Source organism: Sminthopsis crassicaudata, chromosome 2 (genome assembly GCF_048593235.1).
Source record: "Sminthopsis crassicaudata isolate SCR6 chromosome 2, ASM4859323v1, whole genome shotgun sequence".
In the NCBI taxonomy this organism is placed as follows: Eukaryota; Metazoa; Chordata; class Mammalia; order Dasyuromorphia; family Dasyuridae; genus Sminthopsis; species Sminthopsis crassicaudata.
In genome coordinates, this window is record NC_133618.1 from 228,500,635 (window position 1) to 228,564,196 (window position 63,562).

General features: G+C 35.7%; 1 protein-coding gene and 1 non-coding gene across 2 annotated transcripts; one reads left to right on the top strand and one right to left on the bottom strand.

Moving 5' to 3' along the window:
* The first annotated feature begins 3,540 nt into the window (after window positions 1-3,540).
* On the top strand, window positions 3,541-26,486 carry H2AZ2 (H2A.Z variant histone 2). Its single transcript, XM_074288435.1, has 5 exons — window positions 3,541-3,975; window positions 9,066-9,143; window positions 18,465-18,578; window positions 23,525-23,654; window positions 26,156-26,486. Exons 1-5 carry the CDS (start codon window positions 3,973-3,975, stop codon window positions 26,215-26,217), a joined length of 387 nt encoding a protein of 128 aa, XP_074144536.1. The 5' UTR covers window positions 3,541-3,972; the 3' UTR covers window positions 26,218-26,486.
* Window positions 21,335-21,436, bottom strand: LOC141559181 (U6 spliceosomal RNA). The gene has a single exon (XR_012487262.1). It is a non-coding gene; the product is annotated as a U6 spliceosomal RNA (small nuclear RNA).
* Window positions 26,487-63,562: the final 37,076 nt, after the last annotated feature.

Here is a 63,562-nt window from a genome sequence, read left to right on the forward strand (position 1 = left end):
TCATGTATAATTCTCATCCTCTATTCTACTATATATATGTAGAAATATTCATTTTATTTCATGTTTAAATACAAGATAAAGTTACTTTCCACTCATTTTGATAAGAAAGGTTTCCAGGGAAGTGACTAACTTTTCCCTTTCAAGGTTTTAAGGGTTACCCCTCAAGGGCTGGAGAGCTTCCAGTATGTTGCTCCCCAAGAATGTGCTCTTCATAGATTATCCATTTGATATAATTTACCAGCCTGGGTTAATTACCTTGTAGTTAAATATATTGACTGAGGCAGCAAAGTAAAAACAAGTGGTACAAACATTAGCCTCTTCAAAGCATAGGACAACTATGTATCCTACAATTAATTACATATGTAGTCCAAGAGGAAAATGGGTTCACATTTAGAAAGCATATGTAGCAAAGGAATAATTCACAGCTCTTAGTTGGATGGAAATCTTTTTCTTTTCTGTCTTTCTCTTCAAAACTAAGAAAACTCCCAAAGCTAAAATGACACTTGAAGCAGTTGCTAGCATATCCTTCCTGGAATCATAATCTCTGATATATATAAACCCAGATGTATGTCTTAATTCTTTCAATCAATCCCAATACATTTCATTAATTTAATCCAACAAATGAAATTAATTCCTCCTGGTTTACTTATGATTGACTAATTCATTCTAAGAATTGTTCACACTTCAGTTATACATTTGAATGAATGATTCTATAAATCAAAAAGGCTTCTTTCCAAAGTAAATCAGGGGTTGGGAACACTAAAGTAAATATCCCTTACCTAAATATATACAAAGTAAGTATTTTTTTCAAGAAAGGAAGTATGGCTTTAATATATAAAGAAGTGACTTTTGGAGCCAGGAAGACTTGGGTTCTGGTCTCACCTCAGACACCAAGGCTTTGTGAGTCTGAAAACCACTAAGCCTCTCAGTGTTTTAGGCAACTTTTAAGTTTATAAGCTCCCTAAAAGGTACCATCTTGAATTGATATCAAATTTTATATGCCAATGAAATAATAAATCCAGTGTCTTTTCTTTTAAGAAATGCTGTATAGAAGGGAAGCTATGCTTTGAAAATAATTTCTGTGGGCAGAAATGAAATGTGTATTTGAAACATGGCTAATAATAGCTAGTATTTATACATAGCCCTAAGGTTTGAAAGGTGCTTTATAACATCCCATTTAAACCTTATAACCACCTTGGGAGATAGACAAGTTCTATTATCCCTATTTTACAAATAAGAATACTAAGGTTAAGTAACTTGTCCAAGGTCACACAGTTTGTGAGGTTGAAGTTGAATTCAGGTCATTCTGCTCCAGATGAAGCTCTCTTTCCATTCTGCAAATGGGACATGGGAAAGAAGAAAGAAATAATGCAACACATTGTATGAAGGGTAATGTGAAATAAACCTGAAATGAAAATTGAGCTAGTCTACTGAAAAGTGTTAAATGCCAAGCCAACTTTATATTTTATCCTATAAGCATATTCAGTATGGAAGTAACTTGGTTAGAATTGCAAATCTTGAAAATTTAGCAAGTATGTGAAAGTTAGATTGGAGAAGGGAGAAATTGAAGGCAGGGAGGCTAATTAGGAGCTCACCATGACTATCCAGGACAAAAAAATGCAGGAAACAACACATACAAAACAAAATTACAACTTTAAATTAACTCAGGTCAAAAACAACAGACAAACTGGAGATGAAAACATCTATTTTATGTTGTCTTGCTCAATCATTTTTGAGGAATTAAACAGTATGTGTGGTTTTTGGAGGGGAGGAATTTTGAGTCAAAACAATTTATAGATACTTATAAAAATAAATAATGAGGGTCTCAAAGGTTGTGGACAGATAGGGATGGAAAGGTGCAACTGGATTTAGCCATGGATGAAATAAGGAAAAAAAAAAAAGGTAAAAAATGTCATTCAATATCTGAAAAAATGGTAGTACCCCAAACAGGTTAATTTGGAGTAAAAGCACATTTAATTGAAAAGCTTTGAACATGCTGAATTTGGAAAGCCGGTGGTTGAAACAACTTAGCAACCAAGTTGGTTCTGTGGTTACTGATGCCAGCCAGACTGGTGAAGCAATGTGATATAACAAATAATTTTATCTAGATTGAGAAGTTATTAGGTTTCCAATAGTAACAATTATTAAGTAGCCTATGAACTCTGAGCTACTCAACTTCGTGAATTTAAGCAGTATTCAAACCTGTAAAGAGAGTTTAATAATATTGAATTTACAGGAGTGCCTGGCACACAGTAAGTACTTAATGCTGGCTGCCTAACGCAGTGAAGCTGTATGGAACCTACTTTGTCAAAGTTTAAAATTGCCATAAAAATGGATTATCCTATGATTCAGGAGTTACCGCTAGGATCAAATACAAGCAGCTTTACATGGCGTTTAAAAGCTTTCCCAATCTGGCTCTAACCTACCTATCCTCATGTATAATACGGGCATAGTCCAGGATAACTGGCCTCCTAGACAACCCTCAACCCTGGCACTGCATTCTCCTGTTCTGTGCCTCGGCTGGAATTCGAACCTCCCTCCTCTTAGGACTCCCTAATCCGCTTCAGAGCTCAGCTCAAACGTCATCTCCTTCCTACACCAGGCCCCTTCAATCTTCCCAGCATCCAGGACCTACGAAGCCCCACCAGTTATCCCAGAAGAATATACAAATAAATACACGTGCTCCCGTCTCCCCAGTTCGAATGGAAACTTAAAGAGTCCTTCTTCCCCAGAGCCTGACACATAGTCAGAGATAAATAAATGTTCAATGAGAGCTCGGCAACAGGTGAGAAGTGAAGAAAGTGAGGAGCAGCGGCGCCAAAAAAGACTGTTAAGAGTCCGAGGGGTCAAAGGAGAGGGCGGGTGGGGAGTCCTGGGCCTCAACTCCTCCATGACCTCACACCCGGAAGTTTCAGTGGGGGAGGGGTTAAAAGACTGAATTAATAGTAAATACAGAAAGCACTTAGGACAGCTCGACTGCGCCCGGTGAACGATTCCCTGTAGAGAGGAGCAGGGCAGAGGCAACGACGACTAGGGGAATTGGGGGGAGGAGGGGAGGAGAGGGATTGTTAAAGAAAGGAAACCGAGAAGCGCGAGCGAGAGTGAGCTAGAGAACAGGGATCCCGGGAGGATGGGGAAACCCGGGAAGAGGAGCGAGCGAGGAGGAAGGAGAAAGGAGCAAGAGAGATCGAGAGGGAGGAGGCGAGGCTCGAACAGGCCAATCCCCGAATTAGTGCGGAGGCTCTCTCACAGCCGGACTTTCCTAGTGCGGTCCTGAGAAAAGAAAAAAGGAAGGCCTGAAAGAAAAGTGGAGGTGGACCGCCATTTCCCTCCCAAACAACTCAAGGGGAGGGAAGAGGGGAGACCTCGAGAATGAGCGGGAAACCCACAACCGCCTTAATTAGCATTAGCCATTGGACAGAACCTCAGTCCGTCTGGACAGCCCGCCTCCTTGCTCGCGGGCGCTGTCTTCATTGGCGACCTTCCCACCAGCGCTAATGACCATTGGCCCATCGTCTTGTCAGTTCCTTTCTGGCGCTCAGAGGCAGGTGAAAAGTGTCTCCCATTCGCACCGCCCCCGTCCCGCGCACAAATCTGTTGGGTGTTGGGTCGGTAGGCCCCGCCCTCACGCGCCGTGTGCAAAAACAAACAGCCGTTAGCGAGGAGGCGAAGCAAGGCGGAGCCGTGTTAGAAGGAGATGCGCGATTGGGTCACTGTGAGGGTTCAAACCAGCAAGGCGCGCGGGTATTGGCAGAGCTGAGCGCGCGGGGGGAGGCGGCTTATTGTCTGGGGCTCCGGTGGTGGCGGCGGTAGTTCCAGCGGTTGGGGCTAGGGATAGTGGCGGCGGCGGCAGCGGATCGAGACTGCTGTCCGAGTCGGTGCCGAGCGCTCGGGCTGGGGTGAGACAGATCGGGCGCCGCGTCCTAGCGGAGAGAGCGACAACTACGCAGTGTCCGAAGCAGCGCTGAGACCATGGTGAGGGCCGGGCTGGGCCGAGCCGGGCCGGAGGCGGGGAACGAAGCCGATCGGGGCGGGGCGAGAGCCAGTTGGCGCTTCCCCTCCCCCGGCGGAGGGCCCGGGCGCGCCGGGACGCAGGTGCCGGCTGCAGCCGAGACGAGTCTTGCGGGTTGCAAAGGGATCCCCTAGGGGGCGGACTGGGGCAGTGAACGGTTTGTCCTCCGCGCCCAGCGGCCTGGGGACGCACGCTTTACCTGTTGATCCTGGAGTTTGCTGAGAGCCCTGCCCACCTCCGGGGCTGCGCTCCGAGTCCCAGCGCCGGGGCCGATCCGGGCTCCCAACTTGGGACAGACCACGCCCCCAGGGGAGGAGGCTCCGGGAGCTGCCGCGGCGAAGGGCTAGAGTGCGGGAGGGACGTGATTCGGCTTTTAAATGACGACTTATTTTGAGTCAGCCCTAGAGCTGGGGACTTATTCATTGTTTCCCTTGGTCCCAAAGGTTCCCTGACAAGCATTTGAAAAAGGCGCAACCTCCCCGTAACTCTCACGGGTACTTTGTCATGATAAACTCACGTAAGCAACATGCAGGTTTTTCCCAATCAAATTCTGTCTCTGTTTACATCCCTGATCTGAATTAGTTTTGTTTTTTAATGGAAAGTGAGGAAATGCAGATTATAATCGAGGTTTCGAATTTTTTTTTTTAAGAAACTTGAAGTTAGGAGCAGCTAGGTGGCGCAGTGGATAGAGCCCCAACCTTGAATTCAGGAGGACCCGAGTTCAAATTTGATTTAATTTGACTTAATACTTCAAATTTGACTTAATACTTCCTAGCTGTGTGACCCTGGGCAAATCACTTAACCCCAGCCTCAGGGGGGGGAAAAAAGAAACTTGAAGTTTGGACAAGGAGAGGACATAAATGCATTTCTTTGCTAAATAAATATTTGCCCGAAATTGAGCGTTTGCTTCTGGGCTGGCAAATAACAAAAATGCCGACTCTTCTAGTTAAACGAACAAAATCACTTTAGGTCTGTCATAAGAAAAGGCACAACAGTGTTTGGAGCTTATTCGGTGCCCCCAGCCCAAGGTGGAGGACGTTTAGAAGAACGTGAATGGAAATTTAAATAGTTTTAAGAAAGGGGCAAGTGAAACAACCACCAAAAAAAAGGGGGGGTATCTAAATTATTTTTGAATGATAATCAAATAAATTCTAAAAGGATGCAGCTTCAGAAATGAGGTCTCACACTTTTGTATTTTGATGGCTTAATATTTGAGTAATCAATTTGTGGATGAAAATGTTCTTTTACTTCTCCCTTCCCCCCCAAGACTAGAAATCATGACTGTCTTTTAAAAACAAGCTGTTTTTATCCCATCACCAATTTCTTGAATCCAAAAACCGTATCTTGGCTTGCAGTATGTGGTTTTAAAGTTGTTTTCCGCTCTATTAAGAAGCTAAGATAGACTACTCAACTTTTTAGGGTTATCTAGTCATTTTTGTTGGGAATATATTTTAAAAGCTGCAGCAATAATTAGCTTAAAATATGCTAATATTAATACTATCAGGATTTGAGATCCTGGGTAAGGCCTTTTATTACATAATTACAAGTTAACAGAAAAATGTTAACCTGCCATGATAGAGGAAGCTCCTCCTCATGAGCTCCCTATACAGATGAAATCCTATTCTCTCCACCCCCAAATTGGAGTAGTGTTCTCATTGTATTTTGCAATCTTATATTTTATTTGCTGGGGTTTTTTTGTTTGTTTGTTTTTTAAATTTTGATATTGGTTAGGAAAAGGAACCTAAATCAGAACTTTACTGGAAAGTCATTTATTCTTAATATTGTTAGGTGACAAGCTTATGTGAGAAGTTTGGAATATAATAAAAACAATCCTTACTACAGAACTGGACAAAACTGGTGGGGAAGAAGAGGGAGTATTTATAGTATACTTTTGAACCCAGAAAGTACTTCAGTCCAATTCTTTACACATTGGATATTTGTTTTATATTAGTAGATCACTTTAGTTTCCAAATAACTTTAATTGATAGAAAACAAGGTCCAATTTATATTACCAGACTTACTTGAGCTAGTAGTTTGAGTGTTTATCCGGTCCTTGCATAAGATCTTTTAAGCTAATCTAGAGGTGTGAGGTATATGGTAATGGTTTGTCCATATTAAGTGCATTAGTATTGCCAAATAATGAGGACTGTATTGAGTTGTCTTTTTTTTTTTTTTTTTTTTTTTTTTTTTAAAGAGCATTTTATCATAGACTGTGCCATTTTAGGGATCTGAAACTTAAGGGAAAGAGGAAAAGGAAAATTAATATTTACTTCAGTTTATTATTTTTGCTTTTTGGGGGGGCATGATTATAGCAAATTAAAATATCTTGGATCCTGTTTTCATACTTAGAAGATCAGATTCTATTCTATTAACATCTGAATTGTTGTGAAACTTTATGTACCTTAATGTTAGAATAGAAAGAACCAAAGTTATTACAGATCTGACATTCTGAACTAATTGCTAAAGTCATAATTTTATAATTGATAATTAACATAAACTTCTGGTATACCTTTGAAATCTTTTGGGTTGGAATTAATGTTTCACTTAACAGTTTTCTCAAAATTTGCATTTGAATGATAAATCTTTTTCAACTAAAATGAGTTGTGTATACACAAAAATGTATCCCATTCAAAAATTAGCTCAAATAAATGATTGGTTTGTAACATAAAAAGTTCCCTGTGCCATTTTTGCAGCCATGTAATCAACTTATAAAAAAGAGTGAATAAAATGAGATTATACTGTAGCTGTTGTGATTATATATGTTGTCTTTTTTTCTTTTCTTTTTTTTTTTTTTAAACTGAGACAATTGAACTTAAATGACTTGCCCAGGGTCACACAGCCAGGAAGTGGTAATCGGCTGAGACCAAATTTGAACTCAGGTCCTTCCTGTCTTCAGGGCTGGTATCCACTGTACCACCTAGCTGCCCCTGTTGTCACTTTTTTATGTAACTTTTATGCAACTTCTAACTTTTAAAAAATGTGTGTGATAATATGGTAGTAATTACCATTTTAAGTGTTAACTTTAAGCAGATTTAGTGCTGAAAGGTCCATTTATATTTTGGGTAGCACAATAAAAATTAGTATGTGAGAAATTTACTAGATCTGAGGTTCTCCAGAACTTGTGAATTAAATTGATACAAAAAACTATGAACCAAGTGGCCTCCATGCTTTCCTGGCATCAGGAAAAAATTAATGGACCTTTCAGAAACTTGGTGATACCTTCTCAGTTTATTGCAAACATAGTAAAATAAGTGGCAACAATAGTTGCAGAATCTACAAAAACACAAGTAAGCTCAGTTATCAAACTTCCCTGTCATCTAAAATTTATATTCTGTTAAGTGGTACAAATTGGGGAAAGAATTTAAAGATCAGTGCCAAGAGTTAGTAAATATGAGTTTGTTTCATGATCTTTCATTCCTGTGCTTTGACAGTTTAAAGTTGTTAATAGTTTAAGCTATTCATTTACTTTGTCCAAGCATTCTAATAATTTTATTACCATGGCAATAGAGTGATTCCTTTTGATAATAAGATTACATTTGTAAAGAAAGATAAAATATTTTTTCAACCACAATAAAATAATGCTTTTGTACCATAAGGAAGGGATGATAGTGTGTCATGTCCTTGATATTGTATAGTACATTGAGGTGATCTCAGGTATTTTAAAAGTCTTAGTGGGGCTTTAAGCTTTTAAGACAAAAACCCAACTAAGACTATGAGAATAGTATGTATATATTACAACATATGTGGCAACTTCCTTTTCATATATTGTATCACTTCATTATTATTAAGTGTGGGATTTCTCACTAATGGTACCCTAATTGGAATATTAATTAATGATGATACAGGGTGGACAGTGAAGACTGAGGAAGAATTATCATAGAATCTTAAATTTGCCTGAAAGACAAAGTGATTCAATTTGATAAGAAAATATAAATAAATATTTAGGGTTTTAATTTCATCTAATCACAACCTCAACCTTCAATTTCCAAATGGATATTTCTTTCCTTTATGTTGCTAATATAAACATTATCATTATCATATTAGTGTAGACAATCAAAATTAGCCATTGTTTTGACAGATTTTCCTTAAAGTTTGATATAGAGACATTGAGTAATGTCTATGAAATGAAAAATTTGTATATAAGTAACCCCCTAAAAAAGCAATAGAAGAAACGTACAGAATAACTAGTTTTATATTTGTGAAAGTATACATAGATGTATATATTTTAAAGTTTGTTTAAAACTAACTTTTCAAAAAGTTGTTTCTTTAAAATAAATTATAAAGGATTCTGCAGTTCCAATTTTTTTTTTAATCTTAGGATTTAAAGTTCTTGAATATCAACTATAGTTACTTTAATATATTGCACCTTCTCTGATTTTGTTGCTATTTTGATGGTAGCCCTAAGGCAGGGCTTTTTAAACCTTTTGCCTTAGAAATTTTTACATGATTCTGGGTATATAAATTAAATGTTACTGAAAATGAATCATAATTATAAGACCCCTTGTGGGCAGTTTAAGACACTGGAGTCTAAGGTAATACCTTTAATAGAAATAGAGATACTTTTTGCCAAAGAGCAAGCTTTTAGAATGTTTAATAATAATTGCTTGTTTTGATTTAATTTTACAAAGTGAATGGGAAATATTCGAACAGTTTCTTTGTGTAAATCCATAAGTTTAGTAAGACATTCAAGGAAGGACAGACTGATAATGTTTTGTAACAGTTTTTAAATTTAACCTTTTGTCAAATTTAAAATTTTACCTATAATTTTTGTTTTATCACCTTAATTTCCAAATGAAAGTGATTCCCACCCACAAAGATAATCTTTGTAAGATAGAGGAAAAGATTATAAGGGGAATAATACCTCAATAAAAACAATCAACATAGCAAATGAAAATGAAAGTAGAGGAATATTTTGTTATTCTAATCTTAATGCAAGGTAGTTGTGATGGAGGGGGTGCAATTGTTTAAAGGTATAAAGAAAGTAAAGCTATAGGATTTATTCAGAAATTATTTTTTCCTTGTAATTTTTACATTAAAATATTTTCATTTTTAGGCTGGAGGCAAAGCTGGAAAAGACAGTGGGAAGGCTAAGGCTAAGGCAGTGTCTCGCTCACAAAGAGCTGGACTACAGGTAATGTGTGCAAAATTATTTTTGGGGGGATAAAATTTTTCTTTTCTCATGAGTGGTATAGTTCTGAAACTTAAAGATGCATCTCTAATTAGTGTCCATCAGATTTTTAGAAAATCATGGTTGAAGATAATAGATATGGAGATTTATTAGAATATAGTGAATAAGAATTTGGATTTAGGAAGGCTTGAATTCTATTCATACCTTAGGTACTAAGTATTGTAATCCTGGAAAATTACTGAATTTCTGTTTCTCATCTCTAGATAGGAATAATAATACCAGTCTCAATCATAGGGTTTTTGTATACATATAAATATTAGGTTTTATTACTACGATTACAAATTTAAAAGTAAAAGTTGAAGTCATTGGAAAATGATGAGAGTATATATATTTAAAAAAAAAAAAAAAAAAAAAAAAAAGCATGGTGCTTTGGAGAAACTCCCTTTTAGGAACCAGGGGAAAGAAGATTGAAAGGAGAACCAGAATAGTTAAAGAGAATTTCAAGAAACAGGGTGTGGTCAGTAATGCCAAGAGCTAGTTGAAGTTCAGAATAGGGAAGTCATTGGAATATTTGAAAGTACTGCTTACAACAAACCACAGTATAGGGCCTTATGGGTCATGAGGAAATTATTCCCAGTTATTCAGAAAGTCTGATTGAAAAGAAAGGAGATAATACTGAGGCTAAAAAGGTGAAGGTATTTTTTTAAACTAGGAGACATTTGTGCAAAGAATCCACTAGAAAGGAAGTTGTTAAAGATGCCAGAAAAAGATATTTGTTGCTTTTGTAAACATCTTGAACTTGTACTACTAAGAATTTTATACAGTCTTTTCTTTTCATCATTTGCCATTTCTTAGGGTTTAGTAATATTTCATTATACTCCTATATTACCATTTGCTCAGCCATTTCCTTATCTTTTGCTTCCCTCTGCCCTTCCAACATAGGAGATACTTGACAAATCACATTTAAATAGCATTTTAAATTTTACAGTGTTTTTTTTCTCATAGTAATCTTATAATAATACATAATTATATATCATCATAGTAATCTAATAGATAGTTGTAAGTATTTAACCATTTTACAGATTATTTTGGTTTAATTAAGTTAACACCTAGCTTATTATCATGCAACTAGTAACAGACCCAGGACTGAAACTTGGGTTTTTTTTGATTCCAAGTTTAGCACTCTTTCCACCATATTATACTACCTCTTTTCCTAGAAGGAAAAAAGATTTAAAAGAAATTGGAAATAGTGACATATGGAGCATTGGTAGGGAAATTAGATGGAGAAGGGACCTTAAAAACAAATAATTACAGGTGGAATTGGGATTTATTCAACCAATGAATCTTGAACCAAACTGAGAACTTTTTTTTTTCTTATGTAAAGATAGTTTTCAGTATTTATTTTTATGTTCCATATTTTTCTGCCTCCCCAAGACAGCAAATATTCTAATATTGATTAAATATGTGCAATCCTTAAACATTTTCTTGTTGTGCCAGAAAAATTAGATCAAAAGAAAAAAAATGAGAAAGAAAAAGCAAACAAAATTTTTTTTAAAAAGTGAAAATACTATAACTCTATCCATATTCATTTTTCCTAATTCTCTCTCTGGGTGCAGATGGCATTTTCCATCCCAAGTCTATTGGAATTGTCTTGAATCATCACATTGTTAAGAAGAGCCAAGTCCATCACAGTTAATCATTACATAATCTTGCTATTACTGTGTACAATGAGAACTTTCATTTTAAATGATCTATATCCCATGCTGGGATTAGCTTCTCATAAGCAGGGATTGTTTTTACTTTTTCTTGTATCTTCAATACTTAACACAGTACCTATCACATAATAAGTGTTTTTAAAATACTTATTGATTGGTTAATTAAAAAATGACCTGAAAAAAGAAAGGAACTGCCCTTCACTGTACTCTAGTCCTTGTTTTCTCTGTCACCAGTCCTTGAAAGGACTCTGCAATACTCTAGTTCCTGACCTGAGCATCAATTCTCTTTTACCTTAAAAGGTTCAGAAAGTGTTTTTTGTGTGTTTTGTTTTTCAAAAAATATTTTACTAGTGACTAAGGAAAGAAAGATTTTATTTTACTTTATTTTATTTTTAATTTATTATTAATTTTTATAATTATAACATTTTTTTGACAGTACATATGTATAGGTAATTTTTTTTTTTTTTTTTTTTTTTTTACAGCATTATCCCTTGTACTCCCTTCTGTTCCAAATTTTTCCCCTCCTTCCCTCCACCCCCTCCCCTAGATGGCAGGCATTCCCATACATATTAAATAACTTATAGTATATCCTAGGTACAATATTTATGTGCAGAACCGAATTTTGTTGTTGTTGTTGTTGCAAAGGAAGAATTGTATTCGGAAGGTAAAAATAATCTGGGAAGAAAAAAAAAAACTCACAGTTTACACTCATTTCCCAGTGTTCCTTTTCTGGATGTAGCTGATTCTGTCCATCATTGATCAATTGGAATTGGATTAGCTCTTCTCTATGTTGAAGATATCCACTTCCATCAGAATACATCCTCATTGTTGAAGTGTATAATGATCTCCAAGTTCTGCTTGTTTCACTCAGTATCAGTTGATGTAAGTCTCTCCAAGACACTCTGTATTCCTCCTATTGGTCATTTCTTACAGAACAATAATATTCCATAACATTCATATACTATAATTTATCCAACCATTCTCCAATTGATGGACATTCATTCATTTTCCAGTTTCTAGACACTACAAAAAAGGCTGCCACAAACATTTTGGCACATACAGGTCCCTTTCCCTTCTTTAGTATTTCCTTGGGATATAAGCCCAATAGTAGCACTGCTGGGTCAAAGGGTATGCACATTTTGATAACTTTTTGGGCATAATTCCAGATTGCTCTCCAGAATGGTTGATTCTTTCACAACTCCACCAACAATGCATCAGTGTTCCAGTTTTCCCACAGCCCCTCCAACATTCATCATTATTTGTTCCTGTCATCTTAGCCAATCTGACAGGTGTGCAGTGGTATCGCAGAGTTGTCTTAATTTGCCTTTATCAGAACCTTTAACTGTAAAAATGTTTTCCCAATTTGTTACTTCCCTTCTAATCTTGTTTGCATTAGTTTTGTTTGTGCAGAAACTTTTTGATTTGGTGTAATCAAAATTTTCTATTTTGTGATCAATAATGGTCTCTAGTTGTCCTTTGGACACAAATTCCTTCCTCCTCCACAAGTCTGAGAGGTAAACCATCCTATGTTCCTCTAATTTATTTATGATTTCGTTCTTTATGCCTAAATCTTGGACCCATTTTGATCTTATCTTAGTATGTGGTGTTAAATGTGGGTCCATGCCTAGTTTCTGCCATGGAAAGAAAGATTTTAAAAGAAAATGGAATTGACAGAGTAGAATTGACAAATTATAGAGCATGGGAATCTCAAGTATCTTAAAATAAATGCTCATATAACTTTTCAAACTGGCTTCTATTCCTGTTTAACTTATCACCTAAACTTCATCATGACCACATAGCCCAATAGAATTAGAATTTTTGTTTTATTTTGTTTTTTATTTTCAGTTCCAAATTGCCTCCCTCCAGCTTATTCCTCACCCATTAAAAAGGCAAGAAATAAAATACCTGATATACATAGGAAGTCATGTAAAATATATTTCCACATCAGCCATATTGGGGGGAGGAGACAACAAAGTGAAAAAAATTCTTTATTCTGTTCTCAAGAATTATTAGTTTTAGGCGGCAGCTTGTTAGTATTAGCTATTTAGGTACCAGCCCTGGATTCAAGAGGACTTGAATTCAAATTTGCCTCAGACACTTAATACTCACTAGCTGTGTGACCTTGGGCAAATCACTTAACCCCAATCATCTCTTCCCCCTGCCCCCCAAAAATGTATAACCTATATCAAAATTTCTCTCTTGAGGAAGTAAGGGAAGAAGACAAAAATTGGAATTCAGAATCTCATAAAAATAAATGTTAAACTATCTTTACAAGTAATTGGAAAAAGTAAATACTATTGGAGAAAAAAACCTGAAATGAATTATATAAGCTGATACAAAGTAAAGTGACAGAATCAGGAGAACATTGTACATAGTAACATCAATATTGTCCTATGATCAGGTGTGAATGACTGAACAACGAAAAATGCTATCTACCTCCAGAGAGAATTAATGAACTCTGGATACAGATCTGTGCAATTTTTTTTTTTCCATTCAATAGTTTATTTTTCCAATTACATGTAGATAATTTTCAACACTCATTTTGGGAGGGGGTTCCCAAAATATATAGATAGATAATTTTCATCATTCACTTTTGCAAAACTTGTGTTAAAATTTTTTCTCCCTCTCCCCAAGACACCAGGGAATCAGATATAGGTTAAATGTGTGTAATTCTTCTAAACATATTTCCATATTTGTCATACTACACCAAAAAAAATCAGATCAAAAGAAAAAATCAAACAATAAAAAAAGCTGTAAGTTCTACATTTTGATCCACATTCAGTCTCCACAGTTTTCTCTCTGGATGTAGATGACACTTTCCATCACCAGTCTATTGAAATTGCCTTGAATAACCTCATTCTTGAAAAGAGCCAAGTCCATCACAGTTGATCATCACATAATCTTCCTGTTACTGAGTACAGTATTCTTTTGGTTCTGCTCACTTCACTCAGCATCAGGTCATTTAAGTCAGGCTTTTCTGAAATCAGCCTGTTAGTCCATTTCTTATAGAACAATAATACTCCATTATATTCATATACCATAACTTATTCAGCCATTCCCTAACTGATGGGCATCCATTCAATTTCCATTTCCTTGCCACTACAAAAAGGACTGCTACAAATAGCTTTGCATATATAGGTGGTCTTTTATGATCCCTTTGGGATACAGACCCAGTAGAGACACTGCTGGATTAAATGACATGCACATTTTTATAACCTTTTGGGCATAGTTCCAAATTGCTCTCCAGAATGGTTGGATCATTTCACACCTCCACTAACCACCATATCCCCTCCAAAATTTCATTGTTTCTTTTTCCATCATCTTAGCCAATCTGAGAGGTATGAAGTAGTACCTCAGAATTGTCTTAAGAATTTCTCTAAATAATATGTTTGTTTTGTGGTTACATTTATCTTCTGATAGAGGGAAGTTGAGATTCCCCCAGTGATACAATTTACTATCTATTTCTTGAAATTCACTTAACTTCTCAGAAAATTTGGGTACTATGCCACTTAGTGCATATATGTTTTTTTTTTTTAATAGCTTTTTATTTATAAGCTATATGCATGGGTAATTTTTTCAGCATTGACAATTGTAAAACCTTTTGTTCCAATTTTTCCCCTCCTTCCTCCACCCTCTCCCCCAGATGGCAGATTGCCTAATACATGTTAAATATGTTAAAGTATAAGTTAAATAAAATATATGTATACATGTCCAAACAGTTATTTTGTTGTACAAAAAGAATTGGACTTTGAAATATTGTACAATTAACCTGTGAAGGAAGTCAAAAATGCAGGTGGACAAAAATAGAGGGATTGGAAATTCTATGTAGTGGTTCATAGTCATCTCCCAGAGTTCTTGTGCTGGATGTAGCTGGTTCAGTTCATTACTGCTCTATTGGAACTGATTTGGTTCATCTCATTGTTGAAGAGGGCCACGTCCATCAGAATTGATCATCATGTAGTATTGTTGTTGAAGTATATAATGATCTCCTGGTCCTGCTCATTTCACTTAGCATCAGTTCATGTAAGTCTCTCCAGGCCTTTCTGAAATCTTCCTGCTAATCATTTCTTACAGAACAATAATATTCCATAATATTCATTTACCACAATTTATTCAGCCATTCTCCAATTGATGGGCATCCATTCAGTTTCCAATTTCTGGCCACTACAAAGAGGGCTGCCACAAAGATTCTTAGTGCATATATGTTTAATGTTGATATTACATCATTATCTATGTTTCCCTTTAACAAATATAGTTTCTTTCCTATTGCTTTTAATTAGATCGTTTTTTGCTTTTGCTTAATCTGAGATCAGGATTACTACCCCTACTTTTTTAACTTTAGCTAAAGCATAATAGATTTTGCTCCAGCCTTTTATCTTTAGTCTGTATGCATCTTTCTGCTTCAGATGGGTTTCTTGTAAACAACATATAGCATTCTCAATTTTAATGCTTTCTGTTGGGAGAATTCGTCCTATTTACACTCACAGTATTATCACACCATCTTGTCTTTCCTAGGTTGTGCTTTTTTTTCTTCTTTCATCCTTTCTTTCTTCACCAGTGTTCTGCTTCTGAGTACCACTTCTCTCAGTTTGCTCTCCCTCTTTTCAGTCCCCCTCCCCCTTCGTATCCCTTTCCCTTTTTACTTCTGCCTAGAATTGTTTTCTTCAGTCAATTTCAGCTCTTCCTTTTCCAGGTTGTTGGTTTTTTCCCCAAAACCTTTATAATTCTACTACAAAGTTCTCATTTCTTTTCCCCATTTGTCTTCTATCCCTCTTTTAACTTTTTTGCATTTTAACCTTTTAACCTTCCAAGAGAGGTCTTTTGAGCTAGAGACCAGTTCATATTCTTCTTTGAGGCTTTTTCTGAAGATTTGTGATCTAATCTTCCCTGTCTCCATAGTAGCTTTCTGTAGTCAGAGCTCTTTTTGCTTTTTTGCTCCTTTTTAAGGGAAATTGTCCCAAGCTCTTTGCAGAGCCTCTCACTGACTTCTCTGGACTGAGGCTGGGGCTAAGGCTGTTGGTGCTACAGCCTTTTTCACTGCTCTGGGTGGGCCTGACCAAATCCCAATTATTACACTGGGGCTTGGGAGCTCACATTTTGACTTCTGTAGTTGTGTTGGAGGTCTCACTGCTGGTTTGCTGTTCAACGGGCCTTCTCAACCAGGACAGAGTAGCCAACACTGCTGTGTTTTGACTAAGAGCCTCCCACCAGATTTCCTGTGCTACACCTATGCTGGACTGCATTCCTCTCTGCCCAAGGAGACAGACCTTTTCTGAAGCCCTTCCAAGATATCTTAAGCTGTAATAACTTAAGATATTACACTCCAAATTTTTGTAGATTCTGTCACTCCAAAATCCATTTGGAGGCTTGATATCTAGTATTGATTCAGAAGGAAGCAGGGGCAAGCTCAGGCAATGTTCTGTCTGCTTTCTACCATCTTGACCCTATCTCTGTAAAAAAAATTTCTCCAGCTTTCTGCTAAACTTGGCTGCATTGGTTTGTTTTTGCAAAACCTTTTTCAATTTAATGTAATAAAAATTATTCACTTTGTTTTTCATGACGTTCCCTAATTCTTCTTTGAGCATACTCCCTCCTCCACAGATCTGATAGGTAGACTATCGCTTATTCTCCTAATCTCCTTATACTATCACCCTTTATGTCTAAACCATGAACCCATTTCAACCTTATCTTGATTAGGATGTTAGATGTTGATCAGTGCCTACTTTCTGTCATATTATTTTCCAGTTTTACCAGCAACTTATATAAAATGATGAGGTTTTGTCCTGGAAGCTGGAATTTAGTGTTTGATAAACCCAAAGACTTCAACTTCTGGAATAAGAAATATACATTCATTTTTAAAATTTCTATACGAGTCATGTTGTGGGGAGGAGGGAACAGAACAAAAAGGAAAAATCACAAGAGGAAAAAAAGTCAACAATAAACAAAAGTGAAAATAATATGCTTCAGTCTGTATTCAGTCTTTATATTCTCTCTCTGGATGCAGATGGCATTTTCCATTCCAAATCTATTGGAATTGTTTCTTAGACCAGTATATTGCTGAAAAGAGCCAGTCTATCATAGTTGATCATCACACAATGTTGCTGTTAAGTGTGTACAGAGTTCTCTGGGTTTTGCTCACTTGACTCAGCATCAGTTCATGTAAATTTTTCTAGGTTCTTCTCAAATCAGCCTGCACAAAATTTCTTATAGAACAGTAATATTTCATTATATTCATAGCGTATTCAGCTCCATTCCCAGTGAGCATGCACTCGATTTCCAGTTCCCTTATACAATTTTAAAAAACTTTTTTTGTCTCTTTTCTTTCACAATATAAGTAACAGAAATATATTTGCTTGCCTTCTTAATGGGGGTGGGAAAAGAGAATTTGGAACTCAAAATTTAAGAATATTAAGTTTTATTTTTACATATTATTGGGGGGGATTAAATAAGTAATTTTTTAAAAGAGTTATCAGTTTACTTCTTGAAGATTGATAGCATTTTTTATTATGAGTCCTTTGAAATTGCTGTGGATCAGAGATAGCTGTCTTTTGTAGTTAATTATTATTCTAATATTACTGTTATTATGTACAATGTTCTCCTAGTATTGCTCACTTCACTTTTCATCAGTTCAAAAAAAAACTTTACATGTTTTTCTAAAAAGAATCCCCTTCATTATTTCTCATAGCATAAAAGTATTCCATTACAATCACATACCACAACTTGTTCAGTCATTCACTTGATAAGCATCTCCTTAATTTGCAGTTCTTTGCCACTACAAAAAGATCTGCTATGAATATGTTGGACATACAAGTCTTTTTCATTTTTATCTTTTATTTCTTTGGGGTATAGACCTAGTATTCATTTTACTGGTTTAAAATGTATATAGTTTTATAGCCCATTGAATGTCAATTGAGTTCCAAATTGTTCTCTACAGTGATTAGTAGACCAGTTCACAACTTCATTAGTCTGTGTCCCTATTTTTCTGCATCCTCTCCAGCATTTGTGTCTCTCTCTCTCTTTTTTTTTTTAACGTTAATCTAATTTGATGGGGTGGAGTGTTAGGTAATTCAGAGAAGAATAATATATTGTTATATATTATTTTATTATAAAGTATTATATATTGTAATATATTATTATCATATTCTATATTATGTAATATATTGTTATATTATAAAGTGTTATATATTGGTGTAAAATGGGTCCAAAAAACAGGTAAGGGTTATTTAATGATTAAGACTTTAATAATAATTTAATAATTTAATAATAATGCTCAAATAATATTTGCTCCTTTGAATCTTGCTAATTGTTAAAGAAATGTGAAGCTTTCTATCAAAATAGACCTTTTCTTTTCCATTTTCTTTCCTATTCTCAAGAAGAAAAAAGGTAAAACTTACTCTTTCCTTACCAGGAATTCAAATTTCTAGTCCAGAACTTAGAAGTTAAATCACAGGAGCAATAATTGCCAAACTAATTAATCTGAAATGTTAATTTTTTTAACTGAACTAAGTTTTTTCTTTTTATAATTGTTCTAACAGTTTATTCAAAATATAAAATATTCACTAACCTAACTTTTTAAAGTGCTTCATAATTAAAATTATTTCTGTTTTAGTTCCCAGTGGGCCGTATCCATAGACACTTGAAGACTCGTACCACAAGCCATGGACGAGTGGGTGCTACTGCTGCAGTATATAGTGCTGCAATTCTGGAGTATCTCACTGCTGAGGTTTGTGAAGTTTTAAAAAATATTATTAGTCCACTAATAAACATTTTTAAGATAATATGTAATTGTACATACACAGTCTTCAAAAATGTTATTAATTAAATGTTGGTAATCTTTTCACTTGCAAACCCTTTTTACTCAAGAAATTTTTATGTGACCCTGGGCATATATGTATACAAATCAAACATTTAGTGATAATAAATCATAATTTCACAATTCCCATGTTATGCGACCCCATATGAGGTCATGGCCCACAGGTTTTGTTTTTGTTTGTTTTTTTTTTTAAAAAAGCTTTTTATTTACAAGATATATGCATGGGTAATTTTTCAGCATTGACAATTAATTGCAAAACCTTTTGTTCCAACTTTTCCCCTCCTTCCCCCAGATGGCAGGTTGACTAATACATGTTAAATATATTAAAGTATAAGTTAAATACAATATATGTATACATATCCATACAGTTATTTTGCTGTACAAAAAGAATTGGACTTTGAAATACTGTGAAGGAAATCCAAAATGCAGGTGGACCAAAATAGAGGATTGGGAATTCTATGTAGTGGTTCGTAGTCATCTCTCAGAGTTCTTTTCGCTGGGTGTAGCTGGTTCAGTTCATTACTGCTTTATTGGAACTGATTTGGTTCATCCCATTGTTGAAGAGGGCCATGTCAATCAGAATTGATCATCATATAGTATTGTTGTTGAAGTATACAACTATCTCCTGGTCCTGCTTATTTCACTCAGCAGCAGTTCATGCAAATTTCTCCTGGCCTTTCTGAAATCCTCATGCTGGTCATTTCTTACAGAACAATAATATTCCATAACATTCATATACTATAATTTATTCAGCCATTCTCCAATTGATGGGCATCCACTTAGTTTCCAGTTTCTAGCCACTACAAAGAGGGCTGCCATAAACATTCTTGCACATACTTTTCCCTTCTTTAAAATCTCTTTGGGATATAAGCCCAGTAGTAACACTGCTGGATCAAAGGGTATGCACAGATTGATAACTTTTTGAGCATAGTTCCAAATCATTCCATGTCCCACAGTTTAAGAAGCTTTGACCTAGAGCTAAATATAGTCTACATACAAATTGATTTTTCAGACTCCTTGTTAGATCTGCTACCCTACTAAAAAGATCCCCAACTCACAGGTTTTGTTTTCAAGATAGTCTTTAAGTCTTTGTTAGACTCTCGATTTGATTGTAGGTTACCCTACCAGATAGCTTAAGAACAACTTATTTTACATTGCACTTACTAGTTGCCAAACATGATGCTAAAATACCTATTTAGTCCACAGTTTAATGATGATGCTGTACATTTGTGATGGGGTTAAACAGTATGAAATTGTTTTGAAATTAAATGTGAGAAATCATGTTTTATTTCAAGCTGGTACTTGAAGAAAAACAAATTTAATTATTTCACAAGCCAAATTCTGGGCACCTTAAATCTGCTAGAACACAGTTGTGCACACTGAAGTAATCAAAGAAAAGGGAGTGCCCTTTTTTCAGCAACTCAAAGTTGCAGAAATAGCTGTCAAAAAACTCATACTTCCTAATACTGTTTCTGAGTCTGGTTATTTAGAATTTTTGGTGGTTGAATTCTAGAAAAATTAGTTTTTATTGTATAGCATTTGAAACAACTATATTTGTGTAACTTTAAAGTTTCATAAATAGGGTACCATAAGCTATATTTTAGAATATTCCAAGATTTTTCCCTAGATTATTTTAAAAGATTACAGGATGTGAGTGTAATTAGGTTATACATTGCTTTATGAATCATGTTGGGAGAGAAAAATCAGATCAAAAGGAGAAAATTGGGAAAGATTTAAAAAAGATGAACCTAGCATGTGTTGATTTACATTCCGTCTCTTTAGTTCTTTTTCTGAATGCAGATGGCATTTTCTGTCCAAAGTCTATTGGGATTGCTTTGGATCACCAAACTACTGAGAAAAACCAAGAAAATTAAGGATAAATTTTTTTGTTTATTTTGAGAAGTATTTTGGCATAGTATATGAGGGCTGGGCTTGGGGTTTCAGTGCTGTAGCACAGGATTTCACCAGAGAAAATTTTATATGACCCCAGGTATGTATGTAGATATATAAAATAGGTATAAACAAATCATTGATAGTTAATCATAATTTTCACAACTTCATATGAGGTCTGGAACCACAGTTTAAGAAGCTTTGGTAGAGAACTTGTGGATGAGGAAACTGCTTTTACTAATGAAAGTTGGTACTTTTCTGCAATTTAGACTCTTTAAGACGTTGTCCAGAATAGTGAAATGTTAGGGTGACCTCCAAGGTCACACAATCAGGATGTATTTAAGCTAGGACTTGAAATCGGGTCTTTCTGGTTCCAAGGACAACTCTCTGTTCACTACAATAGTACTTGACAGTAGATACTGGGGAATTGCTGTGGAATGTTAGGTTGTATAGGTATAATAGAAATTTGAGTATTAATATGAGATTTTGGTTGAAATAGAAATAAGAAGTGAATAGGAAAAGATAAATTCAGGAGATATTTTAACAGAAAAAAATCAGCTGGATTGGGTGAGATATTTGAATCGGCAATGACAGGAAGGAATCAGAAATGATTTTAAAGGTTTCAAGCTGTTTATCACTGAGGAAATTAAGGTATTAACAGAATTGGGCAAATTTAATTAGTTTTTGGGGCTATGGATTATAATCTATATTCTCTGATTGAACAGACCTTAAAATTCCTTAAATAGGTGTTCTCACACAAGAAATATATATATTTTTTTAATATGGAATATTTCACAAATTTATGTATCATCCTTGCATAAGGAACCATACTAATCTTCTCTATTGTTCCAATTTCAGTATATATACTGCCTAAGCAAGCAGCAAAAATACATTTTAACAAGAAAATAAATGTGTGTGTGTAATGTAATTTTTTTAAAAAGTGTTTTTATTTGTCCTGGTACTAAGTCACTTTGGAAGATGCTATTAATCTTCAAAGACATGCTTAATTCATTCAGTGGATTTTTTGCTGACAGATGTAATGCTTGTTTAATATTATACAGATAAAGAATCAACCATATTGTCTCCTTGGAAGTACAGTGTAAGTCTCTTATCTCTAGAAATTCAGAGATTCCATTGAATAGAGGAGTGTTTGGAATGGAGTAAATCTGGTCAAGTGGGTAGAGTGAGATAGGCTAGTACCCAAATTTCCTCTTTGAAAAGCCAGAGATCATTCACTGTTCAGGGAATCAACCCAGATTCTACCCAAGCAATAGCTCATTGAGAGATGTTGTCCAAGGCCCATTAAACAGATGGAACTTTCCTTCCCTTTCTCCATTTCTTGTCAATACAGTAAAGCCAAGGAACACGTACAATCACATTGTTTGTTATTTTTATTTGCTTTTTAAAGAAAAAGAAAAATATAATTAAATCTTACCATAAAGACCTCTTCATTTGAATTTAATTTCTGTGGGCAAATCATACATTTGTGACAGTAGAAAACACTGCCTTTAGTTATTTTTTATCTACCTAAAGTCTTGTTTTTTGGAAGTATTTAATATTAATCCAGGATTATGGTGACAGTTTTAGGGATTTCAGATAACAAGACATTTTGTTTAAAATGCAGGTAGGACAAGGAAAAAGTACAACATTCAATTGTCAACCTGAAACAAGAGTTTCAAAAGATTCAAACATAAATCAGTTAGCACTGTAATAATTTTCCCTATTATATTTGAGGCGAAGACTTTGGCAACCTTGATAAATAAAAAGAAATCATTGATATATAAATCAAAAGAACCTAATTAAGTTAATTAAAATTACATACCAATTGGGGAAATAGCCACAGACCTCTAATTAAAGGTGATATTTTTGATATCACTGTTTTAATGCAAATTGTCTATATACCAAAAATCTTTAATAGACGCAACTCCAATCTCCAGGATTGATCACAAGTTGTATAAGAATGAAACAAAATTATGAAGTGCATGTTAAAGAATAAGGGAATTGCTTGAGACACAGTAAGATTGTAACTTGCCTTGGGGTCACACATCTGGGAAATAAAATTAAGTCATTGTTCTATCCACTATTCCTACTGCTGGTCAGTTGTGTCCAACTAGAGTTTTCTCTGGCAAAAATAATGAAATGTTTTGCCATTTCTTTCTCCAGCTCATTTTACAGATGAAAAAACTGAGGCATACAGGGTTAAATGACTAACCCAGGGTAACATAGCTACTGTGGATCTGAGGTCAGATTTTTGAACTGAATACTGAATATTCAGACCCAGCACTTTATCTGTTGTGCTACCTCACTATCTTGTTATTTCAACTTGCCTAAATGATGCAAATGTGAAGACTAAAAAAATTTAGTTTGTTCATTCCTAGTAAAAGCAAAAATAAACAGGGGAATGAATAATGTAGACATTTTGAAACATTGAATTTTAAAGAGAGATTTTTTTTTTCTTTTATTTTTTTTGAACATGCATTTCATAATTTTGCTGGAATTAATTACCTAAAGACATAGCTTGGAGGGGTGGGTGGAGCAATGTTTGATTATTTTTGTTTTCAAACTATTAAGCCTACTGTAGTGGAAAAGGTGGATTTGGGTTCAAATTGTGATTCTACTATTACTTCAGTGATTTCTTTAGATATCAGTTTCTTCATTTGTAAAATGAGAAAATTGAACTAGAAGGCCTTTTAAGGGCCATTCCAGCTCTAAATGTATTATTCTGTGGTTTTTGAAAAATCAAATGAAATAATTTATATGAAAGAACTTAAAAAAAATATGAAGCAGTATACAAATATAAGAAAAAACAAAATGTATTTCCTTAATGTAGTTATGATTTTGTATTGTATGCCAAAATGACTCTTTTTTTTTTTTTTCTAATCTTAGTATGAGTTGGCTTGTATAAACTGTTATAGCTGAAAATTTTCTTAATTTTCCTTAAATTATTTCATGAATACTTTTTATAGGTACTGGAGCTAGCAGGAAATGCTTCTAAGGATCTCAAAGTAAAGCGTATCACTCCTCGCCACTTACAACTTGCAATCCGTGGTGATGAAGAGTTGGACTCCCTTATCAAGGCTACCATTGCTGGTGGCGGTATGTAGTTCCTTTTGAAATATAGGAAGTTTGGAAGGAGTGGTGGTGTGTATGTGAGTGATAGAGACAGAGACACACTGAGACTAGCTGTCAGGGACTGGTTGGATTTCGTTCATGTGGGGAATTTCTATATTAGAGACCTACCCTACCAATACCCGTAAATAACTTAAAATCTGCATTCCTGGGGCCCTCACAGGGTAGGTGATTTACCCATGCTCACATAACAGTTCATCATGACCAAGACGAAATTTCTTGAAGTCTTTCTGACTTCATGCCCTGCCATTTCTCTGCTTTGCATGCTGCTCCTCACAGTCCATTGTGCCAGGTATCTACTTGGGCATTGGTGAAGTCATTTTCCTTAAGTGCAGATATGACCATGATGCTTCCCGTTGCTTTCTCTTCTCATTAGGATAAAATGTGAGTCCTTCACAACCTTGTGTCTACCTGTCTTTGCAGCTTTGGTGGGCATTATTTCCTCTTATTCTTTAGTCCAGCCAAACTGGCCATCTCTCTGTCCCTCACACAAGCCCCTCTTTCCCACTCTCCCCCCATTTCTCATCTCTATCTTGGCTCTGTCTTTGCCTCATGCCTAGAATCCACTTCTTTATTTCCACCTCTAAGAGCTGGAATGGCAAACCTTTTTTCTGCCAAGAGCCATTTGGGTATTTATAGCATCATTTGTAGGCTATTCAAAATTATAGACTTAAAGAACTCAAGCAGTAAGGAGTTGTTACATCTACCTATCAGCTCATCTTCACTTATGGTTGACTCTACAAATGATTTCAATAGTTAGAGGTTCCCCATCCTTGTTATAGAGTCTGTTTAAGACAATTCTTAAGTACCTTCTATTCCATGAAACCACTTCCAATCCCTTCCAACTGCTAATGTTCTGTCTCCCAAACTATTTTCTATTTAACTACTTAAGTTAATAACTATTAATTATAATTAGTATGATAATATTAATTAAATAATTATATAAGTTATAATAACTATTGATAATAACTTTTCACTTTATATTTATATATAAATACTTTTCTCCATTAAAAAGAGATTATATTTTTTATTCCTAATATATAATAGGTGTTTTAATAGATACTTAATAATTTTTGAACTTTGGAACAAATCATATACAGCAAACCCTCACTTGTAGCCAGTGCCAGCAAAAAGTGAGTTATTTAGCACAAAGTGTCTTCAATTCCCTGTCTAGTTACTATGGTAACTTGGGGATCTAAAAAAGAGGATTTATTGGTAACATCAGGCAGTGATAATTGCATGAATGATGAATGAATATGAGGTGGGACATATACCACTCCCAAGTTCCCAGGCTTGTCTTCTTAATTTAACCATTAATAGGCTGTGCTCTGCCATGATGGTACTTTGAATTCTACTATATGATGATGTTATTCAAATAACACAAAATGGGGGGGGGGGATGGAGCAGACCACCAATCTTAATATTCATGCCACATAACACTCTGACTACACCTTGCACCCATCTTCAGAATTGTGTTATTCCCTATGAATTAGAGACAAGACTATTCTCAAAACATAAGAGCTGGCATCACCATGTATGCAGATTATTTGAGATTTATAGACAGTAGAAAATATTGATATATTTGCAACTGTTGAGAATGACAAAAACTTTCCTGGAAAAAACTTGGAAGTATAGTCATCCAAAAGCAATGACTCAAGTTTCACTGAGGTTCCTAAACAATGACTTAACTTCTAGAATAACGTGTCTATTCTGCAGTACAAAGGAGCAGAAAAAGCACTAGCTTACTATTGTCAGCATTAAGAATTGCCCAGAGATTATCAAGGTTCCCCTAACTCTGGTTTTTTGGATTTATACTTTGTATTTACAATTTTTATAAAAATAAATGTAACTTTACTTCCATAAGAAAACATTATCTCTGTTATATAACACAAAAGGCAGTATGATACAGTGTATATAGAGAGCTAGCCTGTGAATTAGGAAGTCCTAGTTCAAGTCTCACCTCTGAAACATACTAGACCTACTACATGACCCTGGGGTAAGTTATTTAAGCTATTAGTTTGGCATTTGTCTAAGAATAAAAGATAATTGTTGATCCTCATTGGTAAAGAAAGTTCCCTGTACAGATGAAATCATAGGTCTGAACAACAAAAACTTTTAAAAGCCTTGGTTCTCAGAAATGTCATAGTAATATTAATTTACATACACTACTTGTGTATCTTTAAGTTTTTATTGATGTCTTTTATATGTTGCCTAAATTTCTCCTTGTGTTTCTCCCCTCCCCTTTTTTTCTACAGAGCCATTCCATATAATAAAGAATAAAGCTAAGGAATGTTTTTTAAGTGTTTTAACTTTTAAGAAGTATTTAAAAGGTGTAGAATGGAAAAAGAAATTAAGTCCCCAGTCTAATAATTTCTGTAATGTAACCATTCATCAGTGAATTATATATAATAAATTTATAGATACTGGGGGGAAGTCTTACCAATAATCTTATTTTTCTTTTAATCTAGGTGTGATCCCTCACATCCACAAGTCTCTGATTGGAAAGAAGGGACAGCAGAAGACTGCATAGAGTGTTGTTTTAAATCAACCCTCTTCCTCCCTCTCGTTGTACTGTAACTGGGACAGAAGAAATAATGGGGATATGTGGAATTTTTTAAAATAGTTAAATGGAAAAGCATAGACAATTGACTGTAGACATGATAAAACATTTGTATGTTCTTTAGATTCCAAGTTTGACAAAGTATCTTGTCATGTGGCAGCAATTTGTGTGTTGATTGGCTAGGTTTCTTCCCATGTGTTTTATACAAAAATGGACTGATAAAACCATTTTTTACAAAATTGCCTCAGCTATTCATACTGTGTTGCTTTTGGTTGTTTATTTGGGAGGTAGTTTTTGCTTATTTTTAACAGAATCTCAAATGGATTTCCCTACCTAAGAGGGAAATTGTTTACCTTTAATGAATATCAGGGCAGGATATAGAGATATTTTCTACTTTAAAGTAAAGCTCTTTGAAGCTTAGTTTGTCAGATGCTTTTATTACAACTTCATTTAATTTTGAAGATATGGACATAATTTAGGTAATAATAGCAGTCATGAAATCTTAGTTTTAAGAGCTGAAAGAGTTTAACGATATCTGATGCACTCACTTCATTTTACAAATGAGAACATTGAGGCTCCTAGATGCTAAATGAGGTCATCCAGTTGATCAGTGGCAGAATAGGGCCTGGATTTAGGTGGGCCTTGGTTTCTTGGTCTGGTTCAATAGTGAGCTAGGTTCAGATCCTATTTTGCTTGTGAAATTAACACATCAGCCTCTCTAATCATTAATATCCACTTGAAATGGTAAAAAGAATACTGATATTGCCTAATTTATAGGGTTGTGTTGAGACTCAAAGTAGTTATAAAATTCTTTATAAATCCCATGGCACTATTATCTAATGCACAATCTTTGTCCCTACTTGCCACCTTATAACACATTCATTGTATGTTTATCTATTTCTTCAAAATTCTATCAAATATTCCTGCAACAATCTCTACATACATAGATAGATTATATCTAGGAAATAAGGATTCTTTGAACTATACCTAATCTTAAATCTTGTTTCTATTGCCTTTGATCTGCCTTGTCAATTGCAGAACACATTACATGATTTATGATGAGGCAATAGTTATACTTTGGCTTTCACCGGTGTCCCAATATCCCTTTTTGAGAAGCAATTTTCTTAGTACAGTAAGTAATCATTAATGTTACTCTTTAGTCTCTCTTTAGACAGTAGCTCAAATGGCATTTGAATTTTGTTAGCCATAATGTCATTACTATTCAATAATTTGTAAGGGAAATACAGTTTTTCCCCTTTTCATTTCAATTATTTCAGTTCTTAAATAACATAGTTGAATTAGGCAGAGAGTTCAAAGCAGCAAATATTTACTAAGCACTTCCTGAGGATCACTGAGCTAAGGAGGGATAATACAGATTAAACTTAAGCTGTCAAGCTTAAATGCTACTGAAAAAACTGCATGTATGGTAAACACTAGGTAATTTAAGAAATTTAAGTAAACTTCTAGGAGGAATCAAAGACTTTACAGACAAAAAGATACCTGACCTGAGCCTTAAAAGGAGCTAGCCAAGTGAGAGGGGAAATGTATTCCAAGGCTGGAGACCTAGCACATACAAAGCACAAAGACAACGAGAAGATTGGGGGATAGCAGTAGTCCAGTTTGCCTTGAACTTTAGAAATGTGCTACAAAGAGGATTAATGTGACAAGGCAGGTGTCATATATTATGGGTTTTTTTGTTACCTTTACGTGACTTGCCCATAGTCACACAGCTAGGAAGTATTAAGTATCTGAGACCAGATTTGAACTCAGGTCCTCCTGATTTCAGGCCTGGTGCTCTCTCCTCTGCACCACCTAGCTATTTTATAATTATAACTTTTTTTTTTTTTTTTTTTTGACAGTACATATATGCATGGGTGATTTTTTACATTATCCCTTGCACTCACTTCTGTTCCGATTTTTCCCTTCCTTCCCTCCACTCCTTCCCCTAGATGGCAGGCAGTCTTATACATGTTAAATGTTATAGTATATCCTAGATACAATATATGTGTGCAGAACCGAATTTCTTGTTGCACAGAAAGGATTGGATTCAGAAGGTAAAAATAACCTGGGAAGAAAAACACAAATGTGGTGCCGTATATTGTAAAGAGATTCAAATGAGTAGCCCATTATATGGGTCTGCTTTTAGAAGCCTTGAAGATCACAAATCTGGAAGGAATTTCAGAAGCCAATGCCCTCATTTTACAGATGAGGAAACTGAGACTAGGGAAATAAAACAACTAGCCTAAGGTGTTTCACAAAAAGCTTTTTTAACAGCAATCATATTGAAACTTCCATTTCTAACAGAATCACTTTAAAAATAGTTTGGTTTTAACTATAAAGTACTGTGGCATGTGTTAACTCTTATCATCCAAATTTGAACCAAGTTAATAGTTCACCTTAAAATTAAATTCTTGTAAAAGTTAAATTTCAAAAGTTTTTAATAAATATGTATACCACCCCCCCCCAAGGGCAGGGCAGGAGGGTGGGGGTGGGAATAATTTGCCTGAATTTACAATATATGAAGGCTATATGATTTTATCAAAACTGGGAACTCCATTGCAGATGCCTATTGATAGATATCTTACTAGATAAATCCTGGGGAGTTGCCTGAGGTGCAGATAAATTGATTTACCCATAAAAACTGGGACTTAAACCCAAGTCTAGCTGACTCCAAGTTCAGCATTATCACCACTACATTCTTCAACTTGTTCAGTGGCGTCAAATTCTTCATGAATCCATTTGAGGTTTTCTTGGCAAAGACATTGGAATGGCTTGTCCTAATGTTAGGATAATTCACAGAAAATGTAGCCTTTTCTATCATTATTGCCTTTCTCTGTTGAAGTGGCATTTGGTTTAAATCAGGATATATGCATGGATGTTAGATAGAATCAAGCTAGGTTACTAGAGAAGTAACCTTTAGTATGATTAAGTGATCTTAAATGATTTGGAATACATGGAAATGTCAGACTTTTACCAATTGTCAGTCATTTACCATTGTCAGTTGTTACTAATTGGGTAATAATTCATGGTTTTCATATGTGAATTCCTTGGAGAAAGTCTGAAAAACACATGCTTGTGGTTTCTGTCAGTCACAGTTCAATCAGCTGTCCATATTGATCACCCTGAAAAAAAAGGGGGGCCCAGGTTTTTCTTTTTCTTTTTCTTTTTTTTTTTTTTTTTTTTTGCTGAGGCAATGAGGGTTAAGTGACTTGCCCAAGTTCACATAGCTAGGAAGTGTTAAGTGACTGAGACCAGATTTGATCTCTGGTCCTCCTGACTTCAGGGCTGGTGCTCTATCCACTGTGCCATGTAGCTGCCCCCGAAGTTCTTATGAAGACTTGGATTTAAAAGGAAACTTAAAGAGGCCATCTAATCCAACCAGATCCCAAATCAGAATCACCACTTCTTAAATGCAACTAGGTGGCAACACACTGTGCTGAGAGAGAGCACCATCCCTTGAGTTAGGAAGGCTCAAATTCAAATCCATTGGCTGTGTGAACGAGGCAAGTCACTTAACCCCAATATGAGGCTGGTTTCTTTGTCCACCACACCATTTCTAGATTTCCAACCCCCTAACAAAGCCTTACAGTTGTGCTGCCTGGGGCCAGTAGCTGTACTAGAAATTATTAATGAGTTAACCTGTGCAGATTTGAGCTGAGACTAATGATATGCAGGACACTCTTCATTTCTGAATGAGAATAATGGCGTGCGTGCTGGGGTTTTCCACTCTCCCAATTTCCATTTAAGGGGATACATGTGTTCTCTGTATGGAAAGTCACAGGGAACACAAGGGAAGGGGGCATAGTCCTACTCTATTCTTTCTTGGCCAGAACACGTCTAAGATACTTCATTTAGTCCTGGCTATCATATTAGGAAGGGTAATGGTAAATTATTTGCTATAAACTCCAGAGAGCTTCAAGATCATGTCATAGGGAGATTATTTGCTATAAACTCCAGAGAGCTTCAAGATCATGTCATAGGGAGATTGGCTGAAGGAATGAGGGATGTTTAACCTGGAGAAAAAAAGACTGATAGGACTAATGGATAGAAGAGGCATTAGAAGTAGGAGTGATGGGTAGGATTAGTCATTTTTTTAATTACCACCTATGTACCACGCATTATGCTAAGTGCTGAGATACATAGACAAAGAAACAAATATTGAGGGTGATAAACATACACAAAACAAATATCTGGTAACTTTAGAGGAGAATGACCAACTGCTGGAAGGAGCAGGAAAAATCTATCCAAGAAAGTGACCCTTAAGCTTAGTCCTCAAGGTTTCTCCCTAATTAGGGAGAGCATTCTACACTTGAGAGAGCACCAGTGTAAAGACACAGATGAGAGTGTTTTGTCTAAGGAATGGTAAGTAGGGGGATGAACTAGAAAAGGTGGGGAAGAGGCAGAGGGAGAAAAGTAAAAGTATAAGGAAAGCAGAAAAGGTAGGATGGGCCAGGTTGTAAAGAAGAGCTTTACTTAGCAAAGGGCATAACATAATCCCAGAGCTAATGTTTATTGAGTAGGGGAGTAAGTGACTAATATACAGAAGAAAGTACCAACTTTGGGACTAGGATTCCCGGGTCAGAATACTAGCTTTTTCACATTACTTGACCTTGGGAAATCTCTGGGTCTTAGTTCTGTCAACTGTACAATTGAGTGGGTATTCTCCGAGGCTACTTTCAATGCAGGTTCTGTTTGTTTCACCTAGTTGTAGGATGTACCATGCTGCTAATCAAAATGGTTAAATAATTTTTCCAGCGTCATCCCATAGCTAGAAAATGTTAAAGCTAAGATTCTGAACCAGTCTCCAGACTCCATCTAGTGTTCTTTCTGCTTTATAACATATGCCCATCTCCCTTCTCCTCCCCATCTTTCTGCTCAAATGTAAGGAGTGAGTAACTATGAATGGCTGTGTGGCCCTCAGGAATAGTCCTGCTTCCTGCTCACATAATTCTACACTTGACAAAATAATTAAAAAAAAAAATTGTTCCAAGGCATTCCCAATAGACTTTGGATAGAACATGTCATCTGCACCCAGAAAAAAAAAAAAAAAACTCTGCAAATTGAATGCTATGTTCAAAATTTTTTTTTCCCACTCCCACAGTTTTTCGCTTTTGTTTTGCTTTTTCTCCAATATGATTCCTAAAGGAAAAATAAATTTAAAATAGTGTTTTAACTAGTGACATGTAAAAATAATTTTAAACATTCATTTTAAAAACTTTTTGAGTTCCAAATTTCTCTCCCATCCTTAGAACTCCCACTCTCATTGAGAAGGCAAGCAATTTGACATAGATTAAATGTGTATAATCATGAAAGGCATTTCCATAATAGTCATGTTTTGAAAGAAAACAGATCCAAAAAAACACTCAAGAAAAGTAAAGGTTATAAGTATGCTTCAATCTGTATTCAGACTCCCATCAGTTTTCCGAGTATGGATATCATTGTCCCTCATACATCCTTCAGAGTTGTCTTAGATTATTGCATTACAGAGAATAGTAACAGCTGATCATCCCACAACATTGCCCTTACTTTGTACTTTGTACATTGCCTTGTACTTTGTAACTTTACATTTTATATCAACCCACTCAAGTCTTTACAGGTTTTCCTGAGAGCATCCTACTCATCACAAAATGCTTTCCTATAACTTCTTGAAGATAGCTGACCAAACCTATATGCACATTTTATAGATGAGGAAACTGAGACTCAAATAGAAGTACCTTTTGGCTCTGAGACTAAAGCCTGTAGCTTCAGTCCCAGTGCTGGGATTGTGTACCATCTTATTGGCTAAGTCCTGTGAACATCAGCCTTAAGAACATCTTTCTGGGTCTCATTTTCTTCATATTCATCATGTAGTTTCCAAACTAGAGGCCAATAGGAGAAAAAACATTGAATTTGCTATCAGAAAACCTGTTTTCAAAAACTGCCGCTCATGTATTAACTGCATGTCCTTTATGCTACTATCTTGGCTCCTTGAACAAGTCACTTAACCTCTGGGAACCTTAGTTTCTTTTTCTGCAAGGTAAAGGAGCTGTAAAGTTTGAAATCTCTTTATTTTCTGATCCTAGACTATAAGGTCTCCATCAGCTCTAAAATCTTTGGGTTTATAGGAAAACTTTCAGCATAATTGGTCATATCAAAACAAAAATATCAATAGATGGCAGAAAAAGTCTTTGACAAAATACAACAGCAATTCCTTGTAAAAAAAAAAAAAAAAAAAAACAAAGCTTAGAAATCAATGAGGCTTTCTTAAAATGATATGTAGTGGGGGCAGCTAGGTGGTGCAGTGGATACAGCACCAGCCCTGAATTCAGGAGGACCCGAGTTAAAATCTGGTCTCAGACACTTAACACTTCCTAGCTGTGTGACCCTGGGCAAGTCACTTAACCCCAGCCTAAAAAAAAAAAAAAAATGTAGTATCTAAAACCAAGAGCAAGCATTATCTGGCAATAGCTTTAAAGTTGAAGCCTTCTCAGTGAGATCAAGGGTGAAGAAAGAATATCCATTATTACCACTATTACTCAATATTGTACCAGAAATGCTACCTATACTAAAAAGAGGAACAAAAAAAAAAATAGACAATGAAGAAATAAAACTATCCCTCTTTGCAGACAATATGATGATATACTTAGAAAACTAACCAAAAAAACTAGTTGAAACATGAAAATCGCATGATATAAAATCTGCATAAATCATTAGCATTTCTATTATCAACAAAACTATTTATAGAAACTATTAAAATATAAAATATACCTTCCTGTAATTTCCCCTACTGGTCTCAATTCTTTCTAAGCTTTGAGACAAAGCAAAGCAAAACAAATCTAACTGTCCCACATGAAAACCTTTCAAATACCGGAGCAGAGTAATAGTCTTCCTCTGGGCTAAGGATTCTTAACCTTTTTTGTGTAATGGACCCCTTGGGCAATCTGGTTAAAGCTGTGACCCTTTTAAAGAATAATGTTTTTAAATAATTGAAGGGAATGTGAAATTTCAATTTGAGGTTGGTGAAAATCTGGATGGAATTTTTCCCCATCCAGTGTCATGGAGTTCCTAAAATCTATCCAGGTCTGTATACTCCAGGTTAAAAATTACTACTTGAGTTTTCTTCTAGACTAACTTCTTGCATTTCTAATGAAGGGGATAGTTTCAGAAAAATGTAGGAAGATTTGTATGAACTAATACAAAATGAAGTGAGCAGAACCAGAAGAACAATTCTTATAACAACAATATAAAGATAATCAATTTTGAAAGACTTAGTAACTCTGATTGATACCATGATCAACCACAATTCTGAAGGACTCATGATGGAATGCACTATTTTACCCAACTTCAGAAAGAGAACTGATGGACTTAGATTAAGGCATATTTACTTCTTTTTTTTTGGACATAGCTAATGTTATTTCTGGGTCACATGACCAACACAGTATAGGACTAGTCAATTTTTCTGATGCCCAAGACCTCTTAAACCTCTCCAAAGCCAAAATTATTCACCAAAGATAAAGCAACTTCAAGTATTTCCATGGTCCAGAATACTGTGAATCCAAAAAGAGATAAAAAAAAAAAAAAGATCATAAACTCATATCTACCCTAAACTCACTCAGAACCTCCCTCCCTACCTAGTCCATTAGGCTATCAGCATAAAGGCTGCATTAGCTAACCCAAAGACCTGATATATGAGTTTTCAACAAAATCCTCACCTCCCTCCCTCTTTCTAGGGCCATGGAGTTTCTGCTCCAGGATGTGAAAGTTTTCCTCAGACATGTCAAACAGACAGTACTATGGTAGATCCAGGGACAGAAGCTTGCTGAAGCTGCAGTGGTCAGCCAGTGCTGTGGTGAGTGGCTTTCTTCACTACAAAATAATCTTTGCAGAATTGTGAAGGGGCTAAGGGAAAGGGGATTTATTCTGGGAATAGAAAAGTGGAATGAGGGGCAAGCTCTGTAAGGCAATGATAGGAACTATCTAGATAAAAGAGCCCAGAATGGAGACCTTGAGAGTTTAGATTGAAAGAAGAATACTGAGAATAGAGAGAGACTGGATAATAACAGGGATCATGAACCAGAAAATGAGAATATAGAGTGGGCAGAGAAGATGGATAATGAAGAGAATAAGAGAAAATTTCTCTGGAAAGGAACATCAAAAAAAATGAAATTTTAAAAATTAACGAACAAGGCTAGTTGAAAAAGAGAACAGAAAGGAGGAAATATATTTGACGAAGCAGGAGGAAAATTATATACCCAAATAAAAGCAGGAAAGAAAAAGGAATTAATAAAATCCCAGAGGAAAAGGAACAGTAAAGGAGAAGGTGAACAAGGAACGTAGCGCTAGAGAGACAATAGGAATAAAACCACTTTTTGTTTTTTGCATTTTCTATTTTATTTTTTCCAAATACATGAAAAAATAGTTTTTTGCATATTTTATTTTATTTTTTTTTCCTGAGGCAGTTGGGGTTAAGTGACCTTCCCAGGTTTTTGCATATTTTTTAAAAAAGATTTGGAGCTCCAAATTTTTCTCCCTCCCTCCAAGCAGTTCAATATAGATTATATATGTACATTCATGGTAATCTTATTTCCATATTAGTCATGTTGTAAAAGAAGAATAAAAAAATCTTTTTCATAAGGAAAAAACAAATTTTTAAAAAGTAAAAATAGTATGCTTTGATCTACACTCAGACCCCATAATTCTTTCTCTGGATGTGGAAGGCATTTTTCATCAGAATTCTTTTGGAATTGTCTTGGCTCACTATTGCTGAGAAAAGTTGTCCATTATCACAACAATGTTGCAATTACTATGTACAATTTTCTCCTGGTTCTGCTTACTTCTCAGCATCAGTTCATGTAAATCTTTCCAGACTTTTCTGAATCATTTCTTTTTTTTAAATTTTATTATTATAGCTTTTTATTTATCATCATTTCTTATAAAACAATAATATTCCATTACATTCACATACCACAACTTGTTCAGCCATTCTCCAATTGATGGGCATCCCATCAATTTCCAATTCTTTGTCACCACAAAAAAGAACTGCTATAAATATTTTTGTCAGGTAGGTCCTTTTCCCTTTTTGATAATCTTTTTGGGATATAGAACTAGTAATGGTATTATTGGATCAAAGGGTATGCACAGCTTTAAAATTCTTTGGGCATAGTTCCAAACTGCTCTCCAGAATAGTTGGATCAGTTCACAACTCTACCAACAATTCATTAGTGTTCCAGTTTTCCCTCATCCTTTCTAACATTTATCATTTTCTATCATAATAACCAATTTGATTGGTATGAGGTAGTACTTCAGTGTTATTTTAATTTGCATTTCTCTCTAATTAATAGTAATTTAGAGGTTTTTTTTTTTACATGACTAAAAATAACTTCAATTTCTTCATTTGAAAACTGGTGTTCATATCCCTTGTTCATTTATCAATTGGGGAATGGCTTGCATTCTTATAAATTTGACTCAGTTTTCAAATGGGCCACCTCTAAAACGATTATCTGAAAGTAACTGAAAAAACATTATATTACTTTTATATTAGAAAACCTGCATGGTGAATATGTCAAGAGATCTTCACTTATGGGAAAGACTGTACCTCTACCTATAGTATACAGATATCATTGTGTGATTTGGAGTCAGAATAGACATCTTTAGACTCTTACCCCCAATTCTTCTCCAAGGGAGATTTTAATTCCTGCCAGGAGAAGGAAGGAAGGAAGTTGAGGCCAAAGATCACTCTGCTCTTTTCAGAGGCTAGAACTATATCTGTTCCATTCAATATTATTAATCTTGAGAATATGATCAGGTTCAATCTAACTTTTTTTAAATTTAATTTTTGATCAGTTTCCTCAAATGGAAGGGAAGAAAGACCTCAAGCTTTATATCTAAGACCTGTCTCTTTCCAAACTAGTTCCAGAAGAAATACATAGAGGAAAAATAAAGAAATCCATTATCTGTATCAGGAGTCAGGCAGAAATTAGAGAAAGTATACACAGGAGAATATATAGCAGACAATATAGAGAGAAGGGTTTCTCCCACAATAGATAATTCAGTTCAACCAAGAAGCAATCCTTGATCTCTCCAAGGAGAAATTCCCCTGACTCTCCATTATTGCAAACTAGGGACAGGGACATGTTGGAAACTACTCATGACTTCCTAGACTTTTCTTTCAGCAACACGAAAGCAAAGCAAACTCTCTCTAGAAGCTAGAAGCCAGAAGCATCCAAAGAAAATTAAGGCAAGAAAACTGCCCGGCCCCTCACCAGGGCTTTCATCTATACCAATGAAGAAAGAATCCTATACAATGGTTTTAGAATTGGGGGCACAAATTGTAAAAGTCACATAGACCAAAAATGAAGAGCTATAAGAGGATACCCCTAACCCATCTCTTCATAAAGTAGGAAGTGCACAGGTTTTATACATTTTACATACTTTCAGACTTTTTCAATGAAACTATCAGCTGTGCTGATATTTTTTTCTTTTTTTAAAAAAAATTAAAACCCACTATTACAGGAGATGGATCTCTGGGAGAAGAAGATGAAAGATAATTGTGGCATCTATGGTGATATAAGAAACAAAAGTTAGTAATAAAAACCTGTTTTTAAGGAATTGAATAAAAAAATTGAAAGAAAATGAATGCACATTAATTTTTTAGTTTCCAATTTTTTTTTGGTCTATTTTCCCCTGGCTTTTTATTGAATGTAATTTTCATTGCATTGTGGTCTGAAAAGGATGCATTTACTATTTCTGCCTTACTGCATTTGATTTTGAGGTTTTCATGTCCCAATATATGATCAATTTTTGTATAGGTTCCATGAACTGCTGAGAAGAAAGTGTACTCCTTTCTGTCTCCATTTAGCTTTCTCCAAAGATCTATCATATCAAACTTTTCTAGTATTCTATTTACCTCTTTGACTTCTTTCTTATTTTGTGGTTTGATTTATCTAATTCTGAGAGTGCAAGGTTGAGATCTCCCATTATTATAGTTTGAATGCAAATTAATTGAAAAAAATAAATCAAAAATTTTAAAGAGAAGAAAGCTTCTCGACTATCAGAAGGTCTTATATTTATTAGATAAGTACATTAGAAGAGGACAAAAAAATGGAAAAATAAAATGTTTTTATTTTTCTATGTAAGCTATTCAGAGGGAATTTGATAATGATTTCAAATGAATTGAAGACCCAAATATATGCTGAGCTGAGGAGAGCCCAGGTGGTTGGAGTTAGGCACAGAACTGCTAACAGGTCAAATCAGGCCCTTGAAGAGGGAAGGACAAGGACAAAAAACAGGTAAATTTGCCAAGTGGCCAGCTCAGGAGCCAATCAGAAGTAATATTATGGTCAACAAAATAACTTGAAGAACACCTAACAAGAGATTTCCTTTTCTTCTTAAATACATGTAAAGACAGTTTTTAACATTTATGTTTTGAATAGCTCAATAAAGTATAGTATGATGGAATATTATTGTTCTATGGGAAATAATGAGCAGGACGCTCTCAGGGAAAAAAAAATTCTGGAAAGTCCTCCGTGAACTCAAATAAAGTGAAATGTACTATGTACAAAGTAATAACAATGTTCTGGGATGACTAGCTATAAATAAGTTTGCTATTCTCAACAGTACAATGATCCATGACTACTCTGAAGGACTTATGATGAAAAATTCTATCCATATCCAGAGAAGGAACTGATTGTGTTTTAGCTTTATTTTTCTTGAGGGTTTTTTTTTTCAGTAGGTGGAGAATCTATGTTTTCTTTCACAATGACTTTTATGGAAATATTTTGCATAACATGGTTTTTAAATTGGGGATGGGAATAAGGGAGAGAAATCTAGAACTCAAAAATTTTAAATATAAATGTAAAAAAATTGTTTTAAATGTAATTGGGGAGAAATATTAAATAAAATACTAAAATGAAAAAAAATTCAGTTTTATAAAACTTTGTGTTCTAAATTTTCCCCTTTCCTGTTCTTACTTCCCCCCTCCAAGACAGCAAGCAATCTGATATAGGTTAAATATGTGCAATTCTTTTAAATATATTTCCACATTTGTCATGTTGTGTAAGAAAAAAATCACATCAAAAGGGAAAAAAACAAAAGAAAGAAAAAAGCAAACAAGTAACAACAATGACAAAAGCTAAAAAACATGCTGCAATCCACATCCAGTCTCCATCGTTCTCTTTGGATATCAATAGCATATTCCATCACAAGTCTTTTGGAACTGGCCTGAATCACCCCTTGTTGAAAAGAGCTACTTCCATCAGAATTGATCATCATATAATTTTGTGGTTGCTGTGCACAATGTTCTTTTGGTTCTATTTACTTCACTCAACATCAGTTCATGTTTTTCCAGGCCTCTCTAAAATCATCCTACTAATCATTTTCTTTTCTTTTCTTTTCTTTTTTTTTATTATACCTTTTTTATTTACAAGATATATGCATGGGTAATTTTTCAGCATTGACAATTGCAAAACCTTTTGTTCCAACTTTTCCCCTCCTTCCCTCCACCCCCTCCCCCAGATGGCAGGTTGACTAATACATGTTAAATATGTTAAAGTATAAGTTAAATACAATATACGTATACATATCCATACAGTTATTTTGCTGTACAAAAAGAATCAGACTTTGAAATAGTGTACAATTTACCTGTGAAGGAAACCAAAAATGCAGGCAGACAAAAATAGAAAGAATCTGAATTCTATGTAATGTTTCACACTCATCTCTCAGAATTCTTTTGCTGGGTGTAGCTGGTTGAGTTCATTACTGCTCTATTGGAATTGATTTAGTTCATCTCATTGTTGGAGAGGGCCATGTCCATCAGAATTGATCATTTATTATTGTTGTTGAAGTATATAATGATCTCCTGGTCCTGCTCATTTCACTCAGCATCAGTTCATGTAAATCTCTCCAGGCCTTTCTGAAATCATCCTGTTGGTCATTTCTTGCAGAACAATAATATTCCATAACATTCATATACCACAATTTATTCAGCCATTCTCCAATTGAGGGGCATCCATGTAGTTTCCAGTTTCTGGCCACTACAAAGAGGGCTGCCACAAACATTCTTGCACATACAGGTCCCTTTCCCTTCTTTAAGATCTCTTTGGGATATAAGCCCAGTAATAATGATGGGGGTTGAAGTCCCTTTAAGATCCCTTTCTAATTGCCCAACCCATGGCTGACCTTGATTCACAAATCCTGGTCAAAGGCATCCTTTGAATATCCGGGCTCAGCTTCCCTCAGCTCTCACCTTATCTGAGTTAACTGAAAAGCCCTACCCCCCAAGAACTTGGGGGGGGGTACCGCCCATCATCTAGGTATAAAAGAAACGAGCCAGAGCCCTCCCAACCAACACATGGTATCCTACCAGCCATGTAAGGGTTCCTGCCCGTCCAGCGGCCACCTCTGGCCCTGGCGTCTTTCTAATTGAACTTTACTTCCAAATTTCTGCAATAAACCTTTTATTTATCAATGTAGGTTTACAGGGAACACTGCGCCTCATGGGATTATCTTACTATCTATGCACAGAGAAATGGGGTTCTCCCTTTCCTTTCCCTCATTAGTAACACTGCTGAAACAAAGGGTATGCACAGTTTAAAGCCCTTTGGTCCTAATTCCAAATTGCTTTCTAGAATGCTTGGATCATTTCATAACTCTACCAACAATGTACTAGTAAACCAGTTTTCTCATGTCCCCATTTGTCATTATCTTTTCCTCTCACAGATTTCAAAACCACGCATGAGTAAGAGAGCTGCTAACAAATTGACACAATGTGAATGCTACTTTTCCAGGCCTATGCCATGATATTTCTACTCCTGTATTCTTTGCTCTTGTCATATAAGAGTCCTTGTTGGTCCATATACAATATATTTCATCTCCTCCTTCTTTAACTTTCAATAGTTATCTCTCCATATCTATACCTGGGGATCCAAACCTCCTCATCTCTGTCTGCATCTTAGAATCCCCAGTTTCTTCCAGGCTCAATTCAGGCGTCACTTCTTGGATATGGTCTTTTCTCATCTCTGAAATTGCCAGCTCTCATCCACTCTGTAATTACTTTGATTTTATTTTGATGACACCAGTGAACTTGGTGTGACACTTTATGTATATAGATTGAAGCACTTGGGGGAGGAATTAGCACTGCTAGTAATGACAACATAGTGTAAGTAACTCAAAATGCTCCTGAATTACCTTCCTTATGCCTAAAGAAAAATAGCCAACTTCTTACTACAGGCACACCTCTGAGATATTATAGATTTGGTTCCAGACCACTGCAATAAACCTAATATTGCAACAAGGCAAGTGACATTTTTTGGCTTCCCAGTGCACAGAAAAGTTATATTTATACTATACTGTAATCTATTAAGTGTGCAATAGTATTGTGTCTAAAAAACAATGTAAAATTAATTTAAAAGTACTTTATTGCTAAAAATATGCTAACCATATCTGAACCTTCAGTGAGTTGTAATCTTTTTGCTGGTGGAGGGTCTTGCCTGGACATCGGTGGCTACTCACTGATCCACGTGGTGGTTGCTGAAGATTGGGATAGCAGTAGCAAGTTCTTAAAATAACAAAATGATGAATACATTATTTTGATGCATTATTTGATGCATTCGTTGACTCTTCCATTCCCAGAGGATTTCTCTGTATGTTGTTTGATAGCATTTTACCCACAATAGAACTTCTTTCGAAATTGGAATCAATTTTTGCAAACTCTCTTGTTTCTTTATTAACTAAGTTTATTGTGTAAATTCTTCAATATTGTTATGTTTCAGAGAGCCTGGAGGTCCAAAGTGAAGGAGACTGATGGGGGAACACTTAGTCGATGAAGCTGTAAGGACATACATTTATGGATTGAGTTCCTGTCTTACGTAGATTTGGTTCACAACACTCCAAAGCTACTACAATAGTAATGTCAAAAAGATCGCTGATCACAGATCACCATAACAGATATAATAACGGTGAAAAAGTTTAAGGAGCTTTGCTCTATGGCCCATGCAAAGTACTGCCTCCAAATAGCTGCAGTATTCCCACTGGCCACCAGAGGACATTGATCCTGCAAAGGTACATGCATGCTCACCACTAGCACTGATCCTGAGGACTTTGGAGCTGGCTGGTTTTGACATGTAATCTTGGTGATGATATTTAAATACTGATTCAACAACATATTGTGAGTAGGGTGTCGCCCATATCCCACATGTAGAATTTTGTCTCTCTGGAGACCAAGAGTCATACACACATACCCACAGGACATAGGTACTAAAATGCTGTAATAACACTGTTTATTGAGCATAACGAACAGGGCAGCAAAGTGAGAGCAGACTCTGGAGTGGGGACCACTAACATGCAAATATGACCTCAGACATTTATAATCTGTATCATCCTGGGCCAGTCACTTAACATTGTTTACCTCCCCACCAAAAATTACAAAAAACAAAACAAGGGAAAAAATTGAATCCTCTGCCTCTATCTTCTGGAAGTCCAGCTTCTTCCCCTCCCTCATCTTTGGGGTGCCAGAAGAACAGTTTCAAACCACCTTTTCCCAGAAGACAAGGAACGGATTTAGGAAGGGAGGGACTGTGGTTCTGAGACCCATCTTGGGATCAAGGACTATACCAAAGGGAAAGCGGGCTTCAAGTGGTAGAAGAGAAATGTCCTGCCCTTTATTTTGTTAACTGATGAGATTTTCAGGATCTGACTGTTCCTATCGCCCAGACCTGTATTTGTTGCATTGGTCTCTACCTTCCAGGTCATGAGGCAGCTTGAATTTAGGAAGCACTGATTGTAACTCAGGCTCCTCCCTCCCTGGTAATCGTCATGTGCAAACAAAACATTGAGGTTCAGGAGCCCTAACCCCAGAGCCACTATTAATGATTCATGAATTAGTCAGTGACCTCAGCTGTTATGGCAGCTGACCAATTCTCTCACAACAAGCAGAAAGTCCCAGCTTTTAAGGGCTCAGCTCAGTCGCTAAAACTGCCCATTCCTTATGCTTGAAGAACAAACAGAAACTGGAGAGGAAAGGAGTCCCTGACCTTTGGGCCTACTCACAGATTTCAATACCTCCCTTTCCTTATTCTGTTGAAAAAGAACAGTCAGTTTTAACTTCCCAAGCTCTATTCTGCAGTGAAGAATGCTAGAGATAGAATCAGCAAGACCTGAGTCTAAATTCTGCCAGAGATACATACTTAGTTGGAAAATCATTTAATAAATCTGCCTCGGTTTCCTGATTTTTATTTTTTCTTTTTAGACAATTAAGGTTTTTTTTTTTTTTGGTTTTTTGGGTTTTTTTGGCTAAGGTAAGTGGGGTTAAGTGACTCTTCCAGGGTCACACATTTGGAATTATTAAGTATTTGAAGCTGGATTTGAACTCAGGCCCTCCATCATCCATTCTACCATCTAGCTGGCCCTCAGTTTCCTGATTTTTAAATAAAGATAATAACAAACCTTTCAGGATTGTTATGAGAATAAACAGGATCGTATATGTAAATGCTATGCAAGCAATGACTTGTCACATAAATTATTCATCATTGTTATACTTTCCCCCAAAGGAACTTCTAGCACCCTCAGCCTATACACTTTTGATAACTTCCTAACTTTGTGACCCTGAGCAAATCACTTAACTGCCTCAGTTTCCTCATCTGTAAAATGAGCTGGAGAAAGAAATGGTGAACAACGCCAATATATTTGCCAAAAAAACCCCAATAAGGTCACAAAGAGTCAGACCTGACTGAAAACCTGAAAAATAGTTGCTAAAACCTGGCACTGTACCTGTTGGGTACATATTAGGTATCTAATAAACAAAAGCTCTTTATTTTTGTTCCAGCCAGCTAGAGAATCACTTGAAACATTATCAGAGACAAAAGTGTATTGAATACCATGCAAAAGAAACAGCAGAAAAACGAAAAGAATGATTTGCTTCTGTCTTTAGCAAGAAAGATATTATACATATTTAATTGGTTATAGAAATCAATATTACCCTATAGGAAAGTAGGAGGGGAAGGGAATAAAAGAAAGAGGGAGAAGGTGATTAAATGGGAAGGTAGATGGGGGAGGGGTCAGAGGGGACAAGGTAAAAGAAGAGAGAGAATAGAATAAATAGGGGAAACACAGCAAGAGTCATTGTTGGGGGGAATTGCATCAGGTTTCTCTAATAAAGGCTTCATTTCTCAAACATTTCTTAAAATCTTCAGATGAAGCAATAATAGCTATTGCTATGTGAAAAAATGTTCTAACTTACTAATTGAAGAGATGCAAATTAAAACAATTTTTTAAAATTGTCTAATAGGACAGAAAAGCAAAATGTTGGAAGAGTTGTGGGAAAAATGAGACATTAATGCACGGTTGATAGAGTTGTGAACTGATTCAACCATTCTGGAGAACAATATATGTAAAGAGCAATAAAATTATGCATATCCTTTGATTTAGCAATATCACTACAAAGTCTGTGTTCCAAAAAGGTAAAAAACAAAAAGGAAAAGGACCTATGCATACAAAAATACTCAGCAGCTCTTTTCTGGAAGCAAAGAATTGGAAATTGAAGGTATGCCCATCAGTTGTAGAATGGCTGGATAAACTGTGCTATGAGATTATGATGGAATACTATTGTGCTACAAGAAATGATGAGCAGGATGCTCTCAAAAAAACCTGAAAAGACTTCCTTGAGCCAATGCAAAATGAAAAGTACTGTGTACAAAGTAACAACAATATTGTAAAATGATTAGCTGTGAATGACAGCTATTGTCAACAATACAATGATCCAAGACCTCTCTGAAAGACTTAGGGTGAAAAATCCCCAGAGAAAGAACTGATGGTGTCTGAATACAGATTGAAACACACTTTTTAAACTTTATTTTTCGGGAGGGTTTATTTTTGTCCATGTTTTCTTTCACAACATGACTATTAGGGAAATGTTTTGCATGACTATGCATGTATAACCTATACCAGATTGTTTGCTTTCTCAGTCGGGGTGGGAATGGGAAAGGGAGGAAGGGAGAGATTCTGGAACTCAAAAGTTTTTTAACTTTTAAAGTTTTTAACTTTAAGTTTTGAATGTTAAAAATTGTTTTTACGTGTAACTGGGAGGAAGGAATAAACTACTAATTAAAAAAAAACAAGAAAGATGGTATACTTTTTGGGGGGGAGATCCTGGCTCTGCCACTTATTGCCCATGCAACCTTGTGAAAAACCACTCAATTTTTCAGTGCCTCAGTCTCTTCCACTGAAAACTGAGGGGTTTGGGCTAGTTTCTTAAGGTCCCTTATGGCTCTAAATCCATGATCCTATAAAATCATAACTAATAAAGAGGAAAACCTAAACTTCATTTGCAAACTAGATGAAGATTAAATTACTATGACCAGATGGCATCCACCAGAGAGTCCCAAAGGAACTCAAGAGTGAAATTGGGAAAGAGTGAGCCAAAATCTGTCATTCCAAATAGCCTCCGTGCTAAGGGACAGGTGAATTGTCCTTGTGACTTATTCATATGGAAGATTTCAAATAATCCCTGGGAACTAGAGGCCCATGACTCTTACTTTGATACTGTTGAATCCGTGAAAGATAGGCTCTTTCAGTAATTAGGTGGGCAGAACTATTATGGTTCAAAGAAGGGGGGAAATGTGCCTGACAATAAGCTGAAAGGAGTTCAGAGGACAACTGCCAGGTTGTTGAAGCACCTTGAATACTTGCCAAATAGAGATTGATTGAAAAAACTAAGGATATTTTGCCTAAAGAAAACTTAAGGAAGACATGAATCAATCAAAGAATAAATGAAAAAGCATTTATTAAACATTTACTCTATTCTAAAGACTGGGAATTAAAATTTTAAAAGATCATCCTTGCTCTTGAGGAGCTCATGCTAATTTAATTTACAGTAGGGTTTAACTACTGGGCAGATGGCAAGACCTTGGAGTTCTTAGATACATCAAGGCATCTGTCCCATGAGACGGGAGGGAACTGGCTCCCTACTATGGAGAAGGAAGGAGTGGATATTAGAGTCAGAGGAGAGCATGAAAAGTGGAAATAGAGATGTCATTGTTTGGCCAAAGGGGAAGAGGGAATTGGGAAGGAGACTGGGTATGGTCTGGGTAACCCGAAGAGGAAAGGTTGCTTTGTGCCAGTTCTAGCTTGGGGCCTCCAAGCACCCCATGGGAAGAAAGAGAGTTCAAGAGCAGTCTCTCTGAGTGACAAGGTAGCTGTATTTGAAAGACTTATTCTGTTTGATCCCACTACCACTCCCAGTCTTGAAAAAGGCAGAACCAAGAATAGTGGGTGAAAGTAACAGGGAAACTTCATTTGAGTTTCATTGAGTGATCCCCAAAGGAAATGGGTTTCCTTGGGGGAAGGGGTTGCCCCTCATTGGCGATATTAAGCAGAGGCTGATGATCTCTTGTTGAGCATGTTGTATGGGAGCATTTTTTTTTTCTGTCATGGGTTGCATTGGATGGAAGCTAAAGTGCTCTCCAGTTCTGAAATTCTTAGATTCCGAAATCAACTGAGAGTCTCTGGGAAGGGTTAATGAGTAGTCAAAGCTGGTAAGTCCACGTGTCTGTTTGTTGATATGAACCAGACCTGTGACTTCATCAGTCAGGTTGTTCCTGGTGAAGGAGTTTGGCACCTTCTCTGCAACTAACAATCTTAGATAATTTCCTGGAATACTAAGAGGCTAAGTGATTCCTCTGGAATACTCAGCCAATACATGGCAGAGGGTGAATTTGAACCCTGCTTCTAAGGCCAATTATCTTCTATCCACTATTCTCATGCTGTTTGATTTATTTGGACTTTCAAAATTTGTTGGCAAGTTTCCACATGGTTTTATAACCAATCTGGAAAGGAGAATGTCCAGGGAGGGAATCATGGCTGCCAATAATCATTAAGGTCTTCCCTAGGTAACTATTAAGTAGTAAGTGGAATTCCAGGGCTTTGTCTTAATCACAAAGTGAGTGAATGAAAGCATGAGAAGATGGACTAGCCCATCCTTTTTCCTCTCATTTTACAGATAAGGAAACTGAAGTCCAGAGTAATAAAGGCATTTAGTCAAGGCTAGGAACCCAGGTTTCTTGATTTCTACTTTATAATCAAGTTTAAACTGTCATTTCCCTCAAATTGCTGCATACTAATAGTAATGATTTTTGTTGTTCGGTCATTGCCAATACTTTGTGAGCCCATTTGGGGTTTTATTGGCAAAGATACTGAAGTGGTTTGTCATTTCCTTCTTTAGATCATCTTAGAGATGAGCAAACAGAGTTAGGTGACTTGCTGTGGATCGCACAGCTAGTATGCGTCTGAGATTTGAATTCAGGAAGATAAATCTTCCTGACTCCAGGCCCTGCCACTCAGCTGCCCTTAATAACAATAATAACTAGCATTTATATAGTGCTATAAAATGTGCAAAGAGCTATACAAGTATCTCATTTTATCCTCACAATCACCTTAGGTTAGTAGGTCCTATTACTATTCCCATTTTATAGATGAGGCAACAGAAGCAGACAGAGGTTAAATGGCTTGCCCAGCTAACTCAGATCTTCCAGACTTCAGGCCCAACACTATCCTCTGAGCCACATCACTGCCACACTTATGATGGCCCTTTAAATCTAGTCCAACTGTCCATCATACCATTTTCTCTCCCCTTGTGTCTCTACCTCCAACATCTCCCTTTCCCACTCCCCTTACTCCAAACAATAACTTGCCCTAGATCTCTACCCAATGATCTATACAATGATCTGAGCACAGGGTCCTCCAGCAGCTCCCTGGTCTCCTAGGTCCATTATGCAGAACTATTTCCCCTACAAAGGGAAATCATTGCTAAGTTGTCTCGATTTTCTTGTCTCAGACTTTCAGTTCTTGCTGGGGACCTGGCTTGCTAATATCCCAAAAACTGGCTCACAAAGAATTGTTGATAGATGAAACTTTAAAGGCTTTACTGGGTGTGTTCCAGTATACAGATTCAGCTTTTAAGATTTTCTTACCTCAAATATATGAAATTAAGAGAACACAACCACCAAGTGGCAGTAGATACCTTGCTTGCATCAGCTTACCCAGCTTGTACAACTATAAATGTGAATGCTTGAGTAAGAGAAACATATTTATCCATTTACCCTTTTAAATTAAAAAAAAAAAAAAAATAGACCAGATCTGTGATTCATTGGGATAGGGAATTCTGGGTAAGAAATGATCTCTTCCAATGCAGATGGATACCTATTCTGCTATTTATAGTCTTCCCTACAATGGTGTTCCCAAAGGCACTGGAGGATTAAGTCATCTAAGGCCACATTGCCAATACAATAGGTAATGTTTCTATAACACCTACTATGTGCCAGGCATTAGGCTAAGTGCTTTAGAAATGATATCTCATTTTTGGGTGGCAACATGATAAATGTGGAATTATTTTTAGAAGAATTGCATAACCTATTTTATTGTTTAACCTATATTGAGTTACTTGTTTAGGAGAGAGTGTTAGGGGGTAGGAAGGGAAAAAATTTTGGAACACAAGGTTTTGTAAGGGTGAAGGTTGAAATCTATCTTGGCATGAATTTTGAAAATAAAAAGCTATTATAAAAACTTTTAATTAATTATTTTTTAAAATGATGTCTCATTCTTGAGCCTCACAACAATCTTATGAATGTAAGTGCTACTATGATTCTCGTTTTTTAAAAAATTATTTATTTTAATTCACATTACTTTATGAATAATATTGGGAGCGAAAAATCAGAACAAAAGGGAAAAATCATGGGAGAAGAAAAAAAAAAACAGAAAAAAGAAGTAAACATAGAATGTGTTGATTTACATTTAATCTCCATAGTTCTTTTTCTGGATGCAGATGAGATTTTCTGTCCAAAGTCTATTGGGATTGCTATGAACACTGAACCATTGAGAAGAACCAAGTCTTTCATAGTTGATCATCACACATTCTTGCTGTCATTGTGTCCAACTTATTCCTGGTTCTGCTTGTTTCTCTCAGCATCAGTTCATGTAAATCGTTCCAGGTCTTTCTATAATCAGTTTGTTCATCATTTTTTTATAGAACAATAATATTCCATTACCTTCATATATACAACTATTCAGCCCAATTATGGGCATATACTCATTTTCCAATTATTTTTACCACAAAAAGAGCTGCTACAAACGTTTTTGCACATGTGGGTCCTTTTTCCTCCTTTATGATTTCTTTGGGATACAGACCCAGTAATGACAGTGCTGAACCGAAGGGTATACACAGGTTTTTTTTTTTTTTAATGTGAAATATTGTTTTATTATTATAGCTTTTTATTTACCAGATATATGCATGGGTAATTTTTCAGCATTGACAACTGCAAAACCTTTTGTTCCAATTTTTCCCCTCCTTCCCTCCACCCCCTCCCCCAGATGGCAGGTTGAACAATGTTAAATATGTTAAAGTATATGTTAAATACAATATATATATGCATATCCATATAGTTATTTTGTTGTACAAAAAGAACTAGACTTTGAAATAATGTACAATTAGCCTGTGAAGGAAATCAAAAATGCAGGCAGACAAAAATAGAGGGATTGGGAATTCTCTGTAGTGGTTCATAGTCATCTCCCAGAGTTCTTTTTCTGGGTGTAGCTGGTTCAATGCATTACTGCTCTATTGGAACTGATTTGGTTCATCTCATTGTTGAAGAGGGCCACATCCTTCAGAATTGATCATCATATAGGGGTATACACAGTTTTATAGCCCTTTGAGCATAGTTCCAGATGCACAACTCCACCAATAATGCCTTAGTGTCCCAATTTTCCTATATTTTTAGGTTTTTTGATCCTCATTTTTATGATCTTCATTTTACATTTTTATGTAAATGATCCTCATTTTACAAATGAGGAGACTAAGTCAAACAAGGGTTAAATGATCTGCTCAGGGACAGGATTCTGAGAATTCAGGACACTTTGGTGTTAAAAGCCTTTGGAATTTTCATATCAGTTGGCTGGAGATTATCTGTTGTAAAGTCTTCGATTATTTCTGGTAGCATGGAGAGATTTTGAGGCAAGAGGCCTTTGCTTTTTTGCTATTCAAAGATTTGTTATATCCAATTCTAGATGACCTCATTTGGGTTTTTTTGACAAAGATACTGCAGTGGTTTGCCATTTCCTTCTTCAGTTCATTTTACAGATGGGAAAACTGAGGCAAATAGGATAAAATGACTTGTCTAGGGGTCACCAAGCTATGAAATGTGTTAGGCCAGATTTAAACTCAGGTCTTCTTGGCTCCAGATCCTGAGTTTTCTCCACTGAACCCCTAGCTAGTCTTAAAAGGCCTTTTCTAGCACCTTTTAAACTGTGCATTTAAATCCTCTGCTTGCATTTAAAGTCTAATTTCACAATCTTATTATCTGTAAGAGCAGTGAGCAATCTTTACCCAAACTTTTTTTAGAACAGTGTGCAGATGATAATGTTACATGAGCAATTATGAATACAGAGCATACATAAACAGAGTTAAATCTTGTCACCAAATAAAGCATATATAAGTTAATCGGATCCTTTTGATGAGATGCATGAATATGCACTTGCCACATGGTAATTAAGTATAAATGGAAGGCAGCTGACAAAAATGACTGTAATTAGTATGACTTTCATACAACCAAACTGAATTTCAAGGTTTTTTTTTCTCCTGTCAATTATCCAATAGTAATGATTTTTCCTTCAGTTTAAGCTTTATCACATATACATAAAGATGTATAAAGTACTTTTAAAAAATTTGGTCTAAGTCTATGATCTTATTTCTGAGGGGAAACTCCTCTCCATTAATACTGATCTGATCAGCAATTTGTCTATAATTATAAAATCTATAAATTAGAGAGTTTTCCCAGGGGGGCAGTGTGTACAGAAAAGTTAAGAAACTGTCCATTGTCATAGGTACCACAGGGAACACTTGAAACCAGGTTTTCTGGATTCCAAGGCTAGCTTTCTGTCCATTGCACCATACTGAGTGTGTGTGTGTGTGTGTGTGTATGTGTACACACAAGCTACATTGACACACATACACATATGAAGTTTTTCCCAAACTCCTAGAATGTTAATGTTTTCCTTTTATTTATTATTCTTAATTTCTCCATATGTGTTTTGTGCATAGTCCTTTTCATTTTGTCTCCCCCATTACACTGAGCTATTTAAAGTAAGAGACTGTTGTTTACCTTTCTTTGTATCCCCTACACTTGGCACACCCCTGGCACTTAATAGGCAAATAATAAATGTAATGTGGCTGACATGTACATACATATAGCTTCCTGATTTGATGGATAGAGCATCTTCTATGGAGCTGGATATATGACCTGACTCTTGCTGTAAAAAAATATACCTTATTAAGATGACAGAGAACAATTGATTGATCTCTACTGACCAGGGTTCTTGAGGGGTTAGTATATCAAAAATGATTGGCAAACAAGCAACCTCCTGTGGAGCAACCTCCCCCAATTGAGTTCTATAAGAGCTGTGGAAATGGTTCTGAATCATTCTTTTGGTCTCCTATGTGCCCTCTTTCTTTCTTTGGACTTCCAAGAAGAAAGGTGGAAGGAATTTCTCTCTTCTCTCCCCTATTGATAAAAAGGAAGCTTACAGCATAAGCAATTGACATCAAAAAACATTTTTGCATAGATGGGCTTGAGATTTGACTTTAGTTCACTAGCTGCCTCCTTGTGCCTTTCTTTCCTTTCCTGAGCACAAGTCAATAAATACTAATGTTCTCAAGAAATTGATATTTTCGGCCTTAAAAGAAAGTTCAGAACCTTACGGGTCAAGAGTTTCCCGAGTTACAGATTCAAGTATCACTTAATAACAGGGAGATGACTTTGCTTAAAAGAAGATTTCTAGAAGATGACAATCGCTTAAGATCATCTTGTAATAAAAGAACTAAGGAAAGTCATGTCTTAGATGCTCAGAACTGAATTCAAAATATCTGTTCAACTTTCCTATAATGTTGCCATTACTTTCTAGAGGAATACAATAAACAAACTGATGGATTATGTAAGATGTTTTATGTTTTCATTATTTCTTCATACACCTTTGACTCTTTTGTGTCTTAAGCATTTTCTGTAGTGAAGGAAATAAATGAATATTTTATTTCTGATATCAATATCATATATTGGATACCTTTTCTAAAAGGGATTTTTTTCCTATTTCTTATGAAATAGCTTTGATACAAATCGTATATTAACATTTGTTTTAGAAACTTCCTTTGAGAAAGAGAGAGAACAGAATAAATAGGGGGAAAGTACAGTTAGCAATAGCAATTGGAAAAAATTTTGAAGCAAGTTTCTCCGATGAATGCCTCATTTCCTATACTGAGAACTTATTGACTGAGTCAAACTTATTTTTTTTTAAAAAGTCTCCAATTGATAAATGATGGAACTATATAAACAATGCCCAAAGGGCATTATGCATATCTTTTGACCAAATAATATCATTACAAGGCATGAATCCCAAAATACATTTTTTTTTAAAAAGGGAAAGAACAGCTGTTCTTCTTCAGGCAAAGAACTGGACATTGAAAAGATACCCATCAATTGGAGAATAATTAAATAAATTGTGGTATGTGATTATGATGGAATATTGTTCTATGAGAAATGATGAGCAGGATGCTCTCAAAAAAAAAAAAAAATCCTGGAAAACCCAAACCAAAATAAGGTCAAAATGGTTACATGATTTGGGCATAAAAGGATACCATAAACAAATTAGGAGAACAAGGGATAATTTACCTATCAGGTCTTTGGAGAAGGGAGGAATTTATGACCAAAAAAGAACTAGAGAACATTATGAAAGGCAAAATGGACAACTTTGATTACATTAAATTAAAAACGTTTTGCACATTTGGAACTATGCCCAAAGGATTATCAAACTTTACATGTCTTTTGATCCAGCATTGTTTCTACTGGCTTTATATCTAAAAGAGATCTTAAAGGAGTTAAAGGGACCCACATGTGCAAAAATGTTTGTGGCAGCCCTTTTTGTAACAGCAAGAAACTGAAAACTGAGTGGATGCCCATCAATTGGAGAATGGTTGAATAAATTATGGTATATTAATGTTATAGAATATTATTGTTCTATTAGAAATAATCAGCAAGAAGATTTCAGAGAGGCCTGGAGAGACTTACAGGAACTGATGCTAAGTGAAATGAGCATGACCAGGAGAGTATTATACATGGCAATAGATTATACGATGATCGATTCTGATAAATGTGACTCTTCAACAATGAGATGATTCAAGCCAGTCCCAAGGGTCTTGAGATGATGAGAGCCATCTATACCCAGAAAGAGGACTATGGGAACTGAGTATGGATCACAATATAGCATTTTCATTCTTTGTTTTAGTTTGCTTGAATTTTATTTTCTTTCTCATTTTTTTTTTTTTTTACTTTTTGATCTGATTTTTCTTGTGCAGCAAGATAATTGTATAAATATGTATGCCTATATTGGATTTAACATCTATTTTTACCATGTTTAACATATATTGGATTACATGTCATCTAGGGGAGGGGTTGAGAAAAGGGGAGGAAAAATTGTAACACAAAGTTTTTCAAGAGTCAATGTTGAAAAAATTATCCTTGCATATGTTTTGAAAAAAAAAAACTTCAATTAAAAAAAAAAGGTTTTGCACAAACAAAACCAACACAAACAAGACTGAAAGGAAGTACAAAGTTGGGAAAAATCTTTACAGCCAGTGTTTCTGATAAAGGTTTCATTTCTAAAATATACAAAGAATTGTGTCAAATTTATAAGACTACAAGTCATTCCCCAATTGATAAATGGTCAAAGGGTATGAACACATACTTTTTAGATGATAAAATTAAAGCTATTTGTAGTTACATGAAAAAATGCTCTGAATCACTATTGATTAGAGAAATGCAAATTAAAACAGATTGGCTTAGATGACAGGAAAGAATGATGATAAATGTTGGAGGGAATGTGGGAAAACAGACACTGATGCATTGTTGGTGGAGTTGTGAAAGAATCCAACCATTCTGGAGAGCAATTTGGAACCATGCCCAAAGGGCAATAAAATTGTGCATAACTTTTGATCCAGCAATGCCTATATCTGGGTCTGTATCCCAAGGAAATAATAAAGGAGGGAAAAGGGCCCACATGTGCAAAAATGTTTGTAGCAGCTTTTTTTATGGTAACAAAGAGTTGAAAAAGGAATGGATGCCCATCAGTTGGAAAATGACTGAACAAGCTGTGGTGTAAGAAAGTAATGGAATATTATTCTTTTTTTTTTTTTTTTTTTTTTTTTTGAGGCTGGGGTTAAGTGACTTGCCCAGGGTCACACAGGAAGTGTTAAGTGTCTGAGACCACATTTGAACTTGGGTCCTCCTGAATTGAAGGCTGGTGCTCTATCTACTGTGCCACCTAGCTGCCCTTGGAATATTATTCTATAAAAAATGATGAACAAGCTGATTATAGAAAGGCCTGGAAAGATTTACATGAACTGATGCTGAGCAAAACAAGCAGAACCAAGAATACATTGTATACAGTAACAGCAAGAATGTGCTATGATCAACTATGAAAGGATTAGTTCTTCTCAGTAGTTCAGGGATACAAAGCAATCACAATAGACTTTGGACAGAAAATGCCATCTGCATTCAGAAAAAGATTTAAGGAGACAATATAAATCAACACATGCAATGTTCATTTCTTTTTTCTGTTTCTTTATCTCTCTCATGGTTTTTCCTGTTTGCTCTGATGTTTCTCTCCTAACATAATTCATAAAACAATGTGTATTAAAAATAAATAAACTAAAAAAAAAAAAAAAACCCTGGAAAGTCCTCTAAGCAAAGTGAAATGTACAGTGCACAAAGTAATAGCAATGTTGTGGGATGATCAGCTGTGAAAGGCTTTGCTATTCCCAACAATACAAGGATCCAAGACTACTCTGAAGGACTTATGATGAAAAATGCTATACATACTCAGAGAAAGAACTATTTGTGTCTGAAGACAGATTGAAGTATACGTTTTTTCCAATTTATTTTTCTTGCAGGTTTTTTATTTGAGAGTAGGAAGAGCTATGTTTTCTTTCACAACCATGACTTTTATGGAAATATTTTGCATAATTTCACATGTACCTTCTTAATGGGGGTGGGAGTGGGGAGGAAAGGAGAACATCTGGAACTCAAAGTTTTATAAACAAATGTAAAAATTGTTTTACATATAACTGGGGAAAATAAAAAATACTAAATATTTTTAAAAGAAATTTCCTTGAAGTTTTATTCAGAAATAAAGATAAAGCAAGAGACAAGAAATTAACCATCACTTTGGTATCAGGCTCCCTCAGAACTGAACTAGATCTTTGTGATTCTAGAATACCTTATTGAGGTTTCTTGGGTCACTGGTATATTTATAATCCTATGTTGTAATGTTCTGTTGTCTCTAGAAATTGTTGATCATTCTCTGGGAGGAGATCTCTTTTCTGTAAAATCTTTTCCTCTGTGAGCAGGTTTCTTGGGAAGCTTCTAGAGCCTCCAGCCAGAGGGAAGGTAGAATCTCAAATCCTCTTCTTCCTGAATCCTGGCTCTGAATCTCCTCCAGCTCTTGTTCTTCCCCAATCCAGACGGCTTTCCAGGCCCAATGTTGTTTTCTTCTATCCTCCCAGAGAATGGGCATGTGAGAACTCAGGGGCTTGTGGGAAAATACTTCAACCAATGAACTTGTTCCTCTTAAAGGTGCAAACTCCTTTAAACATGTAAACTCCCCCCCCAGAAGTCCAAAGGTGCAAACTCCTTTCAAAGGCCTGAACCAAAGGTGTGAATTCTGAGCTAGAGCATTGTTTAGACAATCTGAGTTATCACCTTGTAATCCTAACAATATGTCATCTTTCTCATATATATATATATGTGTATATATAACCAATTTTGTGTCCTCATTTCTCCAAATCACTTGTCTTAGATCTCAGGAAAATGAAAGATATGCCATTGATCTCTACCTCTCCCAACTTTTTCAATAGATTGTAACCTCAACCATCCCATCTTTTTCTTTGATATTTAATATCTTCCTCTCTGTTTCCTTTTTTTCAAGTCTCCTCACCTTTAAAAATACCTCACTGGGTTCGTACTATCATCTTAAGCTATTATTCTATGTCTTCTCACCCTTTCTCCATAAAAATAAAAAAAATTATCTATACAATCAGCCTTCACTTACTTTTCTCTTACTCACTTCTCAACACTTTGCAATAATATGATTTACAATGTTAACATTCAACTGAAATTGGTCTACTCAAAGTCATCAGAGATCTCTTAATTGCCAAACATCTTTCCTTTGACTCTGTGGACCACCATCTCCTACTGGACATTCTCTCCTCTTTAAAATCTCTGGGTTTTCCTTATTTTATTTATTTTTAAATATTTAGGTTATATATGTACATTTATTTTTACTATTTCCATATGAATCATTTTGGGAGAGAAAAATCAGAACAAAAGGGGAAAACCACAAGAAAGGAAAAAAACAGAAGAAAAAGAAAGGTGAAAGCACTATGTTTTGATCTACATTCAGTCTTCATAGTTTTCTCTGTGGATGTGGATGGCATTTTCTTTTTTATTATTATTATTTTTAATAATAGCTTTTTATTTTCAAAATATTTGCAAAGATAGTTTTCAACATTCATCCTTGCAAAACCTTGTTTTCCAAATTTTTCTCCCTCTCTTCCCCCAATGTTCACTTAGACAGCAAGTAATCCAATATAGGTTAAACATGTGCAATTCTTCTAAACATATTTCCACATTTATCATGTTGCACAACAAAAATCAAATTTTAAAAATGGGGGAAAAAAGGCAAAAAAACAATAACAAAAGGTGAAAATTCTATCTTGTGATCCACATTCACTCCTGATAAGCACTTTCTAGATGTAGGTGGTTCTCTCCATGACAAGTCCATTGGAATTGGCTTGAATCACCCCATTGTTATAAAGAGTCAAGACCATCACAGTTGATTGTCACATAATGTTGTTGTTGCTGTGCACAATGTTACACATGTGTCCTTTTCCCTCTTTTATGATTTGTTTGGGATACAGACTCTGGGTTCTTCTTCTAGCTGTTTGATCACCACTTCTCCTTTGATTCATTATCCATATCATTTTCCCTAAGTGTGGGTTGTTTCCTACATCTATTTCCTGTTCTTTGTTCTCTTTCCACACTTTCTCTGTGACCTCATCAATTCTATGAAATATTCTATGGCCATATAAATCTATCCCTACCTGAGTAGGGGATAGAGCTGGGTCACTTTTTGCTTACCATGTCCTAAAAACATCTCAAAATCAATATGTCTAAAACAGAATTTACTTTTTTTCCTACCAACTCCACCCCTCCTTAACCATATGTTCATATTTCTATTGAGGTTTGCAACTTTGATATTATTCCTAACTCTTCCTTATTCTACATGTCTAATCACTGTCTAGTTTTTTTTTAAACAGTCACTTTATTATAAAATTTTTTGACAGTATATATGCATGAGTAATTTTTTATAACATTATCCCTTGTAATCATTTTTCCAAATTATCCCCTCTCTCCCTCTACTCCCTCCCCTAAATGACTGTCTAGTTTTAAAAATATTTTCTTAATTTTAAGTTCCTGATGCTAAGTGAAATGAACAGAACCAGGAGATTATTGTACACGGCAACAGCAAGATTATAGGATGATCATATATGACGTGGCTCTCTTCAACAATGAGATGATTCAAGTCAGTTCCAATGGTCTTGTGATGAAGAGAGCCAACTACATCCATAGAGATGGGAAACTGAGTGTGGATAACAACATAGCATTTTCATTTTTTTGTTGCTTGCATTTTATTTCCTTTCTCATTTTTTTCCTTTTTTATTTGATTTTTCTTGTGCAGTAAGATAATTATATAAATATAAATATGTAGGCATATATTGGATTAACTTTTTTTTTTACCATGTTTAACATATATTGGATTACTTGCCATCTAGGGGAGGAGGTGGGTGAAAGGAGGGGGGGAGTTGGAACACAAGATTTTGCAAGGGTTAATGTTGAAAAATTATCCATGAATATGCTTTTGAAAATAAAAAGCTTTAATACAAACAAAATTTTAAGTTCCAAATTCTCTCCCTCTATCCTAGCCCCTTCCCCATTCTGATCACTTTATCTTATTATTTTTACCTGCATGTTTTGTTTTGGTTTTTGTATCCAACCCTTTTCTTTTTTCTTCACTCAAATAGTCTCTGTTCAATCCCTACTCAAAGTTATCTATCCCTTATAGCCTCTCATCCTTTAGATTATTTTAACAGTTTTCTAACTGGTCTCCTGCTTTAAATTTCTCTCCAGTTCAGTCTATTCTCCACATTGTTGCTAAAGTAATTTTCCTTCAGCACAGATCTGACCATGTCATTCTCCAGCTCAATGGATTCTTCTTGGTCAGTCATGAGCTTATGGCCTGTATGTAGGGTTTTCTTGGCAAAGATACTGGAGGGATTTGCCATTTCCTTCTTCTGCAAATTAAGACAAATAGAGGTTAAGGGCCTTGCCAATGCCACACAGTCAGTGAGTTTCTGAGGTCCCCAGGTTTCCCTTCCTTCAGGCCCAGCACTCTAACTACCGAGCTACTACTAATTATTTTCTGGAATAAAATATAAACTCTTCTCTCTAGCTATGACCATGGCCCATTCTTTTTGCAACCTTGTTATATATTGCTTCCCTTCTACTCTCTGTAAAACAGACAAACTAGCTTCAGTTCCTCACAAAGGATCCTCCAGACTTTTGCAATGGGAGACTGCTACCTGATCTTTGATGCCCCAAATCCTACTCTTCCTTAACTTTGCAACTCAAGTATCACCTTGTATATGAAACCTTTCCAGATCCCCCAAACTATTCATATCCTTCCTCCCAAACCACCTTGTACTTTGTATTATATTCTTTATTTTTATTCTCTTCGTATTTATACATACAGGCAGCTAGGTAGCTCAATTAATAAAGCACTGGCTCTGGAGTCAGGAAATTCTGAGTTCAAATCAGAACCTAGATACATTTGCATCTAATTTTGGGACCCTTAAAAAGTTACTCACCTGCTGTCTGACTTAATTTCCCTATTTGTAAATGGAGATAATAAAAGTACCTATGTCTCGGATTGTTCTGAAGATCAAATGAGATAAAGCTTTTAAAGGGCTTTGTAAACCTAAGAGCCCTATGTAAATGCTAGCCATGATGATGATAAAGATAGATGGGGGTGTGTGAGTCCATATTACATGATTGGCTCCCATATGAGATCTCTGGAATTTAGCCTATCTATTTCAAAGGGAAACTGATTTCAACCTTGAGGGAAGCAGAAAGAGGGCTGCATTTGGGCACTTGGTTCCTTCCCTTACCTATTTCCATAAGGGATATTGGGCTTCGATTATATCTATGCACTATACCTCATATATCTAGTTCAGGATGTGAAATTTAGGAAAAGAGGAATTAACCTTAATTATTCTTAATAGGGAGTGCAGCTGTAACCAATGCTGGTTATACAAACACCATCACAAATAACAAATATTTAATCATAAATAAGAGAGAATAAATCCATCTCTAAAAACAAAATATCAAACAGAAATGGGAGAAAGTATAAAGATTAGAACACAATCTGCAACTGGGAGTGAGATAAGATTTTCGTCTCAAGCAAGGAAAAATGAAAAAAATCTCACCTACTGGAGGTCCATTCTCAGAAATCACCAGAATATCAAACAAGTATGAGGAAGTGATGGGCCTGGCTTCCCACAACATATTCACTATTCTAAAATGTTTTTCTCTATATTGTTTCCCTGGATCTCTCAGAAAGTATGTCTGACAATTCCAAAAGACTCATGATGAAAAATGTTATTCATCCCTGGAGAATCAATAAATTCTGAATCCAGACTGGGGCATATTTGTTTTTACTTTCTTTACCTTTATTGTTTTCTTTTGCAACATGACTGATATGGAAATACCTTCTGCATAACCTCACATGTATAACTGAAATAAACTTGTTTGCCTTCTCAAGGACTGAAAAGGTGCAAGACAGAAGTGAAGATTTTGGAACTCAAAATTTAAAAAAAGATCGTTAAAAATTGTTTACATTTTAATGGGAAATATTTAACAAAATAAATAAGAGAGATTGCCTGGAACCAATTCACAAAGTTCATTACAGAAGTATGTAGCATCAAACTCATTCTATTGTTATTTGTTCAAGAAAATCAATGACATCTCAAGAGTGTACTTCTCTGAATCAGCTAGTTGTCATATTCAGGATGCTTCACAGAGCTCTTTTAGGGCACTGCACAAGAGAACTATACTTCTAAATGTGTTTGTTGTTTTCTCTATTGGAATGTATGGTCCTAGAGAGCAATGATTACTTAATTCTTGTATTTGTATCCTCGCAGAGTGCCTGAAATTTACTGATTGACTAGTCAATGTTACAGTCATTGCCAATGACACAGTGTCATGAAAACCCAAAGAGGCAAAAGTATTCCTGAGGAGACAGGTTTTTGTAGAGAAGTCAAAAGGATGAAGGATGAGGAACCGGCTGTCAGTCCTTTTTATAGTGGCAAGGAACTGGAAATTGTGTGGATGCCCATCTGTTGGGGAATGGCTGAATAAATTATGCTGTATGAATGTAATGAAATGTAATTGTTTTATAAGAAATAATGAGCAGGCTGATTTCAGAAAAGCCTGGAAAGACTTTCATGAAGTGAAGTAAAATGAGCAGAAGTAAGAGAACACTATACATAGTAACAAGATTATGTGATCAATTGTGATGGATTTGGTTCTTTCAACAATGAAGATTTAAAGTAATTCCAATTGACTTGGGATGGAAAGTGCCATCTATATCCAGAGAGAGAGCTATGGAGACTGAAAATGAAACGAAGAATAGTATTTTCACTTTTTTGTTGTTTTTTTTTCCTCTTTTGATCTGGTTTTTCTTACACAGCATGACAAATGTGGAAATATTTAGAAGAATTGCACATGTTCAATCTATATCAAATTGCTTATTGTCTAGGGGAGGGGGGAGAGAGGGAGAGGAAGAAAAATTCGGAATACAACATTTTGCAAATGTAAATGTTGAAAATTATTCTCACTGAGAGTACCTTACAATGGTAAGGGTTTTAGCTTAAATCTTAATGAGATTAGTTTTTCCTTAAAAAGTATTGAAATTGGGAAGCTAGGTGGCCCAGTGGATAGAGCACCATACCTGAAGTCAGGAGGACCTGAGTTCAAATTTGACCTCAGACACTTAATACTTTCTGGTTGTGTGACCCTGGGCAAGTCACTTAACCCCAATTGCCTCAGGCAAAAAAAAAATTTAAAAGTATTGAAATTAATCTTGAGATTTAATTGAATGAAAGGATTAAGGCTCAACCTATTAATGTAGTTCCTGACTACTTGCATTCAAAAATAACCAAAATGAGGGTTTTAGAGTTTTTTCTACAGGTTTTCTGACAAAAGATGGACAAGGTAACTAACAATGATTTCTGAGAGTTTTACTCAGCTGCCTCAAGGGTATAAGCTAGTCTGAACATCCCTTCCCTGCTCTGAGATGGACTAGAAGTGTCTCATTTTGTTCTTCTTTGCACCTAAACAACCTGGGAACACTTGAATTTGTTCCAGCACTAGCTAGTGAGAAAGAGGGAGAAGGAGGGAAGGAGGGAAGGAGGGGGGGAGGGAGGGAGAAACAGACACAGAGAAAGGAGAGATAGACATAAAGAGATAAACAGAGACAGAAATAGAATGCATGTGTGTATGATTTGGTGTCTTATTCACCTAACTGTGAAAGCTTGTCTGTGGTAAAAATTTAACATAACGTTTAACACATAGAAGGCGAAAAGAAAGGGAACACATATTATTTAAGCACCTACTGCATACTAAGCACTGTGCCTTAATTAGCATTATACAAAGATAATTTCTTGTTAATTAAATTATTAATTCTGGGTGCAAGGACATTGTTTAAGTGAATAGTATATCGGACCTGGAAATCAGGAAGACCTAGACATTTACTGTCTATGGGCAAATAAGTTCACTAAGCTGTCGCCTCATCTGTAAAATGGATCTATCTCACAGGGTTGTTTTGAGATTCAAATGAGATAAAAATGTAATTATGTATGTAACATTTATTACTTACATTCTATGTTATTATAATCCACCATCTAACCATGTAATATACTCAGTGTTTATATAATACTCTAGTGTAAAAAAGGGAACTAGGTGATATTATTCTAGTATTACTTTAGTACTCATTAGCTAACTGTAAGGTTTTGTTAAAAACATGAGTGACTGGATAAATCTCTGGGCTTTCATTTCTTCATATGCAAAAGGAACATAGGGTTTGGCATACAGTGAGCTCTTAGAAAGCTGGTAGACTCAGAGCAGAATGAAACTTTTCTTCTTTGGACACTGCTAATGCAAAAATTTGTTTTGCATGACTATACATATTTGTAATGGTGGGGTTTTTTTGTCTTCTCAGTGGGGAGGGGAGGGAGAGGAAGAATGAAGAATTCAGAACTGAAAATAAAACTGATTATAAAAAGATGAAACTCTTTTCACTGAATTCATCCAACCATTCCTGAAGAAGTTATATTAGATCAAGGACCTCAAAATCCCTGACCAGCAGAATGCTAACCTCTCCATCATATAATGCAGACCCTAAATTCAGAGGGCTATGTAATCAGATAACCTTGTACTGAGAAGCAAAGACTGAGCTAATAAGCAATCAAAAATAGATTTGAATGATAGAAAGTTATATATTCTGTTTGAGTTCGAGACCATTGGGTCTCATTCTAGGGTCTCCTTCTGCTCTAATAATGACTTCTTAATGGAAAACAGGGACAACTAGGTGGCCCAGTGAACAGAGTGTGAGCCTGGAGTCAAAGTTCAAATCCTGCCTCTGAATAATAGGACCCTGGACAAGTCACTTTTTCCTGTTTTCTCAGTTTCCTCATCTGCCAAATGAGCTGGAGAAGGAAATGGAAAATCACTAATATAACTCTGCCAAGGAAACCCCATATAGCCTAGGATATACTATAAGATATTTAATATGTATGGGAATGCCTGCCATCTGGGGAGGGGGTGGAGGGAAGGAGGGGAAAAACTCGGAACAGAAGGGAGTACAAGGGATAATGTTGTTTAAAAAAAAAAAAAATTACCTATGCATATGTACTGTCAAAGAAAATGTTATAATTATAAAAATAAAAAACAAAATAAAATTTAAAAAAAAGATTAAAAAAAAAAAGAAAACTCCATATAGGGTCACAACTAAACAACAAATTACAATACCAAAGATTTTCTTTTGCATCTAAATTCATTCTCTCTCTTTTTCATCACCCAGGGTAAGGCTTCTTGTGGTCCTTCTGTAGTTTTCCCAGTTAAGAATTTCAGCTCTCCCAGGGAGTTTACTTGATGCCCTAGTATCTTTAGTACTGAAGGTAGCAGGAACTCTGGGTCCTGAGACCATGAATGGCTTTTTATCCAGAAGCAACTGCATACTGGTTACACTGCTGAGAGAGGTTAAGATTACATAGTAGAAATACTGTGGACTTTGTTTTAAGGGAGGGAGCAAGACAGCCTGGAAGTTCAAGAAATTAGGAAAGCCAGGCCCCACTTCTCAAGACTGTTAATTGGTAATTATCACACAACATGCCACCTGTATGCTCTTGAGAACACATCCAGGAGTCCTAATTTTTTAATTGAAATTGTGCATGGATTGGAATTTATCCACACTGATGATTCATCAGTGAATCTATGATCAAGTGATCAAAATCCCTTTTCTATTTTGGGAAGTGCTGCACCCTGCCTGAGAGTCTACAAAAGCTGGAGGGAAGGACATAGGAAGAAATCTGAAAAATTGTTATTTTTCTGGACTTCAGAATTTCAACCCTACCACCAGATGTAATCTCCAAAGTAATAAATGGGAGTAATTATGATAGCAAAGATTGAGAGCGAGCAAGAGTTTATTGGGACTTGACTGTGAAGAGGAGAAATCACAACTAGAACTGGCCACTGCTGGACCATGAAAAAAGGGAGATTAGCTGCCCAGCATGTAGCTGCCAATGAAAGGAACAACATCCTGAGATGAAATCATCCAAGGTTAGGGCTAGCTAAGGAGGAGCTCATTTTGGCTATCAAAAACTCAAGTTGATTATAGAGCTCTATAAATTTCATCATCTTCAATCCAAGCACTGATTGCCTCAACCTAGTTTATAAAGGATTTCTTCCATGTTTCTTATAAATTCCATGTGTTTAGCAATCCAGTGAAACAAACAATGCCTGAATGAGGAGAAATCTCAATATTTTTCTAAGTATATGCGTTATGTTGAGAATTTATTTCTGGAGATTAAACATAAAAAAATGCAGGGGGAGGGAAATCAGGCTCTTGTTCATTC

What these genes read in the sequence shown, in the direction of transcription:
- H2AZ2 (XM_074288435.1), top strand. An exon ending in CACAAAGAGCTGGACTACAG is followed by an intron (nt 9,144 to 18,464) that starts GTAATGTGTGCA and finishes TTTCTGTTTTAG; the next exon opens with TTCCCAGTGGGCCGTATCCA. An exon ending in TGGAGTATCTCACTGCTGAG is followed by an intron (nt 18,579 to 23,524) that starts GTTTGTGAAGTT and finishes TACTTTTTATAG; the next exon opens with GTACTGGAGCTAGCAGGAAA.